Genomic DNA, 68,978 nt, shown 5'->3' with positions numbered 1-68,978 from the left:
CGGATGTGGGAAGTCGTGGGTTCGATCCCCGGCCGAGTCATACCAAAGACTTAAAAAAAATGGTACTAACAGCTTCCTCGCTTGGCGCTCAGCATTACGAGTTAGTGTTAGGACTGGTCGGCCCAGTGTCAGGATAACCTGACTGGGTGGGACATGACGCTACATGTCTGCGACATGATGCCTCAGTGCTAGACATCACTATAAACTGTCACACTGCAGTCATCGTAGCGATATCACTGAATTTTTTAAAAAGATACGTTAAAAATCCAAATCACACACACACATACACACTCTGTAAAAAAAACAAAACAATGAATATAGCAAAGAAATCGACCACATTTTAGCTTTAACAAAACGAACCAATACTGCTTTCACACTTCTTATTAGCGCGGTTGAGCAGACGACACAAGTTATAAATTCATTTTGTGTGCAATTTAAAACTCTACAAGTAAATATATTCTTAAGGAAGACACCAAACATCGAAAATTAGGCAAAATGGATAGAAGTTTGCTAATCTCTCTCTCTCTCTCTCCTATAATTCAGCTAGGTCACTGAATGTATTTTTGTGTTGATGTAGTAATATTACTATCTTAGTCCTTTATAATACAGATGAGTAAACGAAAAACGTGTCACTAGATTTAATTTCATATATATCAAACCCAATGTCTGTATGTTCTTCTGTAAAGATACAAACTGGAAATATTCAATCGATAATTAAACAAAACGTATACAAATTTACACAGTTTTCCTTCCATAACATATTCATTTGCGTGTGTGGGTAGTCTGATTGTAAAAATGTTTTTGTCTGTAAAATAAGCCTTCGTCTGTCATGAGGTAAACATAAACAGTGATTTTGTTTTCAATCGCACGTCCAAACTCTGCACCAGTATTCGTATTTTTTCTTTCTTAAATAACACAAAATGGACTTAAAAATGGACAATTAACAATTAACACTCATCGATATTTATTTTTCTCTCTTTTTCTCTCTTTCTCTTCGAAAACCCAGCTCCTTAACATTAACAACTATAAATATACCAACGTTAATCAGAGCTTTCTTTGTTTTGACAAAATGCACTACTATTAATGTCGTATTACTCCATAGCACAGTCGAGATGATGACAGAATTATACATGAATTTCATTTTTTAACTCCACGATTATACATTCTTACAAAACATTACCAATTAAACATTTTCAGATCGAGAATTAAGCAAAGCAAATGCAATATTACTTATTTCTCCTTCCTAGACTTGTCAGTTTGTACGTGTTGCTGCTGTCTGAAATTTTGTGTTTTACCTCTCTACATCCTGTTTTCCTGTGTAATAATATAAATAATAGGAAATGATATATTTTAAAAATTCGAAAATTAAGCACTAAATGCCCATAAATCTGCTGATCTGTCTCTCCTGTCCCCCCATCATCTCTTCCTGTAACAAATAGATCAATACATTTAGCAAAGTTACTGAGTATATTTCATGTTTTCACAACGGTAATATCATACATAATGTAATATTTCTTAACAGCGCGATCAATATCCACGATACAATTGCGATATTTAGCAAACCCATGTGCGCTTGAATGAACCACATATGATTTGAAAATTACTGGTACCAATAACATTGTGTAAAGAATTTAGCAGCCATAATTCTTAGCTCACCTGCCTTCTCTTTGATTCATACAATCAAGCAATGCCATCAATTGACAAGGGGTTACGTTACAGTCCATTCAGCGGCATCCGTACGTTTTGTTTATGGTAATTTTGAAAGTGTACTGCTTCAAACAGATGTAGCACATTTATCACAATCCTCTGTTATGTATGTTTAATTTGAATTCTTTGTTAGCTAGGTTTTCTTTATTAAAAAATAATATTTTTTCTTCTTCATTTAATGTTATTATAATGTAACATTGTATGTTGGACTTGACCTTGTTCAAAACTGAGTTCATTTCTGCTTGACCTGAATTGATTGTTTTTATTTTATTCTGTAAATAACTAATATGTGTACGGGCTTAATATCAGGATCATTATTAATGGATATAAGTATGTTTATTTGGGTTTAGGTCACGATTAGTGGAAATTACCTGGTATACCTGACTTGGTCCAGGTTCAGTATTTTGATGTTATTAATAGGTTTCTATTAAAAACTTAAAGGTTTATTCTGTAAACAGCAGGCTCATTCTCGAAGGTTATTTTATATTAGGTAATAGTTTGTTTATATATATATATATATATATATATATATATATATATATATATATATATATATATATATATATATATATATATATATATATATATATATATATATATATATATATATATATATATATATAATATATATACATATATATATATACATATATATATACATATAGATATATATATACATATATATACATATATATATATATATATATATATATATATATATATATATATATATATATATATATATACATATATATATATATATATATATATATATATATATATATATATATATATATATATATATATATATATATATATATATATATATATATATATATATATATATATATATATATATATATATATATATATATATATATATATATATATATAAAATGCTAATTGTGACCTGAGGTCAAGAAGAAGTCTATATAATCTTGTCACTGAAGGGAAAATTCATTCATGCTAGTAATAGCCAGCACAATCAAGTTGTATTATTTGGATAGCACGGAATTTATTTCTTCAAATTATTGAATTCACTTGATTATTCTCTCTAGAAATTCTTGGATCGACAAACCTGGAATTGTATTAATGTGATTCAACAAAAGACTGTTGGCACATAAACACTCTACGAGCTACCACAGACACATCATCACCTACAGTTACACAGGTACAAGTACAATGAAAAGAGCCAACCATATTCTATCGGATCATAACTGTTACAGGCCAACAGTTGAGACATAAACGGTCCGTCAGTGGTGGTGGGGGGGGGGGAAGAGTGGTCTGAAGCGCTCGCCTTTACAGATCACTGCCATCACACCGTTCTTCGCGTGCGTTCAAGTCTCAGGCTCAACCAATGTGGGTATGTGAGGAAGCTTACCCGTAGGTCGATGGTTGCTACTGAGGTTTTCCCGGTTTCTTCCTCCACCAGTTATGCCTGCCGCCATGTACATGTATGACCTTTCGTATTCTGAAAAATCGTGTTACACCTACAACGATAACAGTTTAGACAGGTACTGATTGCATTCAGGTGTTTTACATCTGTTCAGATAGGTTAGTGATAAAAGCGTACAACGAATTGGAAGTTGACTATACCAGTAAGAGGAAAATAGTTTTAAACAACGTTAGAAGGCGGCAAAGCTCATTGAAACAGTAATTTAAACTTGAGATACCAAAATATATACCACAATTAATTCGTGACTTCTGTGATTATAAGAGTCACCTGTTCATCGAGATGCTTGTGAAAAATGATACGTTGAATGAGATAAAAATCATAATCATACCAAAATTTCGACGAGAAACATTTTATTCGCAAAACATTTCACTCTCGATGCATTCATAAAAAAATCGCGTTGTTTAGAAGTCAGATTTGTAGATAGTTTTCATTTATGGACTAATGTCCTGAACAGCTTGCTAAAAGTTTAAACGATATCAGTGAAACATTTTTTAAAACAAGAAACCTACATAAGCAACCACGTGATAGTTACCAGTATGTACACGATAATTACCAGTATGTGCACGATGATTACCAGTATGTGCACGATGATTACTAGTATGTACGCGATGATTACTAGTATGTACACGATGATTATTTGTATGTACACGATAATTACCAGTATGTACACGATGAGATGAAAAACATCAAACTGAACAAACATGGTGACCTTCGTGATTGTTGTGGAAATAAAAGGACACAAATTTAGCATGGTATTTTTATTCAGTGTAGAAATGTTTGTTAGAAACATTGCAATGCAAATGTTACAAAGCACATTATTACGGTTGACCAGGACTAGCTCATGATGCAAGCTGGATGAAGTGAGAGCATCGTTAACAAAGCATGAAATAAAGAATATATATATATATATATATATATATATATATATTCTGATTCAGTATTTGATGGGAATGCCAGTTTTGAATATTAGTACTTTGGGTTTGAATGGTGCATGTCTCTTGTTTTGATAAGAAATGAAAGGAAGTACAGTCTAAAAGAAACCCATATGAAATTTGAATTAAGAAATTGTCAGCTTTAGAAGGAAATGACGGAAATACAAATGCTGAGAGTGAGAAAGACAGAATAGAAAGTATAAATTCAGAGAGAGAGAGAGAGAGAGAGAGAGAGAGAGAGAGGGAGGGGGGGAAGTAAAACTCAGGTGCAGAGAGAGAGAGAAAGAGAGAGAGAAATACAAGCAATGATTCGGAGAAAACAAAGAGAAATGCAATACAGATTTAAAGAATTTGACTTGGTTGGCAAGACACTCGTCTACCTTTACATACAAATTCTGGTATAGGTGTTGACATAGGTATTGGGTTAGTTCTCCCTTTTAAAAGTAAAGAATTATATACATACTTCACTTTAAGGTAATTTCGGAAAACTTAAAATGGACAAGAGAGCATTGGACTTTATTATTACAATGTGTATTTATTGGGAAAGCTCGTGAAGTATACACGTCACTGTCAGTGCTGATGTAATGAGGTTAATGATATGAATCTTGTTATGCCATGGTACCTAAAACATATCGACAAAGGCTTAGGACAAACTCAAGTCGACTTTGCAAGAGAAAATCAAAAACTATTTGAGAAATGGTGCCCAGCCTAGAAATATGACCAAAGATTACCATAAGCTCAAACATTTCATATTAACTGAAGAATTCGAGAATTGCGTCCATGGAAAGTCAACACCTGTCTTAATGAGGAAAAGGTGGCAGCTTTGGAAGATATTGCTTGTCTCAGACAATTCATTTCTCAGTAAGTCTTCCTCTCAACATTCTCTTCATAACATAATCATCTCCATCTCATGCTAAAACTTCCAAATCCCACTCTGGCACAAGTTTTATAAATCAAATATTTGATAAGACTAATCAGAAATCCTTTCCTCTTTCTAAATGCAACTATTGTAAAGAGAAAGCTATGGCACGTCATTTGTGATTGCTACTGGTCGAAAAATAGCAAGAAAATAAATGCAAGACCATTCAAAATGGTCTCTTTTCACTGAAGTCAAGGCCACAGTCTTGTATTAAGAACAATACATTTGTTGGGTTAAATAAACCCCAGTCTGACTCTTTTTCTGAAAATTATGAATCATTCATGTCTGAAGGTTCTGTACCAATTGTTGGTGATTTTTTCCAAACGTATCTCTTGTAAAACATGATTCAGCACAGTCTTTGTTATCAGGTACTTCGTCTTTGTCTGATAAGTCTTCTTCTAGTGAAAGTGTTATTATTGAGAATGCGGCTTTGTTAATGTTCCTCTCAAGGCTTTGTTAATGTTCCTCTCAAGGCTTTGTTAATGTTCCTCTCAAGGCTTTGTTAATGTTCCTCTCAAGGCTTTGTTAATGTTCCTCTCAAGGCTTTGTTACTGTTCCTCTCAAGGCTGTGTTAATGTTCCTCTCAAGGCTTTGTTAATGTTCCTCTCAAGGCTGTGTTAATGTTCCTCTCAAGGCTTTGTTAATGTTCCTCTCAAGGCTTTGTTAATGTTCCTCTCAAGTGTATCAATCTGGCACCAGACTTATTTTGAGGAACCGTGACTCCTGAAGCAGTGATATTTTGCCTATAAAAGGTATTCATTTATTACGAGGTAATGAATGGTTATAGTCAATCCATTTGTAACTTCCACATTATGTTTGGATCTAAAATTCGAGTCCATTGAAAACGAAGTCCGAGGTTTGTATTCTGCTTGTGCAAATACCAGTGCAATGGCAAAAGAACTCGTGAGAATGAGGTTGATCGGGTACTTATTCATTTAGCTGACACGTGTATTGGTCAGTTTATCGATGATTTCCTCTTTGCTACTAATATTAATCAATCAAGTGGCATTGGTCACAGTGACCCTAGCTTTAATAATTACTCTATATAATCAAGTCAGAGAGACAAAAGACAACCACTCATTGCCAAACAGGAACAAGATCTTGAGATCCCATGTTTTTCTTTTCTTCCGAAAGCTATTAGTGAAACTCCAGCCTCACAAGGTCCAGTTTTCATATTTACATAAAATGGGGTCCTTATGAGGAAATTGTGACCATCTGAGGTACCCGCTGGTGAAGAGTTGTCATTGAACTATCAACTTGTTTTTTTCAAGTTCATATTGACAGGAAAATCTTAGTGTAGCCCAGGAACGTCCTTTGGCTAGTCATGAAGGAGTTAATACGACTTATCGCAAAATCGTAACTAATGTTTATTAGCTGAGCATAAAAAGTCTGAAAAGTATTCGTTCTAAATACTGTAGATCTCGCGATATTTGGCAAATGGTAGGAAAACCCAAACAGAAGATACCTAAAGCTCATCGGCGTCTTATTCCTGCGTTTGACGAACCAGTTGGTAGAATAATTGTGGATTGTATCGGTCTATTACCTAAGACCAAGGCAGACAGTCAATACTTGTTAACCATAATGTTTGCGTTCACACAATTTCCAGAGGTTTCTCCACTGAAGAATATTAAAACACCAAAGTCCAATCAATTGTAAAGTTATTTGTTTTTTATTACTCAGTTTGTCCTTCCCATGTGTCTCCAATCTGCTCAAGGATCCAATTTCATGTCAGGAATATTACAGCAAGCTATGGTTGAATTAGGCATCCAACACTTTCAATCTTCTGCCTGTCACTCTGAATGTCAAGGGACTTTACAATGATTTCATCAAACGTTGAAGAATATGATTTGCTTCGATACAGGAAAAGATTGAGACGAGAGTATTAATTTATTGTTGTTTGCTGTTAGGGAATCAGTTCAAAAGTCTTTAGGGTTTAGATCTCTTGAACTTGTTTTTGATGTTAGTAAAAAAAATAGAAACTTCTTTCAAATGAAGATTCAGAAATTGATCTTCTTGACTGTGTATGATTTCAAATATAAGTTGGCAAAATGCTTGTGATGTAGCAAGAACTAATATTCACTCTACTTAGTCAAAATGAAATTAAGGTATGACAGAGATACAAGGCAAATGAGTTTTCAGCCAATGATAAAGTTCTGGCTCTCTTGTCCATACCTCAGATTCCTCTTCCGGCTAAGTAGCATGGTCCCTACAGAATTGAAAAGAAAGTGCGTGATTTAAATTACATCACTTTCCCTCCTGGGAGGAGAAAACAGAAACAACTTTGCCACATAATTAAAGGAGTACGTTAATGGAGATAGCCCTATAAATCATATAATCAATTTTGTGTACCTGTCCCACACAGTGAAGATTTGACATCGAATTGTACTGACTTTCGTTTAACCCAATCGTTGGAATTTCGAAATAGTGGACAATCTGGATCACAAACGTTTGCATATGATGCCACAAGAAAAGAGTGAACTACAACAGCCATTAAGTGAATATGAGCTATTGTTTCCAGACGTTCCTACACGAACAAATAAATCCGCCATGAAATTGTAGATTCCGCTCCTCTGCTCCTCTGAAACAACGTCCTTACAGGATGAATCCTCTCAAACAGGAATATTTGAAAAAAAGAAATTTAGTATTTGCTATAGAATTATTTCAACGAACCCAATAAAGGTGATTGGAGTACACCATTTGTTCTTGGGTCGAAACCAGGTAATACTTTCCGTATGTGTACTGATTATAGAAAAGTGAACAGTGCCACCAAAACAGATTCATTTCCAATACCAAGTGTCATGAAATTGTATAAATCCCTTTATTTATTAAATGCATGTACTCGGGTTTCGTTTGTTGTGTACAACGATACCCGAGGGTGATTTATGTATATTGTACAATAGTTCGAAATAGTGAGTTTGGTTCATCAGATGTCGCACGTGCGAAGTGCTTTCAATGGGAAAAACCGAATACTTCCAGCGCACAGACAATGTATGACGACTTCGTCTGTGTAAAAATGCCTCACCATAAGATTAAATCTTCACATTACGGAACGTCTTGTCAGTGAACGGTCTACTTTAAGGACTTGCACATCTTAAGCTGTAGAGGTTTGTGAATTAATAATTTTTTGTGTATAAATTATAACTATTGTACTACCATGTTTATTTTTTGTATGTTTGCTATGTAGCTTCGGTTTACATAGTGCAATGCAAATATTTTCTATTCTGATTTGTGACTTACTAAGGGATTTATATTAGCAATATAAAACTGCATTTTTAAGAAACGTTTAGTACCGTAGGATTCTTGTCGGGCACGGTTAGGTTTACTTCTGAACCTGTTTGTTGTTTTGTAATAATTGTGCCGATAATGTGATCTGTATAACTTACCGCATATAACGTCATTACGTTTTATCTTATACGCCCGTGTCATGCATAGTACACGGTGTTAGATGTATTTTCAGCTGACCCGAGAGACCGGAGCGATCCGAGTTATCGGAGTGATCAGAGTCGACGTGGTGCAAGCTGCAGAGCTAACCATAGAAGTCGACCATAGCAGCTGTGAAGCTGAACTATAGCAGCCGTAGAGCTGAATAAACGATGTTGCTGGTGGAGTAGCAGGTGATCAGGCGTTTCTGAACGAGATTGGTGGACGCTGATTGCTTGATTGACCAACCTGGAATACTGACCGCTTGATTAGCCAGTGTGACTGGTAGCCTAGTGTGCTGGTGGCGGAGTGTGTAACTCCATACATGTAAACTTTAAGCCATGGGCTAATTTTGGGGTTTGTAAAACCGAGTGTGTTTTTGGAACTGTAAAGATAATTTGTATATCTGTCCCTTTTGTTTACATAATTTCACTATTTGAGTGAATATTTTTTACTATATGGGTAAAATACATTTGTTTTACTATTTGTGTAAAACACATAAATCTTTTCGTTGTGAAATCACTTTTAATCATTCACCCCTTGTCCTTGTACTGTGTAAGGCCATTTATTTGTATCTTCATTATTAAGTCCGTGCGTTTTATGTTAATTAATCCAATATTGAATCATATATACGCACATATTAATCATAATTACTTGTTCATTGAAGTCGTTCGTCATTAAACATTGTATTTGTATCACCATAAAAAATATTCTTTGTAAATCCGAAATCCCGCGCAATTATTTTGTTACACCAAGAATCGATGACTGCATTGACAAAATTGAAAATGCGAAATTTACCACCAAATTTGACCTTTTGAAATGATTCTGGGAAGGTCAAACTCACGGAAATAGCAGAAGGACGTTACAATATAAAGTGATGCCGTTTGGGATGAAAGGATCGCCTTCGACTTTCCAATTTTTAATAGACATGAGAACAACAGTACTAAGTGATTTTAAAGCGTACACTGATGACGTCCTTATCTATAGCGACACCTGGAAAGATCACTTGGAAGCAATTTGATCGACTCAGTGATGAAAATTTGACAATCAATCTAGGCAAGAATGAGTTTTGCCGTGGTTGTGTTACGTTCCTACAGTAGGTCGGATACTTTAAACGTACAATTATACAATTTAAGGTCAAGGCTATCTCTGAAATGTGACTATCATTTCTTTCATCTATATTTTTGTCATTCAATGAAAATGTCTGTTGATATAAGTACTATACTGCTTTAGCTTTTGTATAAGTTGTGTCATTCGTGTATAAGTTGTGTCATTCATAATTTGTATTCCTACGCAATTTTAATTGTATGATTTGTTTGCTAATAAGTAAAAGATAGCTTTATTGCATAAATCGTTTATTCTTTATGGGAGAGGTGATATATAATGTGTCAATTTACTTAATTGTAGATTGAAAGGGTCATTGAGTAAATAACATTAAATTGCTAATATTGTAAATTGTGAATTTGTACTTTGCGTTGAAGTCATGTTTTGAACACATTATAGCTTCAAGATATTGGGATGTACTTTTAATCGAGTAAACATGGTACTGTAGACTTTTTGACATTGAAAGCTTTAGTAGAATTGAGTTTGACATAGATAGCTCAGCACTTTGGTTACTAAGGCATAGAATCAATATATTGTATTAAGATTTATTTATAGCTAACCTTATCGTCAATTCTTTCCTGATGAGAATGGCTTCATTTCTTTTTTGTCAGGAGATGTTATATAGCCATTTTCAGTCACTTTTACTCTTGACATGAGTACCCTCTCATCTGGAAGTAACTTAATAGCTAGTGCACAAATAAACAAACATACAAAAATTACAAAACTTTGCGATACAAACGAACTGAATTCAAAATGTGAAATCTTCCCCCGATGCTATACATCACTATAAACTGCCACACTGCAGACAACATAGCGTTATGCCTAAGATAAAATGGTTAAATCTACGTTAAATCTCTCTCTCCCTCATTACTAGTAAAAAGTTGCTTTAGATACCTAGATAGGTCTTCCTACTGCAATTTTAGAATGAATATTTTTCCTCACTAAAACTTGTTTTAACGTAGTTGTACTTTTGTACAAATGTTCAAACGTTTTTGTTTAGCAACATCGGATGGCAAACTAGCAATTTTTCAACTATTTTAGAAGCTACACAATAAGTTCACGTCTCTGATTAACAGATGAACAGATTCCTGTCAGACAATAACCAAATCAAAATTATATACTGTCAACAAATACGATTATTAGATCTGAATCTGTGCGTGGCAATGGGGTAAAATGATAGAAGTGATCCAGGTCCTTTTGTATATTCATTTCAATATTTATTACGTATTTTTCTATTGTGACAATCGGTTTTAGTATCTACATTCACAATACACACAGACCCAACATTGAAACCTGCTGCAGTGATAATGTTTGTATCGTGTATATAGCCTTACGCCAACTGCATGCAAATTTGTCCATCCTAAGATCTCGACAAATATTTAGGATGTATTCTTCAGCTATGACGGCAAGAAATCCATATACTAGGTCACAAGGCTTTTTTTTCCCTCACCTTTTCTCCAGTTAAATCTTCTGGTTTTCATATACGTAGTAAATCTTTGGGTAACATTGTATCAATCAGTTAAAATCCCAACAACTTTTTTATTGCTTTAAGTACAGTGAATGAGACCGGATTATACATTTTCGGTGTATGCTTTGGAAAGAATTTCCTCAGAGATGAAAATAAATAAATAATTGGTGGTAATATTGCACATCTTGAAATTTCTGAATTCTAAATGTAATAAGTCAATAGAAAAAAAGTTAATAATAATGAAAATAATACTAACTTCAAAGTAAATGCAAAAACAGGAAAACAATGGTATACAATCATTTCACAGCTATACAGGGAACATACCAAACTATTTGCATGGAATGATGTGCACAAATAGGCCTGGAGTCTTAAAACTTTGTAAAGACAGTTGGAGTATGAGATTTTGTGTAAACAGAACGATTTTACCCAGTTGTTGCAGGGCATTGCATAATTTTCATGAACTTCTCTAAATGTCATCCCTGCGCGAGTTACCGTTTTGGGCAACACTTTGTGTGCTCGTTCCCACTAATGTGTGACTATTGCCAGTAACTAACTAGTTACGGTAATAAATCGGAAAGAAAAATAAAAATATAAAATTTCAAATAAAGCAGCAATTAGGTAATAAATTGAGATACTGATTGGAAGGTTGAGGGTAAAACAGAACATATGAAACAAGCATGAACAATAGAACAATAGAAAACTGAAGAATAAGGCAGAGTGGAAAGTTTAATTCTAATATTTAATCTTTCTGATATATATTTTAAATATATTTTTTTTAAAAAAAGAAGATTTTTGCTAATCCCTAGAATAAGAGATTGAGGGAAACGTGATTTATAGTTTCTCAAGTAGTTATGATAATATTTAAGATGAGCTTTTGATGAAAATAAATTGAACTGACAGCGCTTAAATAACACCAGTTGCAATCGTTATGCTTAAAAACAATCGCCGTACAAATAACATCACTGTATATCAGGGTTCAAATGTCTCCTTATCACAATTTGCTTACAAAAGTTACTTTTTTAAATTGTGTCTTCGATTGTGTGACATGGCCACACATAGCGAAGGGAATTAGGTATGACATGAACCCCTTAATAAATTGTATGGATATTTGTGCGATTCCGTACTATTTTCGATTTTATTTCATTTGTGGTGTAGATTTTAATTGTCGCCATACTGCTGAAGATAATAGTTCGGAAATTGGCTCAACGCACCTGCTGTTTAGTACGTAATTTGAACGCATAGTAAAGTGAAAGCGTATCGATCTGCACCGCTATGTTTGTCTTCTACAACAGCAAGCCTTTGCAATGAACGAATCAAATGAACCAAGTGTGGTCTGGACTAGGAAGGAAAATGTGTTTGTTTTCATTATGCAGTCTGCAATATCCACCGTTAAGAAGCTGAATCGGAGATGTAAGTGAAGTCTGAGTATTAGGATCCAATACAATACAGTTGTGTTCATAGCAGGACATTATATAACAGACAGGTATGTCAACACATCGCTGTTCGTAACTTCTTTGATGGAGATCTGCTAATTTAGTGTAACTATCTTAGTCCAAAGTATAATGCAAAATGTTTAAAGTGATGCAAATTGTACCCTTTTTTAATGCGATTTACAAGATTCGCACTTTAAAGTTTATGTGGCCTTATGGGTCATCACACCATGTATTTTGGTCATATGACCTCCAAAGAGCACAGCAGCAATTATAACTTGAAGATAAGTGTAACTGACAGGGATATCTAGGTTACATTGTTATAAATTCATATGGATACAAATAATAAACAAATGCACCTAGAACAAGCAATTTGTTTTATAGTTTTCAAAACTTCATCACATATTGACTATATCCAAAAGATCAAGATTTTGTTTTGCATTATCTCTCTAAATATGTAGTTGTAAAGTTGAGGTTACTCCTCCACAATATCAGTGGTCATTGTCGTTTGAATAGTTGAACACTATGGTGTGCAGTCTTTTGTAGGGTTGTGTCAAAACTATTTCCAAAATGTTTTCAACTTTGTAATTTTTCTTGTGAACTTTTAGAAACTAAACAAAGCTTGTTTAAGTACTGACAAAAATTGGATTGCTTATTTAACTGGAAGATGAATTGCTAGTTTAAGTGGCAGCTGATTCAATATGTTTGACTAATTGTACATACCGTAATGTAACATGACTAATTGTACATAACGTAATGTAACATGACTAATTGTACATACCGTAATGTAACATGACTAATTGTACATACCGTAATGTAACATGACTAATTGTACATACCGTAATGTAACATGACTAATTGTACATAAGGTAATGTAACATGACTAATTGTACATACCGTAATGTAACATGACTAATTTTACATACCGTAATGTAACATAAGTACTATGCATAGCTTTGATCCCTGGCAGTCATATGGACATAAAAAATTTAACAAGTAGATCTAGATTTCAATCGAATTGGCTGACCAGTCCAATTGTCTTTCTTTTTAAAGAATATAGTTAATGTTGAATCCAGTTTTGATGCATAAATAGCAGGTGTAAATGACCCGTCAAATTGTCTTTTTTTGTAAAGAATAAAATTAACGTTGAATCCAGTTTTGATAAATAAACAGCGGGTGTAAATGACCCGTCCAATTGTCTTTTTTTGTAAAGAATAAAATTAATGTTGAATCCAGTTTTGATAAATAAATAGCGGGTGTAAATGTCCCGTCCAATTGTCTTTTTTTTTTAAAGAATAAAGGTAATGTCTAATCCAGTTTTGACAAATAAATACCGGTTGTAAAGTAAAAAATGACTTTCTCGTTACTAAAAGACTATTATTTATGCTGCGACAGTCTCTAAACATGAAAATGTTTTAAGTTTAGAAATGAACTGACCGAAAGTTAATGGGGTGCCGGTCATAGCAACAAAGACTACTAGGAAATGAAACTTATTTATAAGACTCGTTTTTACAGAATTTACTATTGTCTTGTCTGCTTCCTGCCCATTATTTTAATCGACGATAAAAGAAATTATATATGAAAACAATTGAATATTGTTCTTTTAAAGTCATTAAAGATTCTTTTTTGGTTTACAGTGAAGCAAGTTTAACAATATGTCTATCGTATTTATCTTTCAATTATTACCCAAATTATATATGTAATTATTTTCCAGATTATATATCTAATTATTATCCATATTATATTTGAAATTATTATCAAAATTATATTTATAAGTATTATCGAAATTATATACGTAATTATTATTAAAATTATATATGTAACTATGATCAAAATTATATATGTAATTATAATCTAGATTATATTTGTAATTATTATCCAGATTATATATGTAATTATTATCCAGATTATATATATATAATTATTATCCACATTATACGTGTAATTATTATCCAAACTATATTTGTAATTATTATCCAAATTGTATAAGTAATTATTATCCATATTATATATGTAATTATTATCAAAACTATGTTTGTAATTATTATCCAGATTATATATGTAATTATTATCCGAACTATATTTGTAATTATTATCCAAATTATATATGTAATTATTATCCAAATTATATATGTAATTATTATCCAAATTATATTTTCAATTATTATCCAAATTATATATGTAATTAGTATCCATATCATAAGTGTGGACTTCTGTTTTATATATAACCAATCGAGTGATACAGTTTCATCTAAGCAAAGAGACAATTTGATTTTGGCATCAGCTACTGTTTACATGCTTTGAACTTGTATTACCATAACACAAAGGAAAAACTTAATGCAATGTTAAAAACAGGCTCAAAGCTGGTAGTACACTGCAGATCATTGTTGGAAGAATATATGTACTACAGCTGGATTCCAGATGAAAACATCAGTGCAGTAAACACACAAACTCTTCTGCCAAAACGTATCTTTTGCCTAAGGTTTAGCAACCTTATGAGTGAGTACATCAATAGAATTACAGTTTCCTGGTTTCTTTTTATCACATGCTAGTTCAAAATTGAAACGTATACATTATATCTTCTGCAAATGATCACCCTGAATGTCAGCAAAATGTATTTATCTCACGTCGAATGCAATATAACGGACTTCAAAAATCAACAATCTTCACAAAATTTACCCAAGACTCTCAACAGAAGTGCACACGATTGTCTGAGATGGTCTCTGCAACACCAGATCCATTAACTTTCTTCCATTATTTCCATTCATTTTTCGACATTTTTCTAAATAAAATCCATTGATTCAGTTATATGTTCAGGTGCCATAAATTACACAATTTTGCAGACGTCGTCTGCTTCAGAGATAAAATGTGTTATTTATTATGGATCATGGTGTGCTGAATTCAGATAGGACAATTGCCAGTTAAAACAACTGATTGGCTACTGTTTCCAGGATACTTAAGGTTTTTACATTTACGTCTATGTATATTGTGTAGATAGTAGAGTTTTTATCATAAATTTTAAACCTATGTGTTTTCATGTGTTTATGGTTGCTTTACATGATAATACTACACCTGTCCTGTTTATGTAACACTTTATAAAATAGCAAAAGCGTTATATAAATAAAATTTATTATGAAACAAAAGGCAAAAAACTATTATGTATTGATAAGTACATAGTTTAGTCCTTGTTCAGTGTCTACTAGGCGCTTCTTGGCTTGTCCCTTGTATTCATTAAATGGGGCATCTCTTGTCACTGTCCAGCAATAGTCTGCAAGCGTTGATGGGCTCCATTTGTTCTCATAGCTTTTCTCCACTGTTGCAATATAATGGTGAAATCGCTCGCCGTGCTCGTCGTTCGCTGCTCCGCAGTTCGGTGGGGAAAAATCTAGATGAGAGTGCAAAAAATATATCTTTAGTGACATGTTGCAACCATGGCTTTTGTATGCCTTGAGGATGTTTTCCACCAACTCCCTGTAATTGTCTACCTTGTTGTTTCCGAGAATTTTTTTTGCCACATATTGGAAAGATTTTCGTGCTGTCTTTTCCTTGCCACGCAGTGCACGGTCGAATGTATCATCTTGAAGAAGTTCACGAATCTGAGGATCAACAAAGACATCTTCCTTTATCTTAGTTTCACTTAACCATGGAAGTTTTCCACGGAGGTACTTGAAAACTACCTGTTTTTGTCCATGGTATTGACAAAGCTCTTAATCAGACTCAGCTTGATATGCAAGGGTTGTAACAAAACCTTCTTTGATTCAACAACTGGTGGATGCTGAACACTTTTCCTCCTTGGCTACAGTGACTGTCCTAGTGCAGTCTATCTTGATGCAGTGGGAATCTCTTGCATTCGCAGATAAATCAGCAGTACTTTGTGTATCCAGTCTGCAGAACAAGCAAGAGAGCAGGAACCTTCAAATTGCCACTGACGTTGGTCATAGTTTATGCACTTCAAAGGTAGTTTCATATTTTCATAGGTTTCCTTTATATGAACAGCATAACCAACTGGTCTTGATGACAAAACATTGCCATTATGCAGCAAAACAGTTTTAAAACTCGTCTTCGCTGAATCAATATACACTCTCCACTCATCTGGAATATTAACGTTGTTGAGGGCTGCCATCACACCATCGATGTTGTTGCAGGCTACAATGTCAGCTTGCATGAAGAAGAATGGGACAAGATCCTTTGGACGGTCTGGGAACATGGAAAACCTAACATCATCTGCCAGGAGATTCCACTGATATAGGATGGTGCCCAATAGATCTGTCTTTCTCTTGCATAGTTCCTAATCCATGACGAGGTCATTCAGTTCACTTTGTGTTATGAGGTGTGGTTCAGAGGAGGAGGATGGAGAAAATATGGGTCATGTGGCATTGATGGTTCAGAACTAGAAGTTTCATCATCTTCCTCGTCCTCGTTTTACTCAAGTGAAAATGATTCTGGTGCATCAGGGACCAGCAGTCCTTCTCATTGGGGTACCGGGTGTATAAGCTGATGGAATGTGTGAATATTTGCATATTAACATTCCACTTTTTCTTCTTTGACACACCTTTCCCAACTGGAGGCGTCATGCAGAGATAACAATTGCTGATATGATATGTTGGTTCTCTCCAACTCATTGGCACTGCAAAAGGGCATAGATTTCCTACTTCTGTTCAACCCTCGGCAAAGATTTGTTGCACAAAATGTTAAAGCATACATGTGGGGGACACCTTTTGTTCTGATCTCCAATTTTGCAGCCCAAATAAAGGTGATAGGCTTTCTTAACCATAGTGGTCATTTTGCGCTTTTGTGATGCAAATTTCACTTCGCCACAAACAAAGTATCTGCATTGTTCACACAAGTACGAGTCATCTCTGATCACTTTGGCTAATTTATACACAATCACCGATGGTGTCAAGCAAGGCTGTGTGTAGACCTCAGTCCTCTTCAGTATGATGTTATCTGTCATGCTTACTAATGCCTTCCGTGACTATGACACGGGATTTAACATCAGATGATGACAAGTTCATTATTGGAGGAGGCTACAGACGAAGACTCAATTAGAGGAAGTGACTGCTCGTTATATTCTGTTTGCGGACGACTGTTTCCTGAGTCTGACGTGCAATAGAGTATTGACGATTTCTCATCAGCTTATGACAGTTTTGTCTCACAAAAAGTATCAAGAAGATAGACTTGATGCAAATACCTGTACCGGTATATAGCGCTTATCATACCAGTAAATGCTTCAATCTTCCTGATAGTGGACAAATTCTCGGCAACACATTGTCGCGTGCACACCAATACCAGAATTACTAAAGCAATTTTGTGGAAGCACAGAGGCATCAGTTTGCAGACAAAACATATGGTCTACAAAACCATCGTGTTTCTGCCGTTGCTATACATATGCGAAACATTGACGATGCACCTGTATTACATGGGATGCCTGATGAGGATATGATGACAGGACTGGGTGCCATATACTGAGGCTCTCAGATTATCTGGCATTCCAAGCAGCCAACTCTGCTGATGAAATCACAGATGAGATAGGCAGGTCAAGTCGCCAGTATGTCAGAAGAGCCACCACCAAAGAAGATGTTCTAGGGTAAACTGAGGATGAGACAGCGATAAAATGGTAGTCAAAAGAAGCGCATCAAATATTCCCTCGTCATCCATTAAACATTTAAACAGTTACCCTGAGGCTTGGGAAGATCTTACACAGAATCGCTCTACCTGAGGCAGTCTCGTCCATGCTGGAGCTACAGTTTTGATTTGAGAATTGCAGATGCAGAGCAGCAGCGCAAGTATCGTAACTCTCAGAATTCTAGCACGTCCTCTATTGATCGATCAACCCCAAGTGGCATCCCCTGTACAGTGTGTCACAGACAGCTCAAAGCAAATATTTCCTGATCTGCAACTCACGTACTCACAGATACCAAACCATTTAATGATGTCATATCAGCCTTGAACTCGAAAATATTTCATTAATAAAAAGAATTTATGCTGCTCTTTATGAAGTGGAAATAAATTCTACAGCGATAGCATATCTCCAGGAAAAATAGGAGAAAGAGAAAAACATTAATGATTGTCATATGGACAACAGGGGACGCAATAACAGCTCATTAAATCAATTAAACCAATCATGGCGTTGGATTTCTTGTCCACAAGGGCATTGTGAACAATATCATGGGTTGCTATCCAATCTCAAGCAGGTTTATTACCATCCGCCTGAGGGCAACTCCATTCAACATCACTATCATACAGGCCTATGCACCCACATCTAATTATTATGACAACGAACTGTAGAATGTCTATAACCAACTGCAAGATGTCATTGACATCTCACCCAAGAAGAACATTCTTTTTGTACAAGGAGACTGGAATGCACAGGTGGGAATTGATTCACAGACACACTGACACCACCTTCTGCAATGCAGTAACAAATGAAAAAGGATTCGGGCTCTTGGAGTTTGCTGCCTACAACAATCTTGTGCTAGACACGTTCGGCCCTCACAAAGCATCTAGAACATAGACCTGGCACAGTCCAGATGAACAACATCACAACCAGATTGACTGCATCTTGGTTAAAAAACGATTCTGCACAGGACTGAATATCGCCATAACACGTTTTCCAGAAGCAGATATTGGAAGTGACCATGATTGATAATAACAACGTTTCGCCTCACCTGAAAATGATCTATAAGCCTAACCAACCAAGAATAAGAATAATTTAAAAATCCAAAAGTCGCAGAAGCCTTCCAAGCAATGATAGGTGGTAAATCTTTTTCTTTGAAAACCCTAATCAGACAAGACACCAACCTCGAGTCCTTAACAACCACATTCAACAAAGCTGTGAATAGCAGAGCAAGCGAGATCATTTTTAAATATCGTCGAACAAAGAAACCTTGGGTCACAACATATGTCCTTGAACTATGCGAAAAAAGAAGGAAACTGAAAAAGGGAAAAAGAGATACTGAAGAAGCTAGAAAATACAGAGAGATAAACAACACGATCAGGAAAGCATGAAAAAGGCAAAGTAATCCTGCATAGAAAGACAATGCTGGAAAATCGAAGACAGTGTGAGTAAAAATGACAGCAAAATGGCAAATCAACTAATGAAAGATCCCAAAACCCATAAACAAGGGAAAACCATCCAAGACAAATTAGGAAAATGCCTCACAGAAGATGAGGAGATCCGCAAGCGATGGACATAACACTGGTCAGAATTGTACAATCATATGGCCCAAGGAGACCCAACAGTACTAAATTGCCCTCAGGCAGAATAAATTGATGAGAACTCAATTATTCGTGAAAAAGTAGAAATTGCACTTAGGTCACTAAAGAAAGGAAAGTCAGCCGGCGTTGACAACATACCAGCATAGCTCATTCAAGCAGGAGGAGAAGAGATAGTTACAGACCTTATAACGATCTGCAATAAGACAGGACAGGAGAATAGCTCACCACATGGGCTCAATCCTTGATCATCGTGTACCCCAAGAAAGGAAACATACAGCTATGCAAAAACTACAGAACCATCAGTCCTATCAGTCACCCGAGCAGAGTCATGCTGAAGATACGTTTCAACAGACTAAAGCCTCAAGCAGAGAAAAATTATTGCTGAAGAGCAGACAGGCTTCTGAGCAGGAAGGAGCACCACATAATAAATCTTCAATCTCAGACTCCTTTGCCAAAAATACCTATAGTATCTGCAGAATCTATACCACGTCTCTATAGTTGTCAAAAAGGCCCTTGATAATGTATGGCATGCGGCCTTATGGGCAACTATGAGGATGTACAGCATCAGCTCAGACCTAATGCAGGTTGTTGAGCACCTCTATGATAAAGTCACCAGTGTTGTCCTCATCAATGGAAGCAGAGAAGATTGGTTTCGAACAACAGTTGGAGTTAGACACGGATGTATAATGTCACCTACACTCTTCAACATTTTCCTTGAAAGGATCATGGAGGATGCCTTGCACGACCACAAGGGCACTGTCATCATAGGAGGAAGAACAATAACCAACCTTCGCTTTGCAGAAGATATTGATGGTTTAGCAGGAGATAAAAAAACTGGCTGACTTGGTTGAGCGTCACGACACAACCTCCACAGCATACGGTATGGAGATTAGAGCCGAAAAAACCCAGACTATTGACAAACAACACCAATGGCATTAGTGAATAAATAAAGGTCAGTGGACAGAAGCTTGAAAGAGTCACAAGCTTCAAGTATTTAGAATCAATTATCACAGACGATGGCTCCAAATCAGAATTACTTTGCATGTTTGCCCAGACAACAGCAGCAATAACAAGGTTGAGACCAATATGGAAAGAAACTAGCATTGCTTTTAGTTCCAAAAAAGGTTGATGCGCTCGAATATCATATCCATCTTTCTGTTTGCTTGGGAAACATGGACGCTCACATCAGGTCTACAAAGGAGGATTCAATCATTCGAAATGAGATCTTACCGCAAGATTTTGGGGAATCTCATACATTGACCATTTAACCAACGAAGAAGTCTACAACAGGATCCAACGAGCCAAAGGATTCTATGAAGACCTCTGGACCACCGTAAAAAAGCGCAGATTGAAGTGGTACAGTCATGTTTCAAGATCTAGACTGGCAAAAACAATCTTGCAAGGCACAGTGTAAGGGTGCAGAAGAGGCAGGCAGAAAAAGAGATGGGAAGGCAGCATTAAGGAGTGGACAGGCATGTGATTTGGAGATTCCTAAAGGGCAGTAGAGAACAGGGAAAGATGGAGTGAAATGGTTATAAAGTCAACTATGGTGCCCCCAACGACCTCTTGGGTTAAGGGATTGATGATGATGATGATGATGATGAAATCAATTACTATTGTTATCTCTCAGGGAATGAAGGAATAGAGAATCCTGAGGGAAACTGTCTTAAAAGTAATCCAGACATTTAATTTCTTGAAATACGATCGAATTTTATGGTTTATTCAATCGCCTTCCTTGATTTCAGACCTAATTGTCAGTTTAAATCTCAGCTATGCTGGTTCCGAGAACAACTTACTGACCTTAACAGTATGAATAGTAAATAGGGTGTTTTGTATAAACCGGTTAAAAAGCTAGTATTTACCAAGTTGGAAGCCAGTTGATGGGGGGGGGGGGGAACGGGCAGTGGTTAGCCGGTTAAGCGGTCCGCATGTTGTCCAAGTGTCAACAGAAAGGAAAAACATAGGGTTGTTAGGTCAGCGATACCACCGTCTATCGCCGGTTCAAATCGGTAGGAGACACTTTTGTTGCAGCAGAATTATTTTGATTTTGAAATAGGAAACTTTTTTTATATACAGTGCTAATTCAGTGAAACGGCTGTCTGCAGGCTCTAGAAAATAAATAGTTTGCATGCACAAAGAAAAAGTGGATTGATTGTTGTTTTGTACATAGCCAGTACTAAAAAGTGGAGTTTCTTGCTAAATGTTCAAATAATACAGTATATATAGGGACAATGGCGCATATTGAGGATGATGAGGATGCACTGGAACCAGTTCTTTAGTCTAGCATGTTATGCTTTATCTGGGGTTTTTTGCAGAATAATGCGGTGTTTTGAAGAGGGGTATGTTAATCCGTTATTGGGCGTACAAAAACGAATGTGTAATAACTTGTTTGGAAAAAATACAAAAATCATCAGCTTAAAATGTGCACCGGATACTTCTTGTTGATGCCTTTGTGCTTCTGGTAACTTTGACCGTTACATCTCTCCTTGCATGCGACCTTGGAATTACGTAGCAAAGCAGGCCTGCGATTTTGTTAATGGTATTGGTAGTTCAAAACTTTCTACTGCACAGATGAAGGCCATACTGGATTATATCATTCTTTCAAATGCACTAAAAAACCAACAGACTTGCGGGACGTGATTACTTGTGCATAAAATAGGCCTGTTTATATGCAAGGCTTCACGATCTTTGAGCTCATTTTTTGCCACTTGTCACTTTGCCAATTACTACCGAAGTATAGGCTTTGAACGATGAATCCTATATGTAATTTTTCATAGCTGTACATTAGTCGAGTTCTTGTAGAAAAAGTTCTAACTGGTCCTCGGTAACATATGTTGTTGCGTAGCGCCTTGTATATGTAATCTGCGATTGTGTTGAACTTTTTTGGCGGCTACGACATTGAATTCATCGTGCTTTTTAGCTGTCATTGATATTAACCGACCGATGAAATTCCAGTCCGCAGAAATCAGGCCACAGATTAAAGCTGTCATCTCAAGGGAGCAGTAATGTTTGTTGACAAGAGTCCAATCTCCGTCACACTGGTACCCGGAAATTCAGCCATCAGTGTGGTGACAGCACCATTAACGGCGTATACTGTTCTTCTCGTATAAATCTCTCCGCTGTTCTGACTCTACCCTTTGTGATTTTTCAGCCACGCTAATCATTTGTAGACAATCATCTGGAAGCTCGAGGATTATCAGATATGTGGACATTATAATTCCTCAATTAACAATGTGATACAAAAATTCCATTGAGAGTGAGGTGGGTGTAGCTCCTCTAAGGAGACGCCCTTCTAACCTGAGATATGTCGCCGTGGCTGTACTGGCAAAACGGCGGTTCTTGAAATAAAATGGTCTTCAACACGACAGCCAACACACTCGCCAAGTTTCACAGATTCCATGCCTTCTGTATGTAGGTGCAGCGACTATTTGTTTTTCTGACGGATTTCTGTGGTGCTGCAGAAAGAGGTATTTTGCCAATCTGATCCATTTCTATATTTTCCCGTTAGTATAACAAGTGATAGAAGCCATACACACCCCGACGGAATGGTTATTGACGAAACGTTTCGCTAAGTCCACATTTTAATAATAGTAGCAGTCGCGCCCGAGATGCAGTACATTCGGTTGATGCTGTAGCTGCGAAAGTGCAGTTAAGCCTAACAGCTCGCGATGATATTGAGACAAACATTTCGGTTCAATTTCCGCGCTAAGAATGGCGTAGGCCGTGTCTATACCTACAGTGATATGGAGCGAGCAAGCACTCGATAACTATTGTTGAATTCAGACGTTTTGTGCAAGAGGGTGATTGTTCCAAATAAAATGTATCGACACACTTGATAAATATATGCTATTTTGAACCGAATTGAAGGAGGCTGTGGGCTTTTGGTTTGGCATTAACCAGGGAGTAACCGACCAGATGCTTTTTAGGAACCACTGTAGCACTTTGCAATCTGCTTCGCGATCACCTGTTGTGGCGTCAGTATTTGTGATCACCTTAGTGGCATCGCAGGCAGACAAATGTACCTAGCTTTTACCAGCTTCATGTTTACTACCAGATGAGAAAGATCCTCAAACAGATGCGTTGCGCCCAAATACCCAAACAGGAAGGAATGCATTTGTCATGTCGACTGCCTGCAGACGCTTTTGTAATGAGCTTTGATGCGAACAAGAACTCAGACTGGTGGCAAAAGATCAGTAAAACAGCTTCCTAGTCTCGATATATACCTATGGCAGCTATTTTGGCTACATACATAAGACACCAGTCAATATTTGATAACAGAACAAACAACTAACGAAAATAAGCACAGTGACTATATCGCACAAAACGGTGTGTAATGAATGAATCTCTGTATTTTATGCTTACAAGTTGAAGGCTTTACATTGGCTTGCATAGAACGTATATAATTTTGCGTTCGGGTATACGGACAATCCTTGGCGCGCAAATTTCAACAGAGACCGCAATAGTAGGAGTAATTCTGGGCATTGACGCGCCAAAATAGTTACCACCAGACGTCGATACCAAATTACCAAGACGTGCTACATAGTGACAGGAACAAGGTTTATTAGTCCTGGATTGTGGCCCCTAAACGATTGCAGCCGACATGGATCATCGCATTGGCACTTAAGAATCCTGGATTGTGGCCTCTTCACGATTGCAGCCGACATGGATCATCGCATTGGCACTTAAGAATCCTGGATTGTGGCCTGTATACAATTGCAGGCGACATGGACCATCACACTGGCACTTAAGAGTCCTGGATTGTGGCCTCTACACGATTGCAGCCCACATGGATCATCGCACTGGCACTTAAGAGTCCTGGATTGTGGCCTCTACACGATTACAGCCGACATGGATCATCGCATTGGCACTTAAGAGTCCTGGATTGTGGCCTGTACACGATTGCAGGCAACATGGATCATAACATTGGTACTTAAGAGGTTTGCAAACAAAATTTTTGTTGCAGCCGGCGACATGGTACTACCCACAAACGTCAATGTAAAGTCGATAACGATGCCAAGCACTTCCACTGACGTCAGCAGTGTTAGCACAACACAACAACTGCAACTAACAAAGCATGAGGATGCCGACTTTAACGATATTAGCAAGACATTCTTACACAAACTTGCACAACATAAGATGTGTAGGCGGCGCCTATACGCAAGGAACCCAAAGAACACGATGCTAACAAAACAACAGTAGTCATGGTCAGTCAGCCAAAGTTATCACCGGCGGTTTTAAGTGAAATGACACAACAGTGCCAATAATGCGAGAGTTTTAGCGTTCCGGCCAGCCTCTGCAGTTGCTTGCTAACCAAGTCTTAAATCCTCACTGTGTGGGACAGGTATAACTAAAATTGATTGCATGATTAACTTGGCTATCTCTATCATCATACTGGTACTCCTTTAATACATTTACATTCCAGGAGTACTAATATTGTAATTTAACTCATTTTCTTCATAATTTTATAAGGACTATAATGCCTAATTTGAATAAAATTTTGAGGAAATGGCAGACAGAGAGACAGAACTCTACCACCAGACTGAAAACTACTCTCCATCGTAGCTATGGCTACCTTATTTGCACTTTTGACTTGAATTGCTGGAGGCCTAATTCAAGCAAAACTTGTTTGAAAATTCTTGAAATTCAATTTGACCCTAAATCAGATTGGACAGATGTGGGAAGGTCAAATTGTGTAAAAAGCTTTATCAAAGCTTTTGCTATTGTTTAGTTTTGATATTACTCAAGGAATTGCCTCTGGGAATCTTGTAGACGCACCCATTATGGTCAACAAGTACTGGTTGCCTGACTAGGTCATAGGTAAGGGACCGACACGATCTACCATTATTCTGCTAAATGGTTCGTCAGATCCAGAAATAGGTTGCAGATGAGCCTTAGGTATCGTTTGATTGGGTTTTCCTACTATTTGACAAATGTTGCAAGATCTACAGCATTTACAACAATATTTTTAATTTTTGGCCAGTAAGAGTGATTCAAGATCTTGTGATACGTGTTACTATTCCCTAAATGACCTATCGAAGGAGTTTCATGGACTAGACTAAGTCTATACAACTTTGGAACTACAATTTCATAATTCACTGACCACCCGTCACTAGCAGGTACTCCATTTTATCATAACGACCCCATGTTTAACAAAATAACAAACATGTACTTATAAGGTTTCCGTTTCAAATATATATATATATATATATATATATATATATATATATATATATATATATATATATATATATATATATATACACGAATGCGTTAACATAAAAGCCACATTCGCAACGAAAATCGAACCTTCTCTTTGCAGTCTATCGAAATCTGCGCCAGTGGTCAGTTTTTCACTCGACCCAAATTTTGCTCTAATATTTACTAAAGTAATTGCATTTTTATTGTACTGTCGGTAATAATAATAATAATAATAATATTATTATTATTATTATTATTATCCCGATACGCAATTATCTTAGCATTTTTCGTTCAAAACTTCCTCTTAACATCTTTAATCTTTCCGTCAGAACCTCCTTGCATAACTCTACCGGGATAAAAATTTCTTTACCAAATCCTGAGGATGGCGTTGATCACTCGCCAGGCTTTGTTTCCTTCGTTTGTTCCCAACTTAGAATCAGGTCCAAATAACACAAAAACATGCTTGTCAATTATGTTTGCAGAACTCGTAATGTTTTATAGGAGTCCAGAGTTTGTCGTAGTTTTGTATTACGTGTTGTTTTGTGGATATGTGCTGATTTTAACACAGACGAAGAGTTTGTTTAGCTCAAAACGTTGGGAAACTTTTGAATTGCGCCGTTATCAATTTTTGTGAAATATACTCTCTGCAGCTAGCTAACTACACCACATAAACCTTTCCTGTAATTGTACCTTGTGCGACGCAAGTACACGTGACCTTAGATTTAATTCTAGGACTGCCGTTTTATAACTGACATGTAAATGATTCTTTATCTGTGATGTTTTTCTCAAGTTCCTGGTTCCTCATACAGCCTTAAACAGCTAATCGATACGGCTGAGCACTATAAAGTTGACGTGAGCAAGGGAAGCTTGACAGTTAGGAAAGAAGTGCGGCGCATTAAGTACACGCTCCTAACTTCAGAACACACGGACTTCAGAATTATCAAGGCGTTTGAGATGTGGAAAATCTAATACGCAAGTAAGTAAATTTAAATTATTTGACTTTAAAGTTTTATATAGCTTTTAAAAAATATATATTATTTGAGTTCTTTACATCTGAAGTTTCTACACAAATGAAATGTGTTTATGATGAATTGTCTGCACAATGCCTATGACATAGAACTAGTTAATGTATGAATTTTATTGATTCTTGATTTTTGTGCAACATCTTGGATAGCTTCAAAATATGTTCTCAGAAAAAGAATTATTTTATTTTTCTGCTAATGCATTGAGCCAAAAAAAAATTATAATTGTACATTAACCAATTTTGTGCCATAATCCATACACATCGTTTAAACTATGATAATCGGACCATTTGCATTAATTAATGTTCATGGTTCGACTATAATGATAATTATATACGTGGATTGTGATGGTTTTCTTAATTATTTTCTTGAGTAATTTGTACCAATACGTTCTGTTGGTTTTGATTTCGTCGTTGTATCTTGTTACTATCTTATTATTCATAAAATCCCAGTGGCATGTGTGGGGATATATTTTTTAAGGCGAAAATAATTGCCAAAATCCAACTTTGCCTAACCTGGTCACACCCATATACCTTTGAACATGGTTACTATGTCAAGGCACGTCTAGCTAATTTCCACATAGAATTATTCAACCTTGGAAATGTTCAATTATACCTGAGGGAAAACTGAAGTGGCTAGAGTTTTTGTTTGTTCATATCTTATTTAAATAAGACGATACTTTCTTAAACAAGATACTATCTTGCTTAAACAAACGACTATCTTGATAAACGAAATCATGTCTTATTTAAATAAGGCGATACTTTCTTAAACAAGATACTATCTTGCTTAAACAAACGACTATCTGGATAAACGAAATCATGTCTTATTTAAGGTCTTGTATAAGCATTTTCGTATAAATAATACTGATCTTGTTTAAAAAAGATATGAAACAATAAGTATATATTTATGATGTATCAAAGGGTTTTTGATTACTAGGATAAAAATCTTTGGTACTAGTAGCTACTCTCGCAAGGTCTGATTTTATTATCTGCCAGTTGATAAATCAAGACAAGACTAATCACTGATGACAAGAGTATTCGTAGGTACAGAACATAGGCATGTGGTTGCTATGCAATTATTTCTGATTTGCGGAGGAAAGTTTCATCACAGGAACAAATCAACGTATTCAATAAATCGCGTCCTAGGGGAACGTATTTAGCATTCTCAATTCAAGATTTCATTTTTCTTGAGAAGGAAAAGGATTGACTTTTCAGTGAAAGTTTTTTGGTCGGAAGTTTGCCACAAGTCTGCTCCACGAAACCTGTCAAGGCATTAAACAATTTAAGAATGTACAGAAAACATGTCAAGGCTTTAAGAAATTCTGGAGTGTACACGAATCCTGTCAAGGCATTAGGCAATTCAAGAGTGTACATGAAAACTTTCAATGCATTAAGCAATTCAAGAACGTATATGACACCTGTCATGGCATTAAGAAATTCAAGAGTATACATAAAACCTGTCAAGACATTAAGCAATTCAAGAGGATACATGAAACCTGTCTATGCATTAAGCAGTTCAAGAGTGTACATGAAATCTGTCAAGGCATTAAGTAATTCAAGAGTGTACATGACACCTGTCACCATCAAGAAATTCAAGAATATACGTGAAACCTGTCAAGGCATTAAGCAATTCAATAGTATACTTGAAACCTGTCAAGACATTTAGCAATTCAAGAGTGAACATGAAACCTGTCGATGCATTAAGCAATTCAAGAGTGTAAATGAAACCTGTCAAGGCACTGAGCAATTCGAGAGTGTACATTACACCTGTCATGGCATTAAGAAATTCAAGAGTGTGCTTGAAACATGTCAAGGCATTACGCAGTTCAAGAGTGTACATGACACCTGTCAAGGCATTAAGCGATTCAAGAGTGTACATGAAAACTGTCAATGCATTACGCAGTTCAAGAGTGTACATGACACCTGTCAAGGCATTAAGAAATTCAAGAGTATACTTGAAACCTCTCAAGGTATTAATAAATTCAAGACTATACAAGAAACCTGTCAAGTTATTAAGCAGTTCAAGATTATACATGTAACCTGTCAAGGCATTAAGCAATTCAAGTGTATACATCATACATGTCAAGGCATTATTCAGTTCAAGAGTGTACATGAAACCTGTCAAGGCATTAAGCATTTCAACAGCATACATGAAACATGTCATGACTTTAAGCAGTTCAAACGTGTACATGACACCTGTCATGGCATTAAGCAATTCAAAAGTGCGTATGACACCTGTCAAGGCATTTAGCAATTCAAGTGTGTACATGACACCTGTGAAGGCATTAGCAATTCAATAGTTTACATGAAACCTGACAAGGCATTAATCATTTCAAGAGCATACATGAAACCTGTCAAGGCATTAAGCATTGCAAGAATGTGCATGACACCCTTCAAGGCATTACGTTACGCAGCTGAAGAGTGTACATGATACCTGCCAAGGCATTAAGCAATTTAAGAATGTACCTGAAACCTGTCAATGCATTACGAAATGCAAGAATATGAATGAAACCTCTCAATGTATTAAGCAATTCAAGAGTGTACATGAAACATGTCAAGGCATTAGGCAATTCAAGATTATACATGAAACCCGTGAAGACATTAAGCAATTCAAGACTATACATGAAACCTGTCAAGGCATTAAGCATTTCAAGAGCATTCATGAGACCTGTCAAGGCATTAAGCAATTCAAGAGTGTACATGACACCTGTCAAGGCATTAAGAAATTCAGAATGTACATGACAACTGTCAAGGCATTAAGCATCTCAAGAGCATACATGAAATTTGTCAAGGCATTAAGGAATTCAAGAGTGTACATGAAACCTCTCAAGGAATTAAGCATTAAAGAGCATACATGAAACTTGTCAAGTCATTAAGCAATTCATGAGTGTACATGACACCTGTCAAGGCATTAAGCAGTTCAAAAGTATACATGACACCTGTCATGGCATTAAGCAATTCAAAAATGTTCATGACACATGTCAAGGCATTAAGCAATTCAAGGGTGTACATGAAACCTGTCAAGGCATTAAACAATTCAAGAATGTACCTAAAACCTCTCCAGGCATTACAAAATGCAAGAGTAGGCATGAAACCTGTCAGTGTATTAAGCAATTCAAGAATGTACCTGAAACATGTCAAGGCATTGTGAAATGCAGGAGTAGACATTAAACCTGTCAAGGCATTAAGCAATTCAAGAGTGTACATGAAATCTGTCAAGGCATTAAGCAATTCAAGAGTGTACATGACACCTGTCATGGCATTAAGAAATTCAAGTGTATACTTGAAACTTGTTAAGGCATTAAGCAATTCAAGAATATACTTGAAATATGTCAAGGAATTAAGCAATTCAAGAGTATACATGAAACCTGTCAAGGCATTACGCAGTTCAGGTATGCATGATATCTGTCAATGCATTATGCAATTCAAGATTCTACTTGAAACCTTTCGAGGCATTATGCAATTCAAGAATGTACCTGAATCCTGTCAAGACATTACAAAATGCAACAGTAGGCATGAAACCTGTCAAGGTATTAAGCAATTCAAAAGTGTACATGAAACCTTCAAGGCATTAAGCAATTCAAGATTATACATGAAACCTGTCAAGGCATTACGCAATTCAAGATTGTACATGAAACCTTTCGAGGCATTATGCAATTAAGCGTACATGATGCATTAAGAAATTCAAGAGTGTACATGAAACCTGTCAGGGTATTACGCTATTCAAGTATAAATGATATCTGTCAATGCGTTACGCAGTTCAAGAGTGTACATGAAACCTTTCGAGACATTATGAAACCTTTCGAAGCATTATGCAATTCAAGAGCACAAGACGCATTATGAAATTCAAGAGTGTACGTGAAACCTTTCACGGTATTAAGCAAATTCAAGAATATGTACTCCTCAGCTCTAGTTCCTTAGACGCTAACTAGCTATCCAGATATTTTAGGAGTTAAGTAGAAATACAGACGGACAAAATCCAAAGATTGATCGATGCATTCTCGCACATATGCGTTTGTATCGCCTTAACATGCTTACAAGCGTACGTACTAAATACGTAACTCCTCGTGTACATGGATACGTCAATACAGACGTTCACAGATAAAATATACGTATGTATATGCTTTCTGCTCTGAAGGAGAATTTTTAACTCCCACCCAACCATCCATCAACCTATATGTCTAACTGTCCGTGTTGACCGCTCGGGTGGCGTCCTCCTCGTTTGCGTGAGGTCGTGGGTACAAACCCCGGCCGACTCATACCAAAAAATTATCAAAATGGTACTAGCAGCTGCCTCGCTTGGCGGTCAGCATTAAGTGGTTAGTATTTGTACTAGTCGGCCTAGTGTCAGCATAATATGACTGGGAGGGACGTGATGCTAAATGTATCGCTGATCAATTTAATCATCCAAGTATCCAATGATGCTACATGTCTGAGGCATGATGCCCCAGTGCTAGACATCACTATCAACTACCACACTGCAGACATCATAGCGATATGACTGAATAATTGTTAAAGCTACGTTTAAAATCTAAGTCACACACACACACACGTGCTCACTAATCGTCCGTTTATGCATGTATGTATGTATGTATGTATGTATGTATGTATGTATGTTTTATATAATAACCTCTGTAGTTATGTATACATGTACACGCGTAGCTACGTATATAGTACATAATTGCAAGTCAAATGAAATTTAGGTTGTATGTTTAAGATCGTAAAACGCCATCGCTGTCGCATCACAAAATTTTTTTTGAGGGCTAATATTCGTAAAGGTTATTTGATAATTATAAGATGCATGCTTCATTGGGAACCCTGTTGACTTTTAGAAAAGTAATATACCAAAGGAGTCCTTCATCTAAAATATAATAGTAAAATTATTCTAACACTGATGATTCACCACGTTCATTTCTAAGCGAGATATGCTGAAATAGATTTGTATTTTCAGAAATGTTGATAGCTGACCCAAAGATCTATATTGTGGCTGTGACTTCGACAATTTTGTTTGGCGTCTGCTTTTGTTTACTCCCCGATCTTCCTGGAATCAAAAATGCCAGTACGTGTAAGACGGAGACAATGGAAATGGAGGTCACCTCAGAGGAAGTGATTACGGAACAAACCGGAAATACATATCATGTTACTTGTTCAGAAAAAATACAGACAACCAAATGTGAAGGGACATGTGAATCGAATGTTACTCCCAGCGTTTCCCATTTTGACGGCCTGAAAAGGGTAGGACTTTTATCGATTCTAAATTTTTTTTAAAGTAAACTCAAACTTGTTACAGCAGCCTTAGAGTCTCTTGCATTTTAAGTCCCTCAGTCTAATATATTCAGAAATATGCAGAGACTCATGTCGATGGTATCCAGTTTTCTTGCAGTAATTTGTGCCTATTATTTCTCGTCCTCTTAAGCGTTTGCCTTGTTGCCCTCAATTTTGTTACCTGTAATTTTTATTACAGTAATACTGGCTCCTACCACATGCAGTTCTCACTACGGTAATATGATGCTCCAACTAAATATAGTCTCCATTACAGTAATACAGGCTCCTACCACATGCAGTCCTCATTCAAGTAATACTGGCTCCTACCACATGTAGTCTTCATTATAGATATATATATAGGCTCCTATCACGTGTAGTCTTCATTACAATAATACAGGTCCCAAACACAAGTAGTCTTCATTAATGTAATACAGGCCCCTGCCACATGTAGTCTTAATTACAGTAATACAGGCCCCAACCACGTGTAGTCTTCATTACAGTAATACAGGCCCCAACCACGTGTAGTCTTAATTACAGTAATACAGGCCCCAACCACGTGTAGTCTTCATTACAGTAATACAGGCCCCAACCACGTGTAGTCTTAATTACAGTAATACAGGCCCCAACCACATGTAGTCTTAATTACAGTAATACAGGCCCCAACCACGTGTAGTCTTCATTACAGTAATACAGGCCGGAAGCACTTGTAGTCTTCCTTATAGTATTACTGGCCCGTACCACATGTAGTCTTCATCACAGTAATATAGGTTCCAGCCACATGTAGTCTTCATTGCTTAATACAGGTCGTAACCACATGTAGTCGTCATTACAGTAATACAGATGGTAACCACATGTAGTCTTATTACAGTAATACAGGCCCGAAGCACATGTAGTCTTCCCTACAGTAATACTGGCCCCTACCACATGTAGTCTTCATCATAGTAATACAGGCCCCGAGCACAACATGTAGTCTTCATTACAGTAATACAGGTCCCAACCACATGTAGTCTTTATTATAGTAATACAGGCCCGAACCACATGTAGTCTTCATTACAGTAATACAGATGGTAACCAAATGTCGTCTTCATTACAGTAATACAGACCCCAACCACGTGTAGTCTTCATTACTGTAATACTGGCCCTTACCGTATGTAGTCTTCATTACAGTAATACAGGCCCAAAACACATATAGTCTTCATTACAGTAATAAAGACCCCTACCACATGTAGTCTTCGTTACAGTAATATAGATCACAACCACATCTAGTCTTCATTACTGTAATACAGACCTCAAACACATATATTCATCGTTACAGTAATAAAGGCTCCTACCACATGTAGTCTTCATTACATTAATACAGGTCACTACCACATTTAGTCTACATTACATTAATACAGGTCACTACCACATTTAGTCTTCATTACATTAATACAGGCCCCTACCACATGTAGTCTTCATTACAGTAATTCTGGCCCTCCAGTATTACTGTTTCAATTTCAATGAGAGATAACCACGCCCACTAATAAACATTGCAATGTATTCACATTCAAATATGGTCTTCGGAACATTTTGCCACTATATTGAAGAGTGATTTCATTTGCGTTGAAATGTTCACAAAAATTTAGTGAAAGCCATTGAAATTTTGACTGTTCTAATTTTGTTGTAGCTAAATTGACCTAGTTATCAAAACATCAGTAAAATTATAGCCAGAGGGGCATCATTAACAATATCAAGTAATGAATAACAACCAGCTTTCTAGTGGACAGATGTCTATTGGACTTCTTAATTAACAACGTTTGAGTGACAGCAGGTGGTAGGCGTTTTTTGGGGGGAGAGGGGTGGGGAAATGCCATTTTTGGTTATTATTGGTTACATCGTGGCGAGGAAATGGGAGATAATGCTTTTCTCATAACATATTCCTGCTGCCGACCTTGGATTACGAGTCCGACGCTGGACTAATTGAGCTAAATATGGCTCCCTTGGATAAATATGTGGAGGCAGATCACATGTTCGTTAAATGAGTTCTCGAGGTTTAGAGTCCCGCCTGCTAAATGGCCTTGCACTTTATAAACTCTGGGTTTTCTTGTCACTGAAACAAAATCATGGTGATTGACAGAAAAAAAAAAAAAATATATATATATATATATATATATATATATATATATATATATATATATATATATATATATATATACCTTTTTGCTGTTGGATGGCTCTGCACAGTTTTTTGGTTAGGTCTACCATCGAAACACATAAGGGTTTTGTATTATTCTCTGGGCTATATTGTAATGTATTAAAATCAAATGATATTTGGACAGAGAAGGAACAAAAAAAAATATGCACAGACACTGAAATAATTTGGTCTACTTTTTCCTTCTGATTTTTAAGAATTGATTTCTCTTTAAACCTAGACGATATGCTACAGTTAAATTATGTGAAAAAATTAAAAGAAGAAGAAGAAAAAACCTATAAAAAAAACGAGCTGGGTTGTTGGATGACGAAAAATATGTCCCTTATCTGGAAAATAACTTTAATCAAATCTTTATATTAAATTTATGGGAGACAAGCTTAACAGAGATTAAAAATATATTAGTATTAAAGCCTGGCATATTGTTAGCCCTCAGCAAGATGGAAAAAGGAGTCCTTGACAGTGGGAAACACTTATCTCAGGATATTCTAAATTTTGTCTTCGTCTCAAGATATTCTAAATTTTGTCCATGTTCATAAAATTATTATAAAAATGGCGATCTAACGGAAGATCATCTGTCACAAAAATCTGTATGACAATCAAGGATAACTGATAAATTTTCGTGCTAACTGACTGAATTTCGCCTTCACAAGTCTTCAATTTCAAATTCCAAAATAATGCTTTCCATCCATTATTGTAGCAATTTTTCTTGTCAGAGTTAAATATGCAGTAAAATTTGATTTTCTGGAGGATTAAAATTTCGAAAAACGATTAGTATTTATGTGTCATAGACGAAAGTCGAGATAGGTACAGGCGTCCGTTAGATTGAAAGCATTAAAAAAAATACATTTATTATTACAAAATAAGTCAATGACGTACTAAGGGTAAATGGCGCCAGGGACGATGATCTCCTAAGGGGTGTTTGGAGACCCAAGACATCTCCCTCCCCCCGTTAGTACGCAACTGAAATAAGTTTACGATTTCATCTCACGGCTAGGTGATATAACAATTAAACAGTAATGCGTATATAAAAACCTTGTTGCCACAACATCAAGAGACTGCAGAACGAGTCTTGAGATCAAAATAGTTACAACTGAGACATTCCGATTATATAGTCTTCATCAGTTAACTATCTTGTCTCCATGAACTCGATTCAAGCCTAGTTTAAAAAAATAAGTTCTCGTATTATCAAAAACCTAACGATATAACTCTCCATGTATTTTTTTATCCAAGGCGTCTATTTTTATATTATTATTATTATTATTACAGGTTTGCTCTTGTTGTCGGGAAGGAGACACTGTAGTGAGGGATGTGCATTTGAGCCATTGTTACCATGGTGATTCAGAGATTCCCGGGATCGCCATCACCCGCTCTGTTACCCAGCCAATCAACTGCCTGTGTAAGGACTGTACTGTCAACTGACCTATCGACAGATTGGCCCTTAAACATCACGTTGACCAGTGAAATCGACCCTTTCGCGGGCTAACAAGCTTCTAACTCAAAGCTAAACAAGGCCACACATCGTAAAGTTGTTGGAATAAATAACAATATCACAGTTTCGTCTCGTTGTGTATGGTTTATCTGATAGCTTATATTCGATTAGAGTTTTAAAAATAATTCATTGTCACAGGCATTTTATATTTATAGTGCTTTAAAGTTTGTCACTGGTATTTACTAAAGTTGTTCTTACGGCCTTGGTGCTTCGTTCATTTTTTACTATTATTATTTTTAGTCGGAAATATTAATATGTTTCACTTTTCCTAATTGCTTTCCCAAAGAAACAATGACTTGAAGGAATGTATACCATTTATGTTTTGGATACATATTTAACTAAATATCAGTCAATATTACAGGAAATACATGAATGATGATCGCGTGATAACGACTGATACATTTTCCAAAAGAAATTTAAAAAGACAGGTGTAAAAGAAAGGCTGTATATTTGCAAATCTTCTTCCTTGTCGTCGAACTTCGATTGCTCACCACTCCTATCCAAACTGAACAATTTTGAAATTGAAATATTTTCTGTCTTTTAGTTATGGTAATTAATTTAATCGTTTAACGGAAATATCGGCTCTCAGGTAATGTCTGATGTCTTTCCCCAAAGCAGGACATATTAAGATCTGTGCTGGTGTTTATGTGTGCCATTTCGAGTCTTGACCACTTGTGAAGGTGTTTCACAAAGCATCATATAACAGTAAACCATTTTCATTATGTTATAAATATTTTGTAACTCGAAGGACATGGTGTATTTTCCGTTTGCCTTCTGTTTGTAAATTAACCGATGGAAAGACCATTGTAAGAATGGGTTAGGTACAACAAAGATGGCTCAATGGAACCCACCCAATTCTACGCCGGTCACATGACAGGTGACACGTTTTCAGACAAAATTACATGTTGATATTGTTAGAAAAACTAAGCACCCTAGTGAAATGGATGTGTCCAGTTGGTTTGTTAAACAAATTCCCCTCTGGACGGACCCAGGACACAATTAGTTATACTATATATTCTCTACATTTGTTTCTCAGTACTGAACTTTCCACTGTGTGACAATCAATACAAATCATGTTAACATAAAATACCTTTAAAGATCACTTCACGGTGAAGTTATTGTCATAGGTTCACCGGCATTTCTTTGAGAAGCTGGACTGTAAACAAACCAACGTGCAATGGAACACAGATTTCACTTCAGGAGCATCACCAAGACTTTATTACTGACTGTACGCCGTCGCCGAAACACACATAGACAACTGCACTAGAAGCCCATATTCTAAAGAATAAACAATTACCTTTAAATCCATATCAAGAATGCCTAATTTTAACTCTTGTATTACCACCAAAAGGAGACAGTGAAAAATGCTCTAAAAATAGACTGGGAACATTTATGGGTACTGAACCGGAACTATTAATTTAGGTCTGATTCCTGACACATCTTCCAGGACAAGGTACCGATAGGACATACTTTCCCTAGGACGAAACCTCTCCAACAAAGTGAGACATATGACAAAATCACCTCCCCAGTATAAGTTTCTTTACTTGTTGAACCGTAGGAAATAAACCGGCCTATATTGAAACGAGATTCATGAAAAAAGAAGAATTGTGACATATCAATATACCTCACATTTAATAGGATTATGGAATTTCGTATTTATCCAATAAAAATATGGCTTAACTTTTATAATAACAGTGGTCACATACAGTGAGCACAGGCGACAAAGCACATGCGTGCGCAATTAGTATTTAGATTAAAACGATAATTATGCATCTTAATCTCCTAGTCTGCTAAGATCTAACATCTAACCCGCACAATACAAGTATTTCGTTTATTAAAGGCAAGCCGACACAAAACTTCAAAGAGCCCAAGCCGTCACACAAAGATGTGATGGTTTAAAAAGTTTAAAGGCTAACATTAGTCTGGGTGAGGGAATTATGTTCTATGTTTCATTTTGATGTAGGAATGGGGTGGGGTGATTTCTTTTAGCGGGTTTTACCTGTCCAAGTGCCAAAAATCATAACTTTGGTCGAAACTCAAATAATTTTTATTAATTAAATGGCATAAATAAATTATATGAATATCGAACAATTTATCTTGACGTAATAATAGCAGGACAAGTAGGTTTAGCTTATGGTTACCATGGTGAACATTTTACATCGTTTTCAACCCACGCAGACAAAATAGAATTGCCTTTGCATATTTAAAATTGTCTTTCTCCAATCATTGCATTTTATGAAGTAGTTTCAGACATGGAATTTAAGTTGAAAATAAAAACTGTATTATTTTTATAAGTTAATTTTTTCTCAAGTTATTACATATAGATTTGGCCTAAGTTAAATTATATTAAAGCAGTACAATGAGGAGACCTGAAAAGAAATCTGAAAATATATTTGTATCTAATATAAATTGAACTCCTGCATTTCACATTGTTTACACTTTACCCTCACCTTTAGGGCATTAAGAGGTCATTCATATTTACATGCAAATTTTCTGCCTTTTTCAAACCTGGGATCTAATTTTGGGTATATGAAGTTTGTGTGTGTGTGTGTGTGTGTGTGTTTGACTATAGTGAGTTCAGTGAACAAAGCGTATACACAGTCGTCTATCAGAAACAAAATAGTATATCTCTGGTATTAGACCTTAATAAGTAATTATATGGATTTATCTTATTTATCACCAGGATCTATTACAATAATATTGTCGTGTCATCAAAACTACTTTCTGTTGTAGGTTTTATTCTGCATAAATGTTGCACAGATAATGAAAACAAAATGAAAAATTCTTAGATTCCTTTTCTATGAAATCTAGTTCAACCCTTGTCTTCCATAATTTGCAACATTACATGGAACAATCTTATGGAATCTTTGGAGGACATATCTCGCTCTTTTTTAATGATAATTTTCAACACCACATGGAATTAAATCATGTTATGGGATCGTTCGAGTACATAGCTCACTCTGTTTTAATGATAATTTCAACACCACATGGAATCAAATCATATTATGGAATCGTTCTAGTGCATAGCTCACTATGTTTTCAACACCACATGGCACATGGAATCAAATCATGTTATGGGATAATTCGAGTACATAACTCACTTTGTTTTCAACACCACATGGAATCAAATCATGTTATGGGATAGTTCGAGTACATAGCGCACTCTGTTTTATGATAATTTCAATACCACATGCAATTATGTTATGGGGTATTTCAGATACTTAACTCACGCTGTTTAAATGATAATTTTCAACACCACATGTAATCATGTTATGGGTCTTTCAAATATATAGCTCACTCTATTTTAAATGTTTGAAAGAAGTTCAGAGTGAGTATCATGAACTGTATTGGTTTCTCTTGCAGTCATAGGAAATATAAGACTAAAGAATGTTTTGCTTTTACTCACTTTGCTCGCTGTTTTTATCAATGCAGTAATAGGAGATATCATATAAAGAATGTTTCGCTTTTACTCACTTGCTCTCTGTTTTTATTAATGAAGTCAGGAAACTCCTTCCATCTTAATTGGTTTTGGGGTTTATTTTAATGACGTTTGTTTTACCGATTTGCCTAGATGATATCATAGAAAAGATCTTGTCTACAGAGAATGGACTGTTTATATTTGATTCACCATGTTTATTTTCACACAATTAGCATATAACTTATAACACATCCATAACTAATTTTCTTTTCTTTCTTCTCAATATTTCGCACCAACTTGTTCAGTATCTCATTTTATAGTCATTTATGTTATATGCATATTGTACAATGTTAGAAATGGAGTTAAAGTACAATGACAAGCATATGAAAGACGTGCGTTCGTAGAGAGTGGGGTCAGGGAAGACATTAAATTGTGATCCGCCAATGGCACATTAATAGACATATATTAACATTGTTATAACACAGAAAAACATGAACTGACAATAACAAAACAGCTCTTTTAGTAATTCATCCAAACCCGCAAACCATCTCTCTCTCTCTCTCTCTCTTCATAACACACTGAGAGCGAAAAGCCATGAGTACACAAAGTTTCGCCTTTCATGCGAAGTTGCCTCTGGATCTATGAATAATGGTACAAGTTAGTCAAACCAACCAACGGAAAGGGACAAGAGTGAGATATCGGATAAAATCTGTTTGGGATAAAATCAGCTTAAAGGTCTGTAACAGTGTTCATTAAACCATAAATGACCTGTAGTCAATCTTAACTTCCTTCAAAATGTAAGTATGTTTAGTTGTATGTGATATAAATAAAATATATGTATAGTATGTAATTAGTATCATTGCTTTACCACTCACTGTATACATTTTTCATTCATTTTGGTTCGAATAAACAGTAACACAGAAAAAGTGAAAACAACAAGCTTTTGAAAAAATACAATAATTTATTTCCCTGGAAAAATTCTGTAAAAATGACAAAATATGAACTTACGCTTTTATAGAATCATATCCAAAAAGTGTCCAAGAATAATCAAAGATTTTTTTTAGTAGTCATAATAACAAAATGTTCAACTAATTTCAAGTTTGAATCCCGATGTTTGAAGTGTTCAGTTCCTTGCAGAAAAAGAATTATCATTCCGGTTTTGGAAATCAAAATAAATTTCTTATAAGAACTGTCTTTGATTACGAGTCTTACATGAGCACATGTATTTTCCAGAAAAATAACAGAAGCGTAGTGCTTAATACTACAGTAAATGTCCAAACTCCAAAGAATGTGAACACGTTTGCCTACCCTAGCAGTACACTGCCACGTGCAGTCCATATCGATGATGAAACTAGTGTGAGAATTGCCAAAGTAAATATGGCCTTCAGAGGACCATTCGTAAATGCAAAGAAAAGTGAAAGTCTACAAAGTCATAGTTTTTCCGAACTTGTATGCATGCGAAACCTGGACGCAATGCCGAAAAGCTAAACAAATTTTACGTTGGCTACTTGCAGAAACTGATAAGGCTAAGATAACAGGACAAGGTCCAGGACACTTGAAATGCCTGCCCGAGTGAGATTCTCACACGAGCAGGTATTCCTAGCATCCAGACTCTGCTGATGAAGTCAAACATGAGATCTTGCACAGGATCGTTCTACCTGGTGCGTGCACGTCATTACTGGAGCTACGTACTAAGAGATAAGAAGAATTGCAGAGCCAAGTACAGACGCACAGACGATCAGCGTAATTCTCGGAAATGCAGCACGTCAAGAAACTCCAAACGGTCAATGTGCCGCAGACAGTGAAGAGTTGAAACCGGCCTAATAAGCCACCCAACGTGCTCACAAAAGAACCAATTGGTGATATCAGTTATCTGACCACATCGGCGATATTGTTTAACTTACTGATCGCCTAATTACTGTCTATCAGTGTTTTATAAATATGTTGTTGATCAATGTTTCTTAAAAGCTTTTGCAACAAACCCACTAAATGCAGTGAAAGCCAGGGGAACAATAATTCATTTTCATAATTTTACAGTCCAGCAACTAGCATCTGCTACACCCATCCCACACGAGACTGTAAAGATATACTGCGTAGCAAGTTTGAAGCTTTATATGGAGTTTGTATTTCTGTCCGTCATATATGTCGTGCCACATTTCTCCTGTCAAGTCAGTTTTAATTGTATTGATATATTTCAACCAAAACTTCTTGTCATTGTCCCTTTAGTGTGTGATCTCCTATTTGCAGCTGATTTTCGTCTCATTTATCTAATTTTATCTGGTAACATTACATGTGTGGTCACATGATCAGTTATAGATACAAAAAAGCATGTGTTGTCATTATTCCTATGTACTCAATATTTACGAAACATTTCGCTCTGCTCTACTATTATTTTATTTCCACATTGCATCATTGTAAAAAGACCTTTTATACTTTGGTGGAGTATATGATTTCTACTGGATGTTTTTTGCTTTCAGGTTTTGTCGTAAATTTTGTGTATGCAAAAATACTAGCAAACTGGAGTCAAGTAACACCACCGCTTGTTTGAACTAACGTTATTTCGTCATCATTTTGAGTTGATAATTTTTGTTCTGTCCAAAGTCTTTCGCTTTTGCTTGTTCAAATACTTGTGAACGTTTTGCAAATTGTCTGCTAAATTCAACTGTCCGTGAAGCTTTATTATTTCTTAGGTTCACTTTTCAAGCATTGAAAGTGACTTATTTTCATCTGTATTTTTATTTTGTTAGCATTCCATATAATTTGCAACACAATTATAACTTAACACAAGACTGACCATTTGATTATTTCTAAATTAATTATCACTGAATTTTAAGTGATTTTTTTATCACCTTAAAATTTACCTTTTATTACCTTACATTATTTTGAAACTATGTTGAATTTAACAACAGTGAAATACGAGTGAAAAGTTAAAAGTAAAAAATAGACACTAAGAAGTGTAAAAAAAGTTCCAGATCTAGTTTTTATTGTAATTCATCTAAACGTGAGTATCATAAAACTGGTGAGAAAGGAATAAAGCTGTTTTAAAATTGGACAGTGGATCATAAGGATTACTATAAAAACTGTAGAACAGAGAATAAAGAGCATGTAAATGAATACTAGAATGAACACAGGAAACAAAGCTAGAAAAAGACAATGTACATGAATAATAGAATAAACACAGGAAACAAAGCTAGAAAAAGACAATGTACATGAATACTAGAATAAACACAGGAAACAAAGCTAGAAAAAGACAATGTACATGAATACTAACATTAACACAGGAAACAAAGCTAGAAAAAGGCCATGTACTAGAATAATAGAATAAACACAGGAAACAGAGCTAGAAAAAGACAATGTACGTGAATAATAGAATGAACACAGGAAACAAAGCTAGAAAAAGACCATGTACATGAATAATAGAATAAACACAGGAAACAAAGCTGGAAAAAGACCATGTACATGAATACTAGAACAAACACAGGAAACAAAGCTAGAAAAAGACAATGTACATGAATACTAGAATAAACACAGGAAACAGAGCTAGAAAAAGACCATGTACATGAATAATAGAATAAGCACAGGAAACAAAGCTAGAAAAAGACCATGTACATGAATAATAGAATGAACACAGGAAACAAAGCTAGAAAAAGACAATGTACATTAATAATAGAATAAACACAAGAAACAAAGCTAGAAAAAGACAATGTACATGAATAAAAGAATGAACACAGGAAACAAAGCTAGAAAAAGACAATGTACATGAATGCTAGAATAAACACAGGAAACAGAGCTAGAAAAAGACCATGTACATGAATAATAGAATAAACACAGGAAACAAAGCTAGAAGAAGACCGTGTACATGAATAATAGAATGAACACAGGAAACAAAGCTAGAAAAAGACCATGTACATGAATAATAGAATAAACACAGTGTGTGTGTGTGTGTGTGTGTGTGTGTGTGTGTGTGTGTGTGTGGTGTGATTTGGATTTTTAACGTAGCTTTAACACTATTTCAGTCATACGGCTACGATGTCTGCGGTGTGACAGTTTATAGTGATGTCTAGCACTGGGGCATCATGCCGCAGACATGTAGCATGATGTCCCACCCAGTCATATTATCCTGACACCAGGCCGACCAATTTTAACACTAACATCTTAAAGCTGAGCGCCAAGCGAGGCAGCTGTTAGTACCATTTTCTTTTAAGTCTTTGGTATGGCTCTGATGGGGACTGAACCCACGACCTCCCGCATCCGAGGCGTACGCTCTAACCACTAGACCATCGGAACGAACAGAAGAAACAAAGACAGAATAAACAGCACGAACAAAAATAATAGAATGAACCGAAGAAGCCAAGATAGAATAAAAAACATGAACTTGATTAATAGAAAAGTACAGGGAAACAAAGATAGAATAAGAGCATATGCATGAATAACAGAATGAACACAGGAAACAAAGGCAGAATAAAGAACATGAACTTGATTAATAGAAAAAGCACAGGGAAACAAAGAATAAGAGCGTGTAGATGAATAATAGAATGAACACCGGAAACAAAGATAAAATAAGAGCATGCAATAGAAAAAGCACAGGGAAACAACGAATAAAATGTACATGAATAATAGAATGAACAGAGGAAACAAAGATAGAATAAAGAACATGTACATGAATAATAGAATAAACAGAGGAAACAAAAAATAGAATAAAGAACGTGTACATGAATAACAGAATGAACACAGGGAAAAAAGATACTTCAACGATAAAGCATTCAGAATAATTCGAGTTAGAATGCTACAGTCAGTGCATCACAACATGAAAGCCAAACAACGTTGAAAATGTTAGATATACCATCAATTGATTTTTGCTATAGGTGGTTGATTGTGTTTATACCTGGAAGTGTTTGTGACAACGCTTTAGAACTTTTCCCGTTCTTTTCTTGGTGCTTCTTTTGACTTATTTTACCCAGAAACAAAACAGCAAAGAAAATAGTTCCTTTTGGTCGAACACAGGATACACAAGGGATAGTGTTACAAAAATAAAGTGCTGAGATATCGTAGGAAAGAGATATCATAGAACAATGAATATCCTAGAACATAATGAAAAGGAATATCCTAGAACATAATAAAAAGGAATATCCAAGAACATAATAAAACGAGATATCCTAGAACATAATAAAAATAAAGATCCTAAATATAATAAAAAGAGATATTCTGGAACATAAGAAGGGAAGATATTAAATATGTGAACTTTTCTATTGAGGAGTATTTTTTGTCATTCCTTAATTTGTTTCATAGGTTCTGTTCCTGCTTCTTTGTTTAATCTAGTTTGTATAAATATTTTTAAAATGGCATACAGTGCTGATATAGGTTGTCCTAAACTTAATATCAAATTAATCCAGTGAATCACATAATGTGATTTACTATCATGGTCTTTTAACTCTGCTATAACTTATCTTAATGATACATGTGTAAATATTTAATAATGAAAGATGTTCACTAGTGAAAAATGTTTACTAATGAAAGATGTTTACTAATGACAAACTTTTGCTAATGAAAGATGTTTACTAATGAAAGGTATATATTGATGAAAGCTATTTACTAATGAAAGGTGTTTACTAATGAAAGATGTTTACTAATGAAAGATGTTTACAAGTGAAAGATGTTTACTAATGAAAGGTGTTTACTAATGAAAGATGTTTACAAGTGAAAGGTGTTTACTAATGAAAGGTGCCTATTAGTGAAAGATGTTTACTAATCAAGGGTGTTTACTAATGAAAGATGTTTACTAATGAAATGTAATTACAAGTGAAAGGTGTTTACTAATGAAAGGTGTTGCTGGGATTAAATCATCTATCTAGTAATGACTCGGATACTTTAGATCATATTTAACTGACAAACATTTCACATGTCTTTATTATCTGGTTTTGAAAACTCATTGTCGGTTATGTTTTACTATTTTATTCTTTCCATGCTCCAATTCCCATACAGTTTTTATCTTTAATTACAGAGAAAGTTTGATTATTGGTTGAATTTTTCATTGACACCTAATTCTTTCACAAGTTGTTCGTTCGCAAAAAATTACATGTCGTGAAAAACTAAAGCATAGTTGCATTTCGAATTAACATGCTGATATGTTTGTCCTCGTATGGAAGATGCACACTGACCGTGTGAACATCATTATGTTTAAAATTCTAACAACATAGCAAATAAACATTCTAGGTTATAAGCCAATGTTCTGTGTGACCTATGGGCAATAATGTTGTATTTGGTGTTCCTGGGTGGGGTATAATTTTTATTTTCTTTCTTCTAGCATAGAGATTAACGATTCAAATTCATGTATTTTTGTTTTTAAAAGCTAAAGCAATTATAGCTTTTTTTATTGTACTCACGAGTTTATGGGTGGGGCAGAACTTAGTCTTAGAGGATGGGTACATTTTACAGTAATTAGAGTTTTCAAAACTTCCATCGTATGATCTTGTAAGCATCTAAATTTAATAACTTGTATATATATATATATATATATATATATATATATATATATATATATATATATATATATATATATATATATATATATATATATTCTTGAAGAGAAAATTTTGCAATAATCGTGCCGTGACGAAGACAATTACATTAATACCTCAAGCATGTTAGATGTTGTTTTTATATCTGGAATAATGTGTTTAAAATTATTTATTGCATTGAAACTTATTTCAATTTATGTTTTAATGTTTTCATCGAATGTGGTCGATAAAAATATTACCCATCTCAAATGTATGTCTATAGTCATCATCCTATAATGTAAAATATGTTTAGTTCAATTTGTTGCAAACAGAGTTACTGATATGCACTTGCGGTATATACTTGTGGATATTAATATATTGATGTGAGGAAAGAAATACGAGAAATTTTATTCAAAATCCGAAGTCATGTTGTACACGGTTGTTTTTTGAGGTGATAATTAGAAGTAACAGCGTAGACCCTGATTTACCAGCACAATGTTCGACGGTGGATCTGGATGTTGGGTGTTTGCTGTTTGGAGCGGGTGAGAAACGAATAAATAAGAGAGCTATCCCGCATCTTACATTTTCCACAAGAACAACTACATGATGGTGTTCACTACAGAATGCCGGGGAAAAACACACAAATAAAACCCTGTGGCAACACCATGTACTACTACCTTTTTTAATGATATTTCCCGGGCAACACTTATAACTTTAACACGTGGCGTTTTATCATCTGTATGTCATAGTTCTCGCTCCCTCTTTTACCACATCTAGGCCATAGCTCTTGCTCATTTTTTATCGTCTCTATGCCATATATCTTGCTCCCTTTTCATCATCACTAGGCCAGAGCGTTTGCTCCCTTTTTCCATCTCTAGGCCATGTCATTTGCAAACATTCTTTTAATATCTCATGGCCGTATCTCTTGCTGCAATTTTACCATCGCTATACCACAGCTTTTGCTCCCTTCCAACAATCTCTAGATCATAGATAGGTTGTAGATTGTAAGTAGAATGTAAGTGGTGAGAATGACTGAATTGACTACTGGGGCCTAATGGAGTGGGTGGTTGGAGCACCGTAAGTAGCAAGGAGGAGTTTTTTATTGGCATTTTACTGTACCTACCGCCATTATTTTGGACAGAATGTTTCATTATGAGTTCTCTGATGAAGCTGGTGTGCAAAGTGACACCAAACAGTGCTGTGTTCAGAGATAAGGAAAGGACTGGTTTGATACGGTGTAGGAACATGTCTTGGTTAAACGGCCTCGGCATGATATCATAAAGTGTAGATACAGTACACATACTTCACTGGAATAAAGCAAGCTGGAAGAAAGAAACAGAGTAAATCCAATCAGGAAAAGGCTATGCTACCCGAGCTTTTAAGTAAAGTTTAAAAAAATGGCTCAAATTTGTGAAATTTGGACATGCGCTTGGTGTTCTTGTTCAACATATTTGGAGAATATCAAAGTAGACTCGATGTTTATACTCACAGAATTAGTGTACTTCTCATATATGATAAAGAAGAACAATACAAAACAACCATTAGGAATTTTAATTACAATGTACAAAACAAATAAATATTGGATTCGAATTTAATAAACACGAAAAACAACGCCGCTACTTTTTATCTGTTAAAACATTTAGTTTAACGCCAAGCTCCTTGTCCGCCCTGACTCATCATTTGATATGCCATTAAACCATTAAGTCCTTCTGCTTCACCGCCACCTCCCATCAATAAGAATGGCATGTAAGAATTAAAAGAGCTTCCAGCAGCCGCACTACCTGAAGTAGCTCCCCCTGCGCCTCCCTCAGCGCCACCAGCAGCGGCTCCAGCACCAGCTGAGGTGCCGAATCCAGACATCATTAGAGGGAGCATCATAGCGTTATCCCCCATTCCCTCGCCTCCTGATAAAAGCATCATTTGTGCCAGTGTGTCATAGTAGCCTCCGGAACCTCCGGCTGCTCCTGCTGCAGCAGCAGCACTGGCTGAAGCGGCACCACCGGCTCCTGTTCCTAGACCGGTACCCGTACCTGAACCGGTTGCTGTTCCCGCTGAGGCTCCGGACGCAGCTCCATTATTAGCCCCTGCCCATGCCCCTGTTCCTGCCCCTGCCCCCGCACCTGCGCCAGCCCCTGCCCCCGCACCTGCTCCGACTCCGGCTCCGGCTCCGACTCCGATTCCGGCTCCGACTCCGACTCCGATTCCGGCTCCGGCTCCGGCTCCGGCTCCGGCCCCGGCCCCGGCCCCGGCTCCGGCTCCGGCCCCGGCCCCGGCTCCGGCCCCGGCTCCGGCCCCGGCTCCGGCTCCGACCCCGGCTCCGGCCCCGGCCCCGGCTCCGACCCCAGCCCCAGCCCCGGCTCCGGCTCCGGCTCCGGCTCCGGCTCCAGCCCCAGCCCCAGCCCCAGCACCGGCTCCAGCTCCCGCTCCACCCCCTGCACCAGATCCGGCTCCAGCTCCTGCACCACCAGCACCTCCAGCTCCTGCACCGCCTGCACCACCTCCTGCACCACCACCCCCTGCTCCACCTGCACCTCCAGCTGCTCCTGCACCGCCTGCTCCACCTGCACCACCAGCACCACCGGCAGTTCCACCTGCTCCTACTGATTCACTACTTTTCTTTTCCTCTTTTTTCTTCTTGTTGTCGCAGTCCTCGTCATCGTCATCGTCATCTTTGCATTTTCTATCATTCTTCTTCTTCTTGTAATCTTTTAGAAAATCAACGAAAAGTTTCCATACTTTTTTTCTTTCGTCATCATCGTCATCGTCACGTTTCTTACTGACTGCTGATCCGGATGCACCCGACCCTCCAGAGCTACCTGAACCACCTGATCCACCAGAACCACCATCTTTACCATCACCACCTGCACCACCAGAACCAGCTCCCGCACCACCACCAGCTCCTGCTCCTGCGCCAGCGCCTCCACCGCCAGCACCAGCTCCTGCGCCAGCACCGGCTCCAGCACCTGCACCTCCTCCGAATAAATCAAAGCCATCTCCAAAGCCATCACCAAATCCAAATGCACTGCCAAAGTCAAATCCACCACCGAAACCAAAACCTGTGTGAAATAGACATCATTACACCTCCCGCAACCAATCATTATTTGCATATAGAAATAGAGGCATTCAAAAGGGTGGAATAAATACAAGCTAAACGAAAATTTTCAGTTTTCAGAGTTAAATTGAAACAATTGGTTCGAACTCTGATGCTATTTACCTATCATATGAATTTAACAAATTTTACACGGTGTTTCTGAATATGTCAGTAAACTCAATTAAAACATCACATCTTTCGAGTGGACTGAAAATATCAAAAGCTACTCTATTTCAAAGCGATATTAAGACGAAATTCAGATTCCATGGACATCAATGTAAACTCGTGTATATTTTTTCCGAAATCTCCATTATTCCTTACTTTAGAATTCCCCCACCCCGAAAAAAACTCATAAAGTGAAAAAAAAAGTTTATGAAGAAAACCAGAAACCTGTGTGAGGTCTATATTCCTGTGTCAGGTCTATATTAATATTTATACCACCATATGTATATGTATATATATATATATATATATATATTCATCACAAGTCAGAATATATTATCCATGTAAAGAAGGATAATAGATTCTTTTCTTTTTTTTACTTTGAGCATAGCGTATCAGGTCCTATCGATCTACATATAGCTCTGCATGGCCTTAAAAAAAGAGAACAAGTTAACCGAAGTAAATTGTGAAGGTTGTTATCTTTCTGAATTATTGACACACGTCGTGATATAGATCTGTCCACAATGTAGATCTCTAAAATTTTATGGAAACATTTTAAAAAATTAACAGTTAAATTTAGAAGCTGTATTTCAAGCATGTTGTCTAAAGATGCGGCTCTAACATGTACTACAGCCTGATTTTGACTTTAAATGAGATTCGTGTACTTACTGTTTAAGGATAAAGAGAGTATACATGCTGCACTCAATAGCTTTGATGCATATTTTTTGTTATTACTTTTTGGAATCAAAAATATTTTCACGGACATAATGTTGACCAATGGAGATTAACTCATAATAGACCCTAAAATAGAGTACAAAATTGGTCGCAGAGAATATAGATGACGAAAGGACCCTTACACTGACTGTGATGACACCTATCTGAGACATTGCCTTTAAGTATGTTGTCCCTTTTGCCTCGATTTCATAACAAAGCACTATTAACGTGACACCAAAACCCAAAGTGAGTGACTTTAAACAGATTAGTAATAAAAGCAATAAGAGCTTGTTTGATTATATAATTTCCGGATTAATTCCATATGCGCTGCTGCTGCGAAATGTTATTGATGCGCAATGTTCATGCAGGTAAGATGCATAAATTTACTGTTATTGCGTCTTATCGCGCATGGAGTCTTCAGGGCCTGAAGCAAATAATGTCACCCAAAAGTATAATTAAAATATAATGCCCCAATTAGAGACTGTATTATAAAGGAAAGAAAGAAAAAAAATCACTAATTAACGTCTACGGAAGCGGTAGAGATTATCTACTTTACCGGGCGTTTGATCGAGTCACAAGTATTAAAGAACGTTCCTTTGAATTAATTAACCTCATGACAACGTTTCCAATAAATTGAATTTTTGATCTCAATCGTGTTATTAAAAGTAGTTCTTGGACTAAACTTGTATTCCTGATAACAGTATTTCGAATACAAAATATAGACCGCCAAACATGTAGCCATAATTATTTTTGTAAATGTCAAACTGTATGCATTGAGATTATCTAATTGGTTGTATTGAATGACGTATACTTGAAATAAGTTATATTATGTTCATCTTTTATTTCCTGTTACCTAGAGATTACAGGGGCTTTAGTACTTAAAGACAATGTTTCGTCACACATATGGTGATATAAACAAAGACAACCTCCAGTTGGAATTATGTTTATTAGCTCAAATAAGTGAAGTCCGTACATTAACTAGGTCATCTCTTGCAAAAAAATATAAATCCATATATAAACTTGGTCACCCTTTGTAGAATAATCGTAATGATGTGTCCTACAAATGTACATATAACGTTATGCTCTGGGACATAACAAAATTTTCTGAATTTATTGTGAAACAATCGTACGGTGCAGCTTTCAAGATTATGCAGTGTACAAAGTCATCCATGGTCTAATCATCATGTATACTGGATACTATTATTATTTATACATATGTACATTTGAGAGTTGACATTATATTCTTTCTGCTCGCTCTGATAAGAAGAAATAAAGTGTATATTCCCCACTCCAGGGACTCGCCGGTATCCTCGAATGGAAGATGTCATCGATAGGACGTCCATACACTGACACATAGTCTTTAAATTAAAAGTTAATTTGTAAACAATCTGAGTCTCCTCAATACAAATTGGAACCTTGTCGAATTTAAACCATTTTAGAGCGGGTAACATTCCTATGTCTATTTAAGAATGAGAGATTAAGAGATAGAAATATATGATACTGACACTCACCCCATATACCCATTTAGTGGGTCATTGAGAAGAATTAAATTGGAATAAATTCTGAAGAACATAACAAAGTGTTCAATTTTCCCTTTTTTAAATACGCCTAATAAACAGCATTGCTTATCGCATCTATTTAGTATTTATGACCACCGGAAGCGGCTGCGGCAGCGGCGGCAGCAGCAGCGGCAACAGCATCGTCATCGAACCCTTTGTCATCGGCCGCTACTGCTGCTGCGGCGGCGGCAGCAGCTGCAGCTGCCAACCCACCTCTTGAACCAAAGCTTGATCCTGCGGCGGCAGCAGCTGCTGCGGCAGCTGCACTTCCTCCTGCTCCTGCTCCAGCTCCTGCTCCTGCTCCCGCTCCAGCTCCTGCTCCTGCTCCCGCTCCAGCTGCAGCACCTGCTCCGGCAGCAGCTGACGCACTGGCAGATGCGCTAGCTCCACCTCCACCGGAAACCAATCTTGTGAAAAGATTGTAAAGAACCTCCAAAGACTCCTGGCTATCACTTGAGGCAGAGCTAGCAGAACTTTCCGCGTCCCTGCTCTCGCCGCTGGAATCACTATCCCCATTAGAGTCTGAATCAGAGTTGCTGTCACTGTTGCTGTTGCTGCTCGCACTGGAATCCTCGCTACTGTCACTCTCTCCGTCAGAATCAGAGTCAGAATGGGAATCGGAGCTGTCAGCAGAATCATCGCCGTCTTTACCATAGAACCTGGCAAAATCAATGGACCCAAGACGACCTCTACCAGCGGCAGCTGAAGCGGCTGCAGAAGCTGTAGCACCTCCAGCACCACCAGCACTTAGTCCACCTAGTCCCCAAGTTCCACCAGCTGCAGCGGCAGCGGCAGCAGCGGCGGCGGCTGCGTCATCTCCAGGTCCACCCAGTCCAAAACGTCCACCACCTGCAGCGGCAGCAGCAGCAGCGGCGGCTGCGGCTGAATCACCTCCTAGGCCATCCAGTCCAAAACGTCCACCACCTGCAGCGGCAGCAGCAGCAGCGGCGGCTGCGGCTGAATCACCTCCTAGGCCATCCAGTCCAAAACGTCCACCACCTGCAGCGGCAGCAGCAGCAGCGGCGGCTGCGGCTGAATCACCTCCTAGGCCATCCAGTCCAAAACGTCTACCACCTGCAGCGGCAGCAGCAGCAGCAGCGGCGGCAGCAGCTGAGCCACCTTTAAGACCACCTAGTCCATTCAGTCCAAAACGTCTACCACCTGCAGCGGCAGCGGCAGCAGCGGCGGCAGCAGCTGAGCCACCTCCTAGACCACCTAGTCCACTCAGTCCAAAACGTCTACCACCTGCAGCGGCAGCAGCAGCAGCAGCAGCAGCGGCAGCTGGGCCACCTCCTAGACTACCTAGTCCATCCAGTCCAAAACGTCCACCACCTGCAGCGGCAGCGGCAGCAGCGGCGGCAGCAGCTGCACCACCTCCTAGACTACCTAGTCTACCAAGTCCAAAACGTCCACCACCTGCAGCGGCAGCGGCAGCAGCGGCAGCAGCGGCAGCAGCTGGGCCACCTCCTAGACTACCTGGTCCACCAAATCCAAAACGTCCACCACCTGCAGCGGCGGCAGCAGCAGCAGCGGCAGCAGCTGCTGATCCACCTCTTCCGTAGCCTCCTGTGTCATCATCGTCACCGTTTTCTCCCCAGAAATCCTCCCAGTCATCCCAATCCCAGCTCCAAGAATCATCATCCCAGCTGTCCCAATCCCAGCTGTCATCACTCTCGCTTCCCCACCATCCTCGTCTTCCTCCACCTCTACGTCCAGCAGCAGCTGCGGCAGCGGCCGCTGCTGATGCACCGCCACCGCCAGCGGCTGCAGCTGCTGCTGCGGCTGCGGCTGATCCAGCACCGTATAATGACTTAAAATATGGGAAGTAGACTCCCTCAAAGCTGTCGCCGTCATAGCTGTCGTGTTCATAGCTGTCTTGGTCGTAACTATCGTCACTGTGAGACCCGTAGCGGTAGCTATTACCTGCAAGTACAGAATATAAGAATATCTGAGTTGCCGTTAGCTTCACTATGCTTTGCCTACAAGAGTGAAGAAAAGCGTTATTTATTGTATACTCTTTCAAGTCATATTGAAATATATCATTGGGATAAAATGATATCGCCACAGTCGCGATACCATGTATATCGCTACAATAAGAATTTTGGAGAGTTCAATGTTTCCATTATATATATATATATATATATATATATATATATATATATATATATATATATATATATATATATATATAATTGTATTGTGTGATGGCTTTTGTCCATGATTACATGCTATGTATATTTAATTTGCATTCATTAAGCTATTACATATTACAAACTAAATTATTCAAAATTGCTTTTGAACATAACTTCATGCAATTTTTAACAAAGAGCCAGCTCAAGGAGATATTATATCCGGGATGTAAATATTGTATCCGGGATGTAAAATATTGTACATGGCACATACATTGCATTGCTAAGCTACTAACACCTTCAATTTGGAGTCATTGCGTTACTAGCATTAAAAAGTAACAGCACTCAACATCGTTCAACCTTTATTTTGTATTTAATTGTACTATCTACAGCATACATAATGAAGGCTTTTTATAGTAATCTGTGTTTTTGTTGATATTTTTGTGTTTTAATAGGTTTTCGTTTGCGTAAATGTTTTTGTGGATTAGTGCCCGATAGATTTTGAAAGTCCTTTGATCGGTTTTGGAGCAGTTTTGCACTGTTGTTGTTGTTGTTATTGTTGTTGTTCTTGTTGTTGTTGTAGGGTTTAACGCCATTTTTCAGCACACGATATGTTATACATGGCGGCCAGTGTTAATGGTGGAGGAAGAACCCGGGAAAATCCCGGACAGAACCACCGACCCACGAGAAGCACTGTTGGTTGTCAGTTTTTCTGTCGTTCTATTATTTCCCTGACGAACACTATTTTATTCAGTGCCTTTGGAAAGACTATTATTTGCCTTGTGATATGTAAATTATATAGAGAACTTCCTGTATTTTGTATGAACCTAAAATTGCGTCCTTATTTCTTGATTTAGTTATTGACTTTAGGAATTTCTGACTTTCTCTTTTTTTTGACTTTCTATCTTATTGACTTTCTGTATTATTGACTTCATATATTATTGACTTTCTATATTATTGACTTTCTATATTATTGACTCTATCTTATTGACTCTATCTTATTGACTTTCCATATTATTGACTTTCTGTCTTACGTCAGTAAGATTTCAATACGATAGACTTTATTGACTTTCTATATTATTGACTTTCTATCTTATTGACTTTCTATATCATTGGCTTTCTATCTTAGTGACTTTCTCTATCATTGACTTTCTATCTTATTGACTTTCTATATCATTGACTTTCTATATTATTGACTTTCTATCTTATTGACTTTCTATATTATTGACTGTATATCTTATTGACTTTCTATAGTATTGACTGTATATCTTATTGACTACATACATTATTGACTTTCTGTCTTATTGACTTTCTATATTATTGACTTTCTGTCTTATTGACTTTCTATCTTATTGACTTTCTATATCATTGACTTTCTATATTATTGACTGTATATCTTATTGACTTTCTATATTGCTGACTTTCTATATTATTGACTGTCTATCTTATTGACTTTCTATATTATTGACGATCTATCTTAGTGACTTTCTATATTATTGACTTTCTGTCTTATTGACTACATACATTATTGACTTTCTGTATTATTGACTTTCTATATTATTGACTTTCTGTCTTATTGTCTTTATATATTATTGACTTTCTGTCTTACGTCAGTAAGATTTCTATACGATAGACTTTATTGACTTTATTTATTATTGACTTTCTATATTATTGACTTTCTGTATTATTAACTTCATATATTATTGATTTTCTATATTATTGACTTTCTATATTATTGACTTTCTATATTATTGACTCTATATTATTGACTTTTATCTTATTGACTTTCTATCTTATTAATTTTATATATTATTGACTTTCTGTCTTACGTCAGAAAGATTTCTATACTACAGAGTTTACTGACTTATTTATTTTTGACTTTCTTTATTATTGACTTTCTATATTATTGACTTTCTATATTATTGACTTTCTATATCATTGACTTTTTATATTATTGACTTTCTATCTCATTGACTTTCTATTTTATTGACTTTCTATATTATTGACTTTCTATCTTATTGACTTTCTATTTTATTGACTGTATATCTTACTGACTACATACATTATTGACTTTCTGTCTTACTGACTTCGTATATTATTGACACTATATATTATGATAGAATTACTATTTGTACCAGAAACGTATTAAATTAACATATGCAGCGGTCTAGACAGATATAGGACTCTTGTTCTCTGTTAAAGAAAACTGGTAATGATGTCATTGAAACCTGATTGTCTGTCGTAAAGAATCTAGAGTCTGAGAACTTAGTTAAGCTGCATTTTTAGACATCATTATTTCGACAGAACACAACATAAATCGCTAGACCTTTGATTCCAAACTTGAAGCACATACATAAGTTACCAAAATGAGTGGCTAGATTTAATTTTTCTTTAATGGTTATGCATGATTTTTATTCATAAAGCGAAGAAACAAGGTACAAAATTTTGAGTCATATGGAGATTTTTTGGCAGTTGAGGCAAGATCTGAGTCAACCAGGTCAGGATGAGCATTTTCCACTCAGCAATGAGTTTGGCATCTAACCTATAACTCGTACTCAACTCTTCGAGAACAGTTTTTGTAATCATACGACAATTGTGTTATTTAAAACATACATATGGTATAGCATGTCTTTATATATTTAATACGCATAATAACAATTCATTGCGTTACAAATGACGTCATGTAGGTATAGTGACCGAAGCATCCGAATATTTTTCAACGTCATTTCATCTTACATCTGTGCTAATTTCAAAATATTATTTATGAAACTAGTTGAATAATTTCCAATCGATGACTTGAGAGACTAATTCGATTCATTTAATAAATTTCATTTGAAATGAGTACAAATGTAAAATCTGTTTTGTTACGGCTCAAAATGCAACTGGACTAAAGTCACGCGATAAATGTATGCCGTTTAAACTATTTTTATGGAAAAACCGAGCAGGTTTTTTAACATGCACATAATAGTCGTACATTCTTGACATTATTGTAGTAGTAAAATTGAACTGTAACTGTTTTCATGTGTTTCAATCTTTCACAGAGTTGATTGTCTTTTGTTGAAATAACTATGTCACTATCTCGAGGTCAATTTTATGTTTGACTTCGAGTTCATCGATGAGATCACGAAAAGGTTTGTGTCGTTCGAGATTGGGTAATGACTGACTGTCAAAAAACCGTCACATTAGCAGACTGGTTTTCAATTTGTCGCCCTTCTCAATGAATTGTAACAGATTGGTTTTCAATATGTCGCCCTTCTCAATGAATATTAGAAGACTGGTTTTCAATTTGTCGCCCTTCTCAATGAATTTTAACAGACTGGTTTTCATTATGTCGCCCTTCTTAATGAATATTAGGAGACTAGTTTTCGATTTGGCACCCTTCTCAATGACTATTAGGAGACTAGTTTTCAATATGTCGCCCTTCTCAATGAATATTAGGAGACTGGTTTTCAATATGTCGCCCTTCTCAACGAATTTTAAAAGACTGGTTTTCAATCTGTCGCCTTTCTCAATGAATATTAAGAGACTGGTTTTCAATCTGTCGCCCTTCTCAATGAATATTAGGAGACTGGTTTTCAATATGTAGCCCTTCTCAATGAATATGAAAAGTAGTCCACCTATCCACGTTTATAGACAAAAATTTCACATCAAAGTTTGATTGGCAACCTTTGAGCCTATTCGAGGTTTTTAGTTTTCTTTGCTTATAAGCTGACAGTATCTCCTATATAGAACGCTCAAGCTATGTTATTTTATATAATATCCAATATTTCAAGCAAAGCTATACAGCTATATTTATATTGAAGGGGTACATGACGTATAACATGCAAGGAAACAGTTATATTTTGTAATAATATTCCGTTTCGCATTCTCCAAAACACTATAAGGTGAACTAATTAGATCAGGATCGTTCAGTAAGCTCTGGTTGGACAGAGTGGTGAAACCACACCAAACGGATAAGGCATATTGGTATTATCAAAAGCTGAAAGTCTAAGCAAACGGACGACACTTGTCTATTGAAAGCATCACCATGTGCCCTATACTGTTGCATTTTTACTTACGACAAAACTATGAGATTCAAGTGCAATCACTCATTTATCTTAGTGTGTGTGTGTGTGTGTGTGTGTGTGTGTGTGTGTTTTGGAATTGTAACGAAGCTTTAACATTTTTTCAGTCATATCGCTACCATGTCTGCAGTGTAGCAGTTTATAGTGATGTCTAGCATCGGGGCGTCATGCCGCAGACATGAAGCATGATGTCCCACCCAGTCACATTATCCTGACACCAGGCCGACCAGTCCTAACACTAAACTCTTAATGCTGAACGCCTAGCGAGGCAGCTGTTAGTACCATTTTTTATAAGTTTTTGGTATGAATCGGCCGGGGTTCGAACCCGCGACCTTCCGCATCCGAGGCGTACACTCTAACCACTAGGCCGCCGGAGCAGTCCTTATGTGTCTTATGATCACGAAACAATGGTCATGTTCATACTGAAGTGTATATTGTATGCATTCCGTTATTGTAAAAGATATTTGCTTAAATAATGAAAATAGTTGTACTTTGTTTCTCGTAGGGTTCTTTTTTTATATTTTATTTTGTGTTTTTTTCCTTATTTAGTATATGGTAGTTTTATAGCTGTTTAAAAGGTCTATAACATTTAGTTCTCATGCATATATAGTTTATGCAAAAAGCTATCGCTACCAGTATATTTCTACTGACTGACACGAGTTCTCTGTATCATGACAAAGTCGATGACTTGTGTACATGCCTTAGGTTTAGAACATTACAAGTGTCTTGAGAATATATTTCTATCACGCATATCAAAAGATACAGCGACATTTTTACTAAGTTCGATTAGATTTAAGTAAACCAATGTGTAACGTGTCCAAAGGTACTCTAACTGTAAATCATACCGTTTCAGCGTCATTAACGTTTCGCGAATACGCTCAGTACACCATATTAGCCAAAGAAATATTTAGCAAGAAAATGGCTTTAATTAGTTTATCACTGTAGGGCAAATTCTTTTCAGAAAAATAACTTAATCGCTACATTCGCTGAGCTTTTGTACCTGGTAAAATATTCTGATTTGCTGTAGATTTAATGTACCATATATTTCCGCACTTGATTTGAATTTGGTTATACAAAAACACAATGCACTTCGTATCGCTAATTGCAAGTTTCATATTTTCATTTAGACATAATAGTTTTATCTCTCACCGGAAACATTAGAAACACAAATCTAAACAGGCGCTATCATAGAGTCGGTTTCTCGGGAAAGGTCATGTCAATACATTAAGATGTCAAATTACCAAATATAAGCAAGCCTGGCACGTTTAGGCACCACGCATCAAATATAACTTTAGTGCGGAGACGCATAAGGTTTCTTAAAATGTTTTAAGACATCATCTGTGAGACTATCAGTGATAAACCTCTACCACTGCTGTTTCAAGCTGATCGCCACAAGACAAGAAATGTTCAATTCAAGTGTTAACTATTCATTTTTCATTGTCCATTGTTTTCCATTATGAGTCATAAAGCGGCTGAAAACTTTCAAAAACGTAAATGAAGCCACTTTGCATGGAGCTATTTAATTATGACTTAATTAAAAAGAGATCAGGCAATTGCAATGCTTCATTACCCAAGCGTATCCACAATGGCTTGACGCGGCAGCAAATTGTGCAATGATACTACTTCGGTTTAGACTGCTGAAACCAGCGTTTGTTTTTCGTCCGTTATGATGTGGTTGCAATGGTTGGTGCCTGGTGGCTCTCCAGAACTTCAGTGAGGAAAAATATTTGTATGTCCATGTGTCATGTAATAATGCAGTAACGGCTGCGACGAAGACACAAAAGTTACTGATATCTCAATACGCAAAGTGTATCGACAAATGACAAAGAAAAAGAATAACTTACCGGCCAGGACTAAACCGAAGAGAACAAATAATAACGAAATTTGAAAAGTCATTCTGTTGTTTGCTGAGGCGTCTTGGTTGATGAACTGTGTATATTTTGGTTATCTGAAAATCGAAATAAAATCCATGAATTACTATAAACTTAAGACAAACATTGTAATGATCGTTGCATAAAATGTTATTTCTCCTTGAGGACATTTTTGGTACTCTGGTTCTAAAGTGAGCATATTATTATAAATTATGAGCTGAATCTTTAAGAACTAATCACATAGCAACGAATTAAACAGATAAATAATGTATTTAAAAAAAGGATTTCTACGTTGTGGGTTAATATGTACAAACGGTTCACGGTATATGGCACACGAAAGAAACATAAGGATAAACTTATTTGATGACTCGAATCTTACCTTGGGATAAAGTTAGGACTGAGACTAGCTCCTTCTAACTCTGCCCTTATCCACTGCGCGAGACTTTGTGTATGAACGGCTGTCACTACACCTTAAATCCCCGGCCAGCCTCACCGCATGACTGGCTAATAAACGAGAAACGTCACGTGATGTCACGGCGAGTCTCTATTAGGACTGACGCGCATGATGGGCCGTGACTATTGTGGTCACGTGGTGTCATACTGAAGCACGAATGTCCGTAACATAGATGGGCCACATATCTCAATGCCCGACATGGAATTCTAGGCGACATTTAAAGTAATTAACGTAAAAAATGAATTCTTTAAAAAGTATATAAGACCTGACTGGTTTTCATAGATTATTCGCTATGTCTATAGTACTGAAGGTCAACTTAGAGACATACGGAACCTATATTTCAGCACTGTTTAACATTTGAGTTGATTGATCATTAAGCACGTTGTTGTTTTTTTTTTTTAATTACTCTTTATGTTAAGTTTTTAAAGCCAAGTATAATGTTTAATCTAATTTTTCTTCTTTTAATATCCATAATCCGTTTTGTGATAAAAATCTGTTGTTAAATACAGGTAAAAAAAATTTTTAATTCAATAAAAATGCTAGCCTTGCAGCATAATTATAACAGTATTACAATGTTTTCTTGAAAGCAGAGCAGAGCATGCAGTCCAGTGTCTACGTCAGGATAAACAAACATCATTCTCTACCATCTTACATTGTGCATGATAAACTTAAATCCACTGAATGCGCCTTAACATGAACAAATTATAATAACATTATCAGAAAGGAGAGCGAACAGGTTCCGACAAAATGAACGTGTTTAATAATGTGCTCTCCAAATTTCTGCATATAGAAAAATGAAATGTTGACATACATCGCAGCCGACTATGCTTATTGTAAGATAAGTCGGTACAACATGAGCAGGAACTTATGTATCCAATCTGATCAAAAGACAAGCAGACACACCGTCAAAAGGTATGTTGTATCCAGTTAGATTAAAAGCTAAGTAGATACAACGTGTTGTAGGTCTGTTGTATCCAATTCGATCAGACGATAGGTAGATACAACGTTCAGCAGGTATGTTGTATCCAATTTAGTTCAATAAGTTGATACACCGTGCGGTGTGAATTTTGTATCTAATTTTATCAAAATATAAGTAATTACAACCCGCAGCATGTGTGTTGTATCCAGTTTGACTAGAGATACGTCGATACACCATATATCAGGTCTTATGTATCCTATTTGATTAAAAGATAATCAAATACACCATACAGAAAGTATGTCTTATCCAAAAGCGCTTGTTTTCTATATATGATAGGTATACCATGCTGGTTCTACATCATTGGTATTTAAAGAACAATGAGACTGGTTTAGAATCGTATTATTCCCAGAATTGTTTAATTGCATTTCTTTCTGTGTTACATCTTTCTCCATGCGTGATTTGGTGTGTTTTTAGAATGCTTTTTCGCGTTTCTTTTTCGTCTGCTTTTCTGTTCTCTTCCACAAATGTTTCCCAAATATCATTTCTCACATACCGACGTGACATGAAAATAATATTTTTGCTTTGAGAGTGTAAGAAGAATATTAAGTACCTTGCTGACAGAGATTAACATTTTTATTGCGTCTAATTATGACATATAATTAGGGAGCTGTTTTCAACAGTAATTGTTTCCATAAAAGAACCTAATGGATGAGAGATGTGACAAGAAGACAGATAAGGATGCGAATCTGGGTCATTTAGGCAGCAGTGGTTCCCTTACATAGCTGGCTTTTATTAAACATTTTGAATGAAAATTAAGGAAGTTAGAGTGTGTACTTCTTGTGCTGCATGACTAAATGTTTATTTTTTCCATTAGGAAATTGAATCTTATCATTAATTTTACTCTTTTACAGAAGTCATTAACTTCATTTATAATCTTGATAAACAAGATATACATTCTGGGACTAAACTTTACATTTGAGTAGGTAATACACCTAACATGAAATTGATATAGCTTCTATTAAAATTTACGGAAAATTTCTTTCCATTATGATAACTAAAAGAATACTTTTTATGAAACCTCCATGAAACGCTGCAAATAAAACTGAAAATGGATTTGCTATCATTGTGTATTGTTTTTTACTGTTGGTTTTTGTTTTTGCACTTTAAGGTGATTGTTTTTCTTGTATGTATGTATGTATGTATGCATGTATGTATGTATATAACATTTTTAATAGCACTTTTAATACTTTATTGACTATATCATGACAAGGAAAGAGATCAAACTCTTTTCCCAGGACACGCCGAGGCAACTGACCAAGTCTCTTGGATTACAAGATCCACGCTCTACCAAATTAGCCACCACGTTTCCATATTCGCATGGCACAATTATTTTCTGGAAATAGAAGTATATGCTATGTGTATTTTTATTTATCATGCGCAATGAAAACATCATTCATCAATAGCTAGCTGGATACGACCATATCCCAGTGAAGCATGAAAGCGAAGTAAGTTGTCTAGGTCGAATTTTTAATGCAAACTAGGCTTCAAGTATAAAGAGCTTTATCACAGATATTATCGGACTTTTCTCGGGGTCTCGTTGTTATGTATCACATACAGTTTTCGTCTTTGATGCTTTCAGTATCAAGCGTATCAATATGTACATATTTTCGAACACGAGAGAAAACGGATAAACTGAATGAAGAACAGAAATTGGCACAAAGATGCTGAATCTACTATGAGTTTTCACTGTAATGCTGAATCTATTATGAGTTTTCACTACGACGTTCAATGAATTAAGAGTTTTCAGTGCTATACTGAATCTACAATGAGTTTTCACTGCCATGCTGAATCTGCTATGAGTTTTCACTGCGAAGCTGAATCTACTATGATTTTCACTGTAATGCTGAATCTATTATGAGTTTTCACTACGAGGTTGAATGTATTATGTTTTCGCTACGAGGTTGATGTATTATGTTTTCGCTACGAGATTGAATATATTATGTTTTCGCTACGAGGTTGAACGTATTACAAGTTTTCAATGCGATGAACAATCTACTATGAGTTTTTCCATTAGAGTCACACAAACACATAATCTTACACGTTGAGAAATTCCCTAAATAATTTCAACGTCGAAACAATTATACTAAAAACAATGGCGAGATATTTCATATATAAGGCGGTAACAATGGCGTCCAAATTATTACTTGATTAAGGTGGGCCATAAACAGATCGATTTTCTTACAAATTACGAAATAAGAAAATTGATTAAACTTAATGTTGAAACCGGCTAGCACATATTAGTTTCTGTTCTGAATGGTCCCGTGGATACATCGGAAAATCATGCCTACATGATATTCTATAAATAACGGGGAGGTAAAGTATGAATGCCTCTACAATATAAAATTTACCAGTTATACGAACTGTTTTACTGCTACCTTAACTTGTATTTCCATGACGCTTGATACAAGTGGTTTCTTTTCGTTGGGGCACTTCCCTTGTCAAGTCTTCCTGATTTGCGTAGTTTTTGCACGTTGTCTAAAGTTCAAAAGGTCTTGCGTTTGTTTTTTCTCACCCACTCTATGAATAATATATCAGTCGATCATTCAGAGAAATCAAATATCTTCTCTGTCTATTAATGCAGAATTCGGAAAACGGCGGGGAAAATAAATAATTTCTATTTCTTAACTCAACGTACCAATTATAAAAGACCTCAAAATTTAAAGATGTATGCTATATTCCTGCACACAGCGAAGGTCATTTCCATTACTATGATCGGACCTTCGTATGTAAATGTATATGCCTTCTTCACTTAACTATGGGTTGTTGTTTTGTTCAGCCATGATTGATACTAACTTAACTTCATCATCATTACTTTAGTAAGCCTATTTCCTTTCACGATGACTACTTTCTTTAAAGCGACTTAATTTGTAAACCTTCCTTGATTATCGAGTATTGTCCATTTCTAACGGTGAAAACCCTCATCTAATGGGCAATAGGAGTTTCTACTGAATTAGGGTGGGGGTGGAGAAATGCCAGATTAAACTTTTTTGGAGGAAAGAACATCTATTTGCAGCCAACAATCCACTAATGGCTTCTTACATGCAGACAAATTGATATAGATTTTGTATCTTCGTTAATGTAGAGACATAGAATGAGAAAGTCACGTTCAAGGAACCGGATGACGACCGTACAAATGAACCCGACTCTGGGCGTTAACTGACGTGTACTCGTTCATATACTAAAGAATTCATTTATTTTGTATTTTAACTTTCTTACTAATGGAATATAAATCTGAAGAATTAAAAAGTAATTAAAACAAAAACAAGCTTTTTCACACAAACTTTAACAGGGGTGAATGGACCAGGATTGACTGTAAAAAATATACGAAACCACTAATCTAAATTAAGCAATAGAAAAGTTAATGACACGTCTCTTTTATGGCTGTTGAAGCTTTGCATTCTGACATGTGAGTTTGAGGTGAGGCTTTTGTTTTAAATGAAATTGCATCCTCAAATAATTGTCTGTGATATTTATGTCTCAGAGATCTGTAAAGTTTTAACCGTGATTGTCGAACAAAAATGAATCGAATGTTGATCCCTCAATTTCAGCCACTAATGAAAACTTTATAAATGTCCACTCATTATGGTTAAGACCATCATGGCTGTGCGGAATATCTTTGGTTGAATCTCTTGAAGACACATTCAAGAAACAACTAGAAACATTAACACCAACGACCAAATAATTGGAAAAACAAACAGACAAACAAACAAAAAACAGCCAAATAAAATGATAGAAGCGAAAATAGAAAAGAAGTTCATAGTGATCTTTTTTAAATCAGGGTGTTCCAGCATCTTCAACACTGTGGACACGTGGACCAAAATGTAAAGTTCGTGGGTCATGATATATATTATTGCAAGTATACTATAATTATAGAACTGACTTTCCGTATGAGTGTGGGCCACACAAAAATTACCCGTGGGCCTGTTGTTGGACCACTCCTATTTATGACATATTTAAGGCATCATCTCTTTAATTAAATTCATTGGAATACAATTTAAGTACCGGTTTAATTTTTTGCTATCCTTTGATTTCCCTGCTTTATTTTTTTTAAACTCAGTCCTACTCATTTTGACGGTCGTATCATATTTCCGCCCGAGACTGCCTCAGTAGAAAGCGTTTAATGGCATCTGGGTAAGCTTTAATTTTGTCTAATGATTTTATTTTATGTTTAAACAGTTTTGAACTAAAGTTGATTATTAAGGATTTACGATGTTATATTATATAGTTTTAAGATATTATACTATATGGTTGTAAGACATTGTTTGGTTTTAAGATATTATGATACATGGCTTTAAGATATTATACGATATGGTTTTAAGATATTATGATACATGGTTTTATGATATTATACTATATGGTTTTAAGATATACGCTTTATTATGCCACAAATATATAGGACTTCCACTATGGATAGATGGGTTTGAAAAGCACGTTTGATTTTAAATTTTAAAAAAAGATACAGAAATTTATTGCGACAAATATGACAGGCCAATCTTCAAGAAGAAAAAACACATTTATTTAAGAAACCGTATTACTGTGCTGCAGGGAAGATATTCACTAAGAACTGTCATGTCACTTTTATCACTGTGTGACAATAATATTATTTTTATATGAAGGTAATTTAATTGGTTAAACTCAGTGTTGCAATGATATTATTTTTATATTAAGGCATTTTAACTGGTAACACGCAGTTTGGCAAATGCAAAATATATATTTCATATTAATCCTTCTAACTTTTTTCTTCACCAACGTTTTGTTTGCCAATGCCGACACATGTGCAATATACAGATTGTGACTTTGCCATCTTTGATGCCAGATGTGGGCATTATTACAAAAGTATTTACTTGAAATTGCATACAGTATGCAGCCCAGCGACGCCGCTCAAACAAGCTCTCCTGTTGATATTTAATTGGACAGTAAGATGCGATTAGTATGAACGTTAATCTGTACCTTTCCCCGGTACGAGCATTTGAAAAACAAACGGCTTCAACGTGAGAAAATGTGCATCACTACTTAATTTCATATATATGAAACCTAATACATTCGTAATTACTACAACAGTTCTTAATTACACTAATTTGTCTCTGCACATTATCATCATCATCCCTGCCATGAACATACATTGTTGGAAATTTATTGCTGTGAAGCATGTCAAACAATCTTCAAGTTGCCTCACGATTTTATGTGCTTCGACTTATAATAACCTGAGCGTGGTCCTGTATGGGTCAACCTACACTTACTGTCTCACGCAGGCAAATCAGAGTTTGTGCATTTGTGCAGACAAACTAATTATGATGCAGCAATCTTACACAACTTCAAGCTAGTAAAAAATGGTGTACAAAAGGCAAAAATGATGATTGAAGATAAGTCAGACCAAACCAATCTACCTTACTTTGGCTAAAGGAAGTTAATGTGAAAACTGATCTCCTTTACAACTCTCCTGTCGTTTTATTATTACGGACGTAATTGATGAACGCGGATCAGGATTTGGTTTGAACATCTTATTGTAAAATGTTGGCTACTGTTTCGGAATTTTATTCTGGATGAATACTGTAACGCAAATGGATAAGTAAAAATAAACTTTTAGCTTATCATGAATGTCAATATGAGGTGGAATCAGCTTGCTTTAAGCAAGTAGTTTGACAACATTGAAATTTAAACTATTAGGATTTTTTAATATGGGCTTCGCTAATGAAAAACAAGTGAAAACATCCACACATTGCAGATAGTTATACCCCAAAAATGTTTATAAACAATTATAAGATTACTTAACCACTTCGAACGTTTTTGTTGAACATATCATGTCTCAATTTTTTATACCGTCTCAAATGTCAGACACATAATACTTTAAAACCTCGTTACTACGATCATGAAAGTTCAGACGCTTACATAAATACCAATATATTATGGAAACAAATTACAGCTGACAAACAGAAAATAGACGACAAAGAATAGAAAAAATAATTAATCTTACAATGTATCTACATATTACGCAAGTAAGAAAGACATCAGTTTATACAGAAGGGTCTTTGATAGTTATGTATTGTTAAGCAGAAAATACTGAGCAATTTTCAACTTACTCATGCCAAACAAGCATTTGCAGTAGATAGGCTTAACATGACTCTAATGACTGTAATGTGGAGGTTTTTGTTCAAAATGAAATAAAGTAATTAGTTGACGTTAGTTGCTTGTCCAAATAGGGTACTAAATGACATCACAACAAATGATAATATTTCGAGAATATCGAATGGATTCGAGCAATATCACAAAGAAACTGATAATCCAATACAGTGTATAAGATTGCAATACGGTCTAAGGATTGCGAACAGAGTTAAATGCAATGAAAATTTTATGGCTGTAGTCATCAAGGCTTCTAAACAAATTTCATTCCAGGAGGGAATGCTAGATATTCACACAGTTACTGAGTTAACTATGAATTTCTTTTAAATAAAATCGTAACTATGTTCAAGTATTTGAGCCGCTCCTGTGACCTAGTGGTTAGAGCGTCCGCCTCGGATGCGAGAGGTCGTGGGTTAGAATCCTTGCTTAGTACCATGTTTGTACGTCATTTGCTTTGCTGCCATTTTCTTCAATTTGTCGCTTAATTCGTATGTTGTGTGTGTGTTTTGCATTTTTAACGTAGCTGACAATTTTGCAGTCATATTGCTATGATGTCTCCAGTGTGGCGGTTTATAGTGATGTCCTTTGGTACGACTTGGCCAGGCTTCGAACCCACGACCTCCAACATCTGAGACGCTCTAACTACTAGACTATCGAAGCGGTAATAATATACCAGAGATGAGATGTTTACATTTTTCATTAAAAGGAAACGAGGCTTGACGAGTTTCCTTTTAATAAAAAATTTATACAACGAGTGGTATATCATTGATACAGCGTACATACTGTACATATATTTTATTTATGTCACATAAAAATACATATATTTGCCATTTTAACGGAGTTGGATTGACGAAAGGCGACTATGTATTGACTGGGTGAATGAACTCACATCCCTGCCGAGTGTGACCGCTACAAAATGTAGTCTTTTTGTACCTATTCACAATCACCTTTTCATATTGATAAGTGATTGTTTTCATTCTTGAGTTTCTATTTTTATTCACATTGATTAAATCAATATAAGTTACACTTGTGATTTATACATGACAGTTGGTTTTAATTGATTCTTGAATACTGAACGTTTCTCAATGCATTGACGTACAGGCCCAAGGAAATTGGCGTGGAATAGAATCTAAGCAAAACGATGAACCAACAAGATGTAATTAAAATATTTTAATATATTTAAAGTTCGTCTAAGTCATTATTCTGCTTTAATTAATATTACTATTGATCATAATCTCTCTCTCTCTCTCTCTCTCTCTCTCTCTCTCTCTCTCTCTCTCTCTCTCTCGTCGATTTGACTGAACATTTGCCATCATTCTTCATAGGTCCAGAGACTTTGAGGTATTACATAAGCGAAAATCCTCTATTCTTGTCTTTTTATGGATTTTCGCCCTTATGTTGATACGATGGTCTACAGAGAGACAGAGAGAGGGAGGGAGGGAGGGAGGGAGAGGGAGAGATGGCGGCCTTTATATATTTTCATATTTAATTTAATAATAATCGAATTTTAGAACATCAACATCAATACATTACATATGTGTGTCCCATAACCAAGAAATTTACCTTACTGTGTTGACCGGCAATTGCAACTTTGTATCATTGATTATATAAACACTGGAGATAGGTCACCAAGGGAAGTGTAAACATACCGATATGAAATACAATATTGTAGGTTACTTGGTGCAATTTCGGTTTCAAGGTTTCTTATCCAGCCCAATTTCTTTTTCTCTCTCACTCGAGATTTCTACAAATTGTGTCCCTTGTGCGTGAGAGGTTAAGGAAGAACGGAAAAAGAAGGGATTGCAATTAAATTGTGTACCATGTTAAATTCATTTAGAAACGGGGATTATCATTACTTTTTATCGTTATTTTTATACCTCACTAATGATTCATGAGTGGAAATTCATCATTGATCTATAGGAATAGACCCAACAGCGCACAGTTCCAAGATTGTTTATGTATGAGTATTATTGTGAAATGGGCGGATCAGTTTGATATACCAATTACATATATATATATATATATATATATATATATATATATATATATATATATATATATATATATATATATATATATATATATATATATATATATATGTG

General features: G+C 36.2%; 2 protein-coding genes across 3 annotated transcripts; one reads left to right on the top strand and one right to left on the bottom strand.

Annotated features, from left to right (window-relative positions):
• The first annotated feature begins 12,362 nt into the window (after positions 1-12,362).
• Positions 12,363-35,881, top strand: LOC149779455 (partner of bursicon-like). Of its 2 annotated transcripts, XM_089940134.1 has the most exons (4): positions 12,363-12,489; positions 26,643-26,828; positions 31,825-32,108; positions 35,596-35,881. In XM_089940134.1, the coding sequence occupies exons 3-4, from the start codon at positions 31,827-31,829 to the stop codon at positions 35,746-35,748; spliced, it is 435 nt and encodes a 144-aa protein (XP_089796260.1). In that variant the 5' UTR covers positions 12,363-12,489; positions 26,643-26,828; positions 31,825-31,826; the 3' UTR covers positions 35,749-35,881. The 2 variants fall into 2 exon arrangements, with proteins under 2 accessions (XP_089796260.1, XP_089796259.1); XM_089940133.1 differs by lacking the exon at positions 12,363-12,489 and having other exon boundaries at positions 26,355-26,828.
• An 11,388-nt stretch (positions 35,882-47,269) lies between these two features.
• Positions 47,270-59,860, bottom strand: LOC149779454 (uncharacterized). Its single transcript, XM_089940132.1, has 4 exons — positions 59,703-59,860; positions 59,297-59,400; positions 51,473-53,182; positions 47,270-48,789 (listed from the first exon to the last, which is right to left on the bottom strand). Exons 2-4 carry the CDS (start codon positions 59,346-59,348, stop codon positions 47,378-47,380), a joined length of 3,174 nt encoding a protein of 1,057 aa, XP_089796258.1. The 5' UTR covers positions 59,349-59,400; positions 59,703-59,860; the 3' UTR covers positions 47,270-47,377.
• Positions 59,861-68,978: the final 9,118 nt, after the last annotated feature.

Source organism: Sinohyriopsis cumingii, chromosome 17 (genome assembly GCF_028554795.1).
Source record: "Sinohyriopsis cumingii isolate HCF-2022 chromosome 17, ASM2855479v2, whole genome shotgun sequence".
In the NCBI taxonomy this organism is placed as follows: domain Eukaryota; kingdom Metazoa; phylum Mollusca; class Bivalvia; order Unionida; family Unionidae; genus Sinohyriopsis; species Sinohyriopsis cumingii.
The sequence above is the reverse complement of the archived record's forward strand: the minus strand, read 5'-3'. Positions and strand labels throughout refer to the sequence as shown.

Coding starts and splice junctions, on each gene's coding strand:
- LOC149779455 (XM_089940134.1), top strand. CDS start 31,827: ATGTTGATAGCTGACCCAAAGATCTATATTGTGGCTGTGACTTCGACA. Junction 32,109..35,595: donor ATTTTGACGGCCTGAAAAGG/GTAGGACTTTTA, acceptor TTATTATTACAG/GTTTGCTCTTGTTGTCGGGA.
- LOC149779454 (XM_089940132.1), bottom strand. CDS start 59,348: ATGACTTTTCAAATTTCGTTATTATTTGTTCTCTTCGGTTTAGTCCTG. Junction 53,183..59,296: donor CTTCGGTTTAGTCCTGGCCG/GTAAGTTATTCT, acceptor CTGTACTTGCAG/GTAATAGCTACCGCTACGGG. Junction 48,790..51,472: donor ATCAAGCTTTGGTTCAAGAG/GTGGGTTGGCAG, acceptor TATTTCACACAG/GTTTTGGTTTCGGTGGTGGA.